The sequence below is a fragment of the Mustelus asterias genome, chromosome 4 (assembly GCF_964213995.1).
Source record: "Mustelus asterias chromosome 4, sMusAst1.hap1.1, whole genome shotgun sequence".
In the NCBI taxonomy this organism is placed as follows: domain Eukaryota; kingdom Metazoa; phylum Chordata; class Chondrichthyes; order Carcharhiniformes; family Triakidae; genus Mustelus; species Mustelus asterias.
The window spans coordinates 112474557-112546645 of NC_135804.1; positions in this window are offsets into that span (position 1 = coordinate 112474557).

Sequence of the window (72089 nt, forward strand, 5' to 3'; positions counted from 1 at the left end):
TAATACTAAAATAGAAACTTCAGTTAAATATTTAAAATACTGAATAAAATTACAAGGATATATTTATACTGTTATGTCAAGACCAGCACTCTCTATTTTGTCTCTCACTCATGTGCTACTATCCTGAATTCTGTTTTGGCCCCCAGCAGCTGCTTTTGATGGAGTTTGAATCCTGTGCACGGTACTAAACTCCATGCCCGGCTTCCTACTCCATCTCTGCCCTGTTCTCAAATCTGCTTTCACTACCTCAAATGACTTCCCCTCTCCTGCCAGAATGCCAATTTATTCCATTTTGCTAAAACTCTCTTAGTTTTCCTCACTGCCTTAGCTATCCATAACTTAATTCAACAAACGACACAATCCAGATCCTTGTTCCACAACCCCTTACTACCATCCTCTCCAAGGCCCTCTGATGACCAATCACCCAGAGCAGCAACGAATCTCTCTGTGACCTTAACCCACTCCATCTTGGTGACCCACTCCAGTTTTATAGCTCCAGAAACACTCTTTCAAAATTAAGCATTTCTTGTTTTCCCCCACTCCCTGCCCCTATTTTTATCCACCCCAGCATCATGGGCCTTCAGCACCTATATTCTTGTACAGCTTCCTCCATCTTACCAACGTCCTTCCTCCTCTCAGAAACTTCCTCAAAACCTTCTCTTCAAGCCGGCCTTCGCCCCTCCATTCTAACCTTTCCTTTTCCTGCCTTCGATTCCATGGTTCCTTTTTTCTCTTTAATATAAACACTTTGGGATGTTGTTTTGCATTTGAGAGGTGCCAGATGTATCAATTGTTTTGGATCTTGATGTACAATACAGGTAAAACATTGGATTAAAAAACAGATCTTTTGCTAATTTCTTCTGGGGAAGAATAGGGATGTTTGTTTATCGCAAACTTTTAACTCCATTGAACATTAGAAAAGATGTGGTGAGGAAAGAGGCCATGCAGCCCGTTGAGTCTGCATCAGGCAGAAAAAAGAAACCAGCCAGTCATTTTGATCCCATTTTCCAGCTCCCGGTCCTGAGTCTTACAGGTTAGATTACTTCAGATGCAGATCCAGGTATCTTTCAAATGAGGTGTGCTCAATGTTTAGACTTCCTTACTGTTATTAAAAGAGCAATTTTTAAAGAACCCTCCTTAAAGTCCTTTGTAAAAGATTTTTGGAACTTCTCCTGCCCAGGAGGGAAAGAAAATCTCCATTTTGCAATTCGGAAGTGTTAGGGACTAGATAGGAACCCCAAGGTATATTATGAAGTTAACTTAGACTTTTCCTTTTGGTTTTGGCATTATGGTGAGCATAAGGTACTTCACTCCAGGTATGATTCAGTTGACCCACTAGGAAGCTTTATGAAGAGAAACCTTATTTAAGAATACAGTTAGAACATAACAAAAATAATTGGCATGACTTTTACCAATTAAAATACTCAAACATGACGAAGTATAAACATGACGGTATGCTTGCCCTCATCAGCCGGGGCATTGAGTTTAAAAATTGGCAAGTCATGTTGCAGCTTTATAGAACCTTTGTTAGGCTGCATTTGGAATATAGTGTTCAATTCTGGTCGCCACACTACCAGAAGGATGTGGAGTCTTTGGAGAGGGTACAGAAAAGATTTAGCAGGATGTTGCCTGGTATGGAGGGCATTAGCTATGAGGAAAGGTTGGAGAAACTTGGTTTGTTCTCACTGGAACGACGGAGGTTGAGGAGCGACCTGATAGAAGTCTACAAGATTATGAGAGGCATGGATAGAGTAGATAGTCAGAAGATTTTTCCCAGGGTGGAAGAGTCAATTACTAGGGGGCACAGGTTTAAGGTGCGAGGGGCAAGGTTTAAAGGAGATGTACGAGACAGATATTTTACACAGAGGGTGCTGGGTGCCTGGAACTCGTTGCCGGGGGAGGTAGTGGAAACAGATACGGTGATGACTTTTAAGGGGCATCTTGACAAATACATGAATAGGATGGGAATAGAGGGATATGGTCCCCGGAAGGGTAGGGGGTTTTAGTTCAGTCGGGCAGCATGGTTGGTGCAGGCTTGGAGGGCCGAAGGGCCTGTTCCTGTGCTGTAATTTTCTTTGTTCCTTGTTCCATAATTCTTCACAGCTAGCTATCTTTATAGTCCCAAATGAACACAGCATCCCATGAGCATAAATCCCTTTTTCAGAACTAGTTGGCACCAAAAACAAACATGCTCACATGGATGCTAGATTTCCAGCCTTTTAACATCTCTGGACAGTGATCCAGACAGACTCTTTCTTCTAATTCTCATACAGCAACCGCCAGAGAAAGACTGACTTATTTCCTGGCAGATTCCAGTCTCTAGACTTCAGAGACTCAGAGCTACTTCGTCTTTCTACAGCTCCCCAAAAAGCAACTGAACTGAACTCCTCTGTGTAAGCCTAGCCCTGCCCAGTCACCTGATTCTCCGATCACTCAACTTAATCAAGTCCTACTCTGTAAAACCCCAGGGGAATATGCTCAAAACAGCATAACAGCATTAGTTCAGATTAAAACAAACATTGTAGCAATTAAGATTAATTGTACTGCTGCAGTAACAGAAGGTATCGGTTACAGTCAAGACGACACCGGTTAGAACAGACTGTCGAAACAGAAACATGACTCAAATACATTTCTTAAAGGCACTGTATCATCACAGGAAGGGATTTGGCTTGTATCATTTTTCAGATATTTTGTAAGAAATATTTCCTTCTGTGTACCACTTGCATTTTGAGGTGTTGTGGTGCTGAGAGTTCTGCCAGTAATGCAGAACCACACAGTAGGAAGATGCACAAAATGGTGCTCGGCAGAAATTATTGAGAGAAGCCTCGAGCATCTCCTTGGTGAAAACTGAATTATCGGTGAGAAACACAACTGCTCAATTTTGTCTCCTTCCTGTGAACTGGCAGGTCTGCAGAGCAGCCTACTTATCCAGCTCTTCAGCGTTAGAAGAGGCTGAAGATGAAAGATAATTTAATTGAAAATTTCAAAAATGGTTACTGTCATCTTTTGGAAATGTTTGTGAACTTCTTCCCTGTGGTGCAATTGTGTCATTTGGTTGCAATGAGTTCATTGATTACAGCAATGGGAATGGAATTGTACAAATTTAAAGGCTATCACATAAGTTGTTTTGCAAGAGTTAGTGTCGCATCAGACATTATCTCAGAGGTGGAGATGTATTGATTGGAACACAAACTTTCGAGAGTGACTCCAAATTGCAGCTTTCAGAGCAGAGTGCTTTGGATATTGAGCTTGTCTGGAAATGATAGTGATGCCCTTTAGGCTGAGTGACAGTAAATACTCACAGGAAAGTTATTTTCGCCACACAGACAAAGGAAGTAAGCCAGCACTGGGAGCAAAATGTTGGAGAAGGTGGTGCAATTTACTGAAGGTTATGCTGCCCTTCATTACTTTATGCCAACAAACATTGAACTTTGTGAAAACTATATCATTAACATCCCATAAATATCATAATGGAATATTTAAAATCTTACAAGCCTGCAGTGATACTGTTGGATAACAAATTGTTGTAGCATTTGCAACCCTCCCTTGCTGTGCACTGAAATCGAGTGGATATAATTTCAACTTCATTTGCCCAAAGTGAATCACTAGGCCTTTCACATCATGTATTATTCACGACTGAGCCTCATGGAAAACAGCAAAGAGATAATGGATGCTCTAAGTGGAGAAGATGTTTGCTTCTCTCTATGTTGATTAAACATTGGCCTAGATTGTCAGGTCTCTGGATCGTCAGAGTCCGGACGTACAAGACAGAGATACAGGCCCCCTTGGCAGTCCCAATGCACTGACTCCATGGCAACTGCCTGGGAAGTTGGAATTTCTGATGTGCAATTCTCCTGTTTCCTGGGACCCTCCGAAAGAGTCTCTGGGAGAGATTTTACATCCTCGCTCGGGTGAAATCATAAAATCCCTCCCAAGGCCAACAGGGATTTCCATTCTGGGAACCTCTGAAGTGGTCGACCTCCAACTCTGAGATAGAGCCAGAGACTTTGGACAGTTCTGAATTACTTAACTGAATAGTTACCCCGGAAATGCTAGATAGAAAAATCTTAGTGTAATTCCTGAAAATCTATACAACTGACATCAGTCACTCACACTGACTCCCCCCTTGACCCTCAGACTACTCCCGAACACCATGACTCCCCAGACTCCCCCCAACCTCCAATAACCCCCTAACCCAACCTGACCCGACTTCACTTCCATTCCCAGCTACCACCTCACCCAACTGCCACCCTTTCACCTCTTCCCGCACCCAGCCTACACTCTCACCCACTTACCTCACCCGCCCTAGCCCCTCACCCACTTAACTTGCCTCTGACAATCTTCAAAGAAGACTTGGGGACATTTAAACTCCAAAATGTGGCGGCTAGTGCTGTTAAAATGGGGAACGGCTTCTGCGTGGATTCCCTCAGCTACTGCCTCTAAGGTTTCCTACACTGTCTGAGGTTTGCAGGATCCCCCATCGGAAGGTTGCCCTGGAAAATCGGCAGAAGGTAATCTGTTTGTCCAATCAGGGTTGGAAACAGGGATGCTGACACTGATCAGAGATTTGGGCCATTGAGGTATTTATTTGAGTGTGGGCTCTTTTTAAAGTTTGAACTAGATAGATTTTGAGCTCCAAACAAACCTTTCTACACTGCTACAGTTCATGTAGTTAGCGAAGAATTTGCTTTGTCAGAAGTAAAGAGTCCTGGGGTAGATCACCACCATGAGACAATAGGAAACTGATTTCATCCAGTATTTAGCTTCCTGATGCTATGCAAAGTCTTGCGGGAAGACCAGACACTTCCATCCAGGTAGAACAGAGAGAATGTCATGGCCAGAATCAGAGTTGTCTTATTATTAGATATGTTGTTCTAAGACACAACGTAGTATTTGTGCTGCTCAACTCATTTAACTCATAACAGCACACTGAGCCTCTGTCTGCAACATATCTCTGCTGTCGACTTACCTAAGACATAGCGAGGCTGGAATTTTCCTCTCCCGCCAGTGGCAAGCAGGATTGGAGAAAATGCCAGAATGAAAAACGTCAGTTTCCCAGTGGCTGGAAATGACAACAGGAACTTGTATCCCCGACTGCCATGTCAGGTTAATGGCGGGTCGTGTTTCCCGCCATCGGGAACTGAATTTGCACGTCATGCATGCTAATTAATGTTTAAAGTTTTATTTGTTAGCCACAAGTAAGGTTTACATTAACACTGCAATGAAGTTACTGTGAAATTCCCCTGGCTGCCACACTCTGGCATCTGTTCGGATCAATGTACCTAACCACCACATCTTTCAGACTGTGGAAGGAAACTGGAGCATCCGGAGGAAACCCACGCAGACACGGGGAGAATATGCAAACTCCACACAGACAGTGACCCAAGCTGGGAATTGAACCTGGGTCCTTGGCGCTGTGAAGCAGCAGTGCTAACCACTGTGCCGGCAGACACAAATCGCTCAACAGCCCTCCTCTCCACGCTGTGCCCCCGGCTTATCTTCAGCTCTGCCAGAAGTTAAAAAAAAGTTTTAAAGTTTTATGTATTCGTCACAAGCAGGTTTACATTAACACGGCAATGAAGTTACCGTGAAAATCCCCTAGTCGCCACACTCTGGTACCTGTTCGGTACACTGAGGGAGAGTTTACCATGGCCAATGCACCTAACCTGCACATTTTCGGACTGTGGGAGGAAACTGGAGCACCCAGAGGAAACCCACACAGACACGGGGAGAATGTGCAAACTCCACACAGACAGTGATCCAGGACGGGAATCGAACCCAGGTCCTTGGCACTGTGAGGCAGCAGTGCTAATCACTGTGCCACTGTGATGCCCCCGGAGAAGAAATTCATGCCAATCTGATTCACAACTGGACAAACCTGGCATGCACATGGCAAGAGGACAGCGGGCATCTAGCCAAGAAGCCGCAGGCTGGAGCGCCACAGGCCCACACAATCCCAGGTATGGCCCATGTTGAGAAGATGACTGGAGGGTTGATGGGAGACACGGGATGGGGCCGTGGGGGGCAAATGGAGTGGATGAGGATGGGTGCAGGAAGACATGGGGCTGGAATGTGAGCAGGAAGGCCTGAGCGACGGGGAGTTGTTCAGGGGGAGGGGTCAATGCTGAAGTCTTGTGTGGTGAAGCAAGGGTGTTCGGTGGTGGGAAGGAACTGTGAGGGGGGGGCAGTGGGCTGTAGTAGGGCGAGAAGGTGAGGGTTTGTATGTCGTGGGAGTTGTTCTTATTGGGGGTTCATTCCTGGGATGTGAATCAATCTGGGGAGTGGGCAGGGTTAGGGTGGGCATGTGAACTGCAGGCCCAGCAGGGAGGGAAGGCACTATGGTGATGTTCAAGGGTAACTAATGGGAGGCTGAAGGTAACAGCAGGGATATCGATGGAGATGATTCATATGGGATGGGTGACAGGTGGAGGGTAAAAGGTGTGGAAAATTTGTCTGGAAGGTTGCATGCACCATCCTGAGGCACCAGCAGACCCCGATCCTCAACAGAAAAACTTCTAAATGGGAGGAGGGTCATCTGGTGAGTGGAGCTGAAGGTCATCTCAACTCGACAACTGAAAGAGAACTCTGATAATATAGCCTGACAAGACAAAAGTCTCTCCACAGCCATGCTGGGCAACCTAGGCTAGTGAGTGGGCCATATGAGTGGCACCCCCTTCATCTGTAGGCTTGTTCACTCGCCATGACCCCCATGAATAAGATTAGATAGACACCAAATATTTCAGAACAAGTTATAGAAAATGCTTAATAATGTACACACTAATAGAACTATCATAGACTTTGAATGTTAAAAGCAAAAATTGATACTTTGGATGCAGAGGAAATGCATGGCTCCCAATGTCGTGTGCAATCAGCATGCACTTCACTTCACTTCTTGCTTTAAGTGCGTATCACTTCAGTCATATCAATAGTAAAAAATCTATGTGGATGGAAATCAGTGGAACTAGCAATCCAGCACATGGGCAACAGTCAAAAAATTGTCTCAAGGGCTGCCAACTTGGCAGCCTGCTGTTGAAGCTATTTGAGAGGCCGGGTCTTGGGCATGCTCACTCCCATCATCTCCCTCTCATCTGTTGTGCACTGTCTTCTCTTGCAGAAGGATAGGCAGGTGGATTGTGAGGACTTCTGGTGCAGGAGCAGGTCGCATGCTGCTAATTCTGTAGCTAATATGTGATCTCCATACTCCCCAAAGCCTGCCACCCTTCGCAAGGCACAAGTGAGGAGTTTGAGGGAATACAATCCAGTTGCTTGGATAAATGTAGCACCAACAGCACTCAGGAAGATGAACACCATTCAGGATGAAGCAAGCCGCTTGATTTGACATCCCATCCAGCACCCTGAACATTCAGTCCCTCCATCACCGACCCATAGTGGCAACTGTGTGAGTGCTGTGTGAAATGTGCACGGCTGCCAGTTTTCAAGGCTATTTCGGCAGTTCCCTCCAGACCCGCAAACTCTACAGGTAAAAGGTTAGGAGGATCAGAAGCATAGCATCAGCAGCATCTGCAAAATTGCTCTCTCCTCTAACCTCTCCTCCCCTTCACAGTGTTTCTCCCTTCATGTGGCTGGCTCAGAAACCCACAGGTACCTCCCTACCACAGACAGCAGTGAGGGAATGAGGCAGCCCAGCACCTTCTCCAGGATTTCTAGGGATAGGTAACACAGATGCTGGCCTTGCTATTGACATCCACGACACATGCCAGATTTAGAAGAATGTTGGGACGAGTTTAGAGTAGCAGCTTTACTTACCCTGGCGGCACAGATTAAATAATTCATCCATTTCCTGATCCTCCTCTGCACCTGTCGAGCACTGACCACCCCCGGCGACTTCCTCCAGGCAGTGTTAGATGTGTGGGCTGCTGTTCCCATCCCTGGGAAAGAGGATGTTCCCCCCTGTCCTCCAACGGTCCGGAGGAGAGTCTCCAGGGAGGCATCAGTGAAAGGTGGGGCCGGTGCTTGGTGCTTTCTCGAGGCTGCCTCAGTGCCTTGATGTTCTGACGTGCCCAATCACTGGCTGTCTGGGTGTCTTTTAAATATGGCACTTGGACATAATGGTGGGGCATGTGACTTCCTGCTCGTCCCACCACAAGACAGAACTTACTCAGGACCAGAAAAGTTTGGGCCAAAAAGTCTTGCAAATGGCACGCACTTCTTGTGCACCTCATTATTTCTCAGTGATTTGATTTGATTTATTATTGTCACATGTATTGGTATGCAGTGAAATGTATTGTATCTTGCACGCTATACAGACAACATACTGTTCATAGAGTATATAGGGGAGAAGGAAAGGAGAGGGTGCAGAATGTACTGTTACAGTCATAGCTAGGGTGTAGAGAAGTGTCACAGTGTCACAGACATAAGCAATGCTTTGTTTGTCAGCGTTTTTAATAAAAAAATTTACATTTACACTCAGTTGACTGACTCAGTGGACGAGCTGCATGTCAAAACTGAAGAGAGAGCAAATGTATGATTCAAAAAAGGTAGAAAACTGTCAATTAAAATCTACTAATAACTTGTGGAGACAATAACTCCTACATAATGATGCAAGAGAACCTCCCAATATATGAAGGAAAAAGTGAACTGATCAAATCATTTTTGAAAAGCTCTCCATCTACCATTTTCCTCTCATTAACTGATATTTCTAATGCACAAAAGAATGGCATCTTTCACAATAATATGATTACATTTATCAGTGAATTGTCTTTTAATGCTTTTGTTAAAGCTTTGATTTGTCTCCAGTATCTTGCGTTTTGACTGTATATATCTCAGCAGAATAGAGAATTTCCAAGTGCACCAGGATATTCTGAACAGGTAGAGTTTGCAGAATTTCCTGGCTTCTATCAGTATGATTCCTCTTAGGAGAGGGTGCCTCTCCTCATTTAGTGAGTGCATTTCTGACCTTGTGTTTTCTTCCAGAATAATTTTAAATGATGTGGAGGTTGAAATTTCAAAGCTTTACTCCTGGAAAGTCTCATATTTAGGCTGGAATTTTCCAGCCTCTCCCCGCCCACCCCGCTCCCTCGCGACGGAGGTGACGAACCATTGGCCACCGGCCATTCCCTTCCAGCTCACGTCTACAGCATTTTGCATGGCTCGCCCATCCTGCCTCCGGGAATACCGCAGTGGGTCGACTTTGGTGAGTCCGGAAGATCCCACTGGCTGGAAGGAAAATCCCGCCTTAACTTGGTATAGATTTCAAGAATATTTTTATTGTAAGTTTTCCATTTTACATTTGCCACAAAATGCAACAACTCCCTAAAAACTAGTGCAGTAGAGTAACCATTATTCCACATAAACATACAGAAAAGAAAAGTGAATATTCACATGATTCCAATTATCAATCATTGCACTCATAGTAATCAACATCACCTTTCATACAGATAAAGAAAGGATACAAGGAAGAATATGGGATCGTAGGATAACAGGATACAATCATAAATACATGGCCCATGGTTCACACCCTCCTCGACAGGATAACAGAGACAGAACTACACAATATACAGGATCCCTGTGGGATAATATACAGCCAACAGGGGCCCACCTCAGCATCCCAGGACCTCAAAACAATGTAAGCATAACCCAGAAAAAGGGAAACCTCAGGATACTGTCATCAGTACAGGATGTGGTGTGGCAGTGTACACTCTCATATACAGGAACCAGTGAGCCAAGGATTCGTACACCTCACCGAGGCTCGCAACATTACAAATCTCTCTCCTCTCCAGCCATAACAGAGGGACCAATCAGGCTCACTATCACCGGAAAATTTAAACCATTTTCCACCAAGGAAACCCCACTAACAAGGAGAAGAAGAATTGTCAAGACACCCATCAATGGGATATCCTTCCAACAAAATAAGGAAAACCCTCAAGGATTAATTATAACAAATCAGAGCTTATATCGACATCCCACCTACCTGGATAAAGAAAGGAAGCCCCAAAGAGAGGAGCATCATCCAATAGATGCCAGGGGTAGTTTTTCTGCATACTCTTTTGCAGGAAGGATAACAGAACAGCACAGCTTCACAAGTACAAGGCAACCCCCTCCAACGAAGACAGCATAAGGCCAGTAGTCACAGTCTTCGACTAACCCCAGGCCTCGAAGGTCAGATACAATGTGCTTCGTCGAACTCGAGACACCCAGCCCTCAATTCAAGATCGTGAAAACATGGCAGCCAATTCTCAAACTCAGCGGATAATTCATTCCCAGTCCTTCTCAGAAGACCGGGCGCACAGATACTACTTCTCCAGTCCTGTCTCCCTAAGTGAACCAGGATGTACGACACACCACGCAGCTGGATTTCCAAGGATTGAAGGTGAGCCTTCACCAAGGAAACTGCCCTCTCCACCAAACCTCTTCTCCACTTTATCCATTCTCTTTATCATATCTTGCAGGCCCTCAAAATGAGCACCAAAAATCAGTGCTGGGGAGCTGAGACCGTCATCCACACTTTCGCTCATAATGGCGGTCATATCTCGATGTGAACAGCTTCACTGAAGAATAGGCCCGCTCACCCAGTGAAACCACCACTGCAAACTGAGCCTCCCCTGGCCATCTCCAACTGCCTCGATCAAACAAGGGTTTTCTTGACTTAACTCAGCTATCCTTCACCAAACTTTAACCAGAATCTTCCAGGAGCATAACACAGATTATACACATCTGAATCAGGTAATTACAGGTGTGCATCAGAATAATCAGGATTAAAAGAAGAGTAGCACAAGAGCTCACAAAAATGCAACCACACCCCAATTTTGTATATATTAACAACTGACCCTTTACTATTATAAAACACTGAGGTAGACACTTGAGATTAACACATGTGATTAGCATCACCTGGAATTTATTCCCTGTATTTTCCTGCTCAGTCCTTTTTTTGAATACTGGCAGATACTGACTATTCCCAATGACTCCTACCTCTCCTGGATATCGCTGGACCCTTCCAGAAAACAGCTCCACAAACCCTTGCCCCTTTCCACATCTTCCACGTGCTCACAAATCATTATGCTGCATTTCTAATGCTCTATCTGGGACCAAGTCTAATGCGATCATATCTTGGGGTCTCCATCTCACCATTCAGAACATAAGACCATAGAAATAGGAACAGGAGTAGGCTGTTTGGCCCCTTGAGCCTGCTCTGCCTTTCAATAGGATCTTGGTTGATCCAACACTCTTCATGTTCACTTTTCTGCCCTTTCCCCTTCATTCCCTAACTGATCAAATATCTATCTCGGCCTTAAATATACACAAGGATTCTGTACCCACAGTTCTCTTTGGAACAAGGAGTTCCAAAGCCTCACAACCCTCTGTTATGGTTCAGGTCAGAAACTCCAAAGTGTTTTATGGAGCCCGCCTGGATCATAAGTTTTGGATCTTGAATTTGGCTAGGATAAGCATGATGGGTGGTAAGATGGCACAGTAGTTAGCACTGCTGCCTCTCAGTGCCAGGGACCTGGGTTCAATTCCCGGCTTGGGTCACTGTCTGTGTGGAGTTTGCACGTTCTCCCCGTGTCTGTGTGGGTTTCCTCCGGGCGCTCCGGTTTCCTCCCACAGTCTGAAAAATGTGCTGGTTAGGTGGATTGACCTGAACAGATGCTGGAGTGTGGCCACTGGGGGATTTCACAGTAACTTCATTGCAGTGTTAATGTAAGCCTTACTTGTGACCAATAAATAAACTTTACTTTTACTTTATGATAGGTTTCATTTCAGGTATGATTCAAATGACTCAATAGGAAGCTTTTATCAAAGTTTATTTAAGGATATAGTTAAAATGTATTTTAAGAATATTAGCAATAATATCTATCAATTACAAACAACATCAAAACAACCACGATAATGTATAACCTTTAACAAATACAGGAGCTGTCCCAATCAAACCAATCCCATAAACAAAACCCTTCAAACAGGTTTAAATAGCATAGACTAATGCTCACGTGATACTGGAATGGAGTCCTTTGGATGAAGTCTCTAGTTCTCTGGATAAACTCAGAACAGTTTGAAGTCAGAACAGTTTCCCAAAACACCAGGGACTCTAGGCAAGCCACCCACAGCAGATTCCCCCCTTCAGAAAGGCAAGACCTTGCTTTCAGATGACCAGCAGAATTTCCAAAACCAGGGAGAGGGAGAGAAACACTACTTTCCATCTTAATGTCCTTTCCAAAACCAAACTAAACAGCAGCTCAAACTGAAACGAAAGATCTCCTGTCATCTGACCTGCCAGCCAGTTTTTCTTCTACCAGTGCAGAGTCATAAACATTCCAGTTAAAATAAACAAACCCCTGTTTAAGCAGCAATAAAAAGACTCCTGCAGACAAACCAGTGCCATAATGAGAAAATAACTGAAGTCAAAAGGCCTGCTTACATCTGTAGAAGATGATTTAGAAATGATAGAAATAAAAAATAGAAAATGATTTAGAAATAAAGGTACACTAACATCACACCTCTGAGGGAAGAAATTCCTCCTCATCTCAGTCTTAAATTGGCACCCCTTTATTCTGAGACTATGCCCTGTGTTCCGAGACTCTCCCATCAGGGGAGCATTTACCCTATCAAGCCACTTAAGAATTTGATGTGATTTAATGCAATCACCTTTCATTCTTCTAAATTCCAATGAGTAAAGTCCCAACCTGTTTAACCTTTCCTCATAAGACAATCCCTCCACATTGAGGTGTGGGGCATTTGGACAGATCTGCTCCTGGCATTAAAAATTTAGAACTATTTTCGGAATCACTTCTATGCGCACATTGTAATATATGTATACCAATATAAAGTTGGTGGTAGTTTATTTGTACTTGTTTGATTAGCATTTGAAGTTATGTTCATCCTAGTGAACCTTCTCCAAGGTTCTCCAATGAAATAATATCTATTCTTAAATATGAGATGGAGATGCCGGTGTTGGACTGGGCACAGTGAGAAGTCGCACAACACCAGGTTAAAGTCAAAAAGGTTTATTTGGAATCACAAACTTTCGGAGTGCTTCATCAGGTGAGTGGAGGTAGATTCACAAACACGGCATATATAGGCAAAGACACAATTGCAAGATAATTACAGACTGGAATTGGATAGAGCTCTGATGAAGAATCATCTCGACTCAAAACGTTGGCTCTATTCTCTCCCCACAGGTGCTGTCAGGCCTGCTGAGATTTTCCAGCATTTTCTGTTTTTGTTTCAGATTCCAGGAAACGCAGTATTTTGCTTTTCCCTTTCATGAAGCCATGTTGACTCTGTTTGATTAGATTATGATTTTCCAAATGTGCTGCTATTACTTCCTTAACAATTGATTCCAACATTTTAGATATTAGTCTAATTGGCTTATTGTTACCTGATTTTTGCCTCCCTCCCTTTTTGAATAGAGGTGTCACATTGGCAGTTTTCCAATCCTCTGGTGCTTCTCCAGAATCCAAGGCTTTTTGGAAAATTGCAACCAATGCATCCACTCCCTCTCTAGCTACTTATTTTAGGATCCTAGGATGCAAACCATCAGGGCCAGGGGATCTATCTATTATTAGCCCCATTAGTTTGTCTAATACTTCTCTAGTGATGGTGATGGTACTTAATTCCTCCCCTGTATTTTTTAGTATTAATGGGATGTTCGAAGTAACTTCCACCGTAAAATATCTGTTTAACTCCTCTACCATTTCCTTGTGCCCCATAACTGAATGGTCTTGTTAGCTACAGACAGCATGGTTTTGTACATGGGAGGTCGTGTTTCACTAATTTAATTGAGTTTTTTGAGGAGGTGACAAAAATAATTGACGAGGGAAGGGCTGTGGATGTTGTCTACATGGACTTTAGTAAGGCATTTGACAAGGTCCCTCATGGCAGGCTGATGCAGAAGATTAAATCTCACGGGATCAGCGGTGAACTAGCTAGATGGATCCAGAACTGGCTTGGCCATAGAAGACAGAGGGTCACGGTGAAAGGGTGTTTTTCTGAATGGAAGTCTGTAACTAGGGGTGTTCCACAGGGATCAGTGCTGGGACCTCTGTTGTTTGTAATATATATAAATGACTTGGAAGAAAACATAGCTGGTCTGATTAGCAAGTTTGCGGATGATACTAAGATTGGTGGAGTTGTGGATAGTGATTGTCAGAGAATACAGCAGGATATAGATAGACTGGAAAATTGGATGGAGAAATGGCAGATAGAATTTAATCCGGACAAATGTGAGGTGATGCATTTTGGTAGATCCAATTCAGGTGGGAGCTATAAAATAAATGGCAGAACAATCAGGAGAGATTGAATAAACTGGGATTGTTCTCCCTGGAAAGATGGAGGCTGAGGGACGCCCTGATAGAAGTTTATAAAATGATGAGAGGTATAGGTAGGGTGAACAGTTGGAAGTTTTTCCAAGGGCGGAAATGACAATTACAAGGGGGCACAAGTTCAAGATAAGGGGGAAAAGGTTCAGTGGAGATATGCAGGGGAAGCTTTTTATACAGAGGGCGGTGGGGGTTTGGAATACATTGCCAAGTGAGGTGGTTGAGGCAGTTATGTGAGCCACATTTAAGGCTTATCTTGATAGGCATGTGAACTAATGGGGAATAAAGGGAGATAGGCGGTTGGTTTAGTTAGGTAAACGTGATCGGTTCAGGCTTGGAGGGCCGAAGGGCCTGTTCCTGTGCTGTGCTGTTCTTTGTTCTATAACAATCTCCTTAGATTCATTTTCTAAGGAGCCAATGTTCACTTTGACCTCCCTCTTCCTTTTTGTATATTTAAAGAAGCCCTTCAACATGGAATCATAGAATCCCTACAGTGCAGATGAGGACATTCGGCCCATCAGGTCTGCGCTGACTGTTAGAGTATCTTATTCAGGCCCTCCCCCCTGCCCTATCCCTGTAACCCCGTGCATTTACAATGGCTAATCCATCTTTGGACACTAAGGGGCAATTTAGCATGGCCAATTCAGCTAACCTGCACATCTTTGGACTGTGGGAGGAAATCGAAAGAAACCCACCCAGACATGAGGAGAAATGTGCAAACTCCACACAGACAGCCACCCAAGGCTGGAATTGAATCCGGGTCCCTGGCGCTGTGAGACAGCAGTGCTAACCACTGTGCCACCATGCCACCCTTACTATCTTTTTAGTGCTCTGCAGTTCTTACTGTAGGACTTCCTTCCCAGTGCAATACTTCCATAAACCGTGATTCTACTTTCAGCATCTCTCATCCCAAGTCTTCTCCTTGTGCTCTCTGTAGAATTCTTCTCTGCAGTATTTTCAAGACTCCCTCCCAGTGCTGTCAAACCACCTTATAATCACTATCAAAACTTTGCTGGATAGTAACTTTATTCCAATACTGCTGGCCTCCAAACTCCATTCCCAGTTCCCGAATCTGCCTCCAATGCTGGTAAATCAGTGTCACTAATACCACTATTCGATTTAACACTCCTCTTCCTATTGGATCTTTGATTCAATGTGAACAGTACACTAAGAGACTTGCTAAAGATACAAATGAAAATCTTGCTTATCACATTGCACCATCACACACTCCCTTCAGCACAGCTCAGTCACAGCTAGAAATGGGCAAATTTAGTCCGAATGTCAGCCTTGACTTTTCACTTTTTTAAGCAGCTGCATAAAACCATGAACAAGTAAGTTGGAATAATTTTAAAGCTGCAAGTTAAATGGAAAATTAAAATTTTTTTAACAATGTTTCTTACAATTTGGAGGCTTTATATTTTCTATTTGAGATCTTGCGATGTGTCTGGTTAGTGCATCAGCAGTTAATGCCTTCACCCACCAGGGATGCTATTCAGCTAAAGATGAACAGATTTATATTCTGGTGTGTACTGTGCTTTTGATATTCCAGCTACATCAACAACCTTTTGTAGCAGAGTCTATATTGCAGAATCAAATGCATATCCTCTTCTGCTTCGCTGGGATTCACGCTTGGTTTTCTGTCAAGATTATTAACTGATAATATTTTATGCTAGTTAACAGCTTTAATTAAGTGATCCATATAGCCACAGATCACTAGACCTGTGACTTTCAGGATGAATGTCAGCCTTTGATAATGTTAAAAACCATCAAACTCTCATGCACCGAGTTTGAACATTTTTTTTCAGTTGAGCTTGTACATGGATCACTGTGCAGCAGCTGCAAGGCAACTTAGCTCAAAAGAAGTGATGTGAATTGTCAAGATAAATCCAGTCTGAAAGAGTTAGATGATTATTGGTGCACCTGTACAGAAAACCACCAGCTAAAGAAGGAATGTTGACTGAAGGAAACAGCAGTGTGCTTGCATAATTATAAAGTTATGATTCCTGAATTATGTTCAATCAATCAGCGCTGGCCTATAATTTTTATAACCAAGCCATTGTACCTAATTGATTCAATTATTCAGAAGAGGATAACAGAGAGACAGAGAGCAATATATCCAATGTTTAATTTCTAGTTTCCTACAACACATACTATAAAGTGAATAAATTATTCTGAAGGGTTTATTAATAGCTTCCTGTAGTGAAATGAATTCTGATAAATGATAGGACATATTATTTTGAGAAGTAGGAAGCTACACATAATTAGTCACAAGACTAAATCCATTGGCAAATACTAGCCCAGCTGATTTGGGGAATTTGTCATTGCATTGTAAGGTAGCCATCCACAATCCGAGCTTTCCCCCGACACGTTATAACTGCAAATTCCTGACGGTGGAAACGAATGAAAATTGTTGACATAATCAATACAAACAACCGTACAAAAATCTTTACTACAATAAATGGGTTGCACAATTTAAGGAGATTCACTGACATCATCACCATTATATTTTTCCTGATCGTTACTGTGGGGTTGAGGATTTGCAAAGTTTCATAATTGAAGCTCGCAAATGATCCACACTTAATATAGAAGGGCAGGAGGCTGATTATAATATTTTAATCTATTTAAATTGTGATTAAAATATTATTAATGGGTTCAGGATGCAATCATCCAGGTTCATTTGCCTTAGCGGCTCGCCGGTGAATGTCCTCACCGGCAAGGGTCACGTATGGTCCCCTCAATGGGGACTTGATGTGATGGCCTCACCAGGAGGACCAGGGGCCATTGAGTCCACCCCCCCTCCCTCCAGTGGCCGGGGGCAGTGGAGAGCAGTGCACCTTGGGTAGTGCCAGCCTGGGAACCTGGCAGTGTACACCGGGCACCCTGGCACTGACCACTGGACACTGTGCCAGAGGGGGAAGGGCCTAAGGAGTTGGGGCCATGTTGGGGCAAGGGCCTAAGGAGAGGTGGGCAGGGGAAGCTGTGCACTTTGCAACCAGGCATTGACTGGGGTGGGGGCGAGGGGGGGAAAGCTGGGCACTCTGCAACTGGCAATCAGTCGGTGGTGAGCAGGGGGCAATATCCCGTTCTCGTTCAGCATTTAGAATTTTTTGGTAAGATAGCCCCCAGAGAGTTTCATCAAAGCAACATCTTTAATTGAGGATGAGAAGAAGATTACTTTAAATCTCAAGAAAAATTTCTAAGTTAAGAGAAACTAACCAACCATCTAATAACTCTGACAGTGAAAATTCACCTATTGTTTAAGAGTATATTTTATTTAAAAAATGTAACATTGAGAAACAGAAAAGAGAATGGATGGGCAGTCGACAGAGGAGAAAAGAGCCAGGACAAGAGCTGAGGAAAGACTTTGGCCTAGATATTTGCTTGTGCCCAAAAGCAGATGCACAGGAGGCAGACTGCATGGACCTGTTCATGTGGAGCAGACAGCACACTCAATGTGTGCTGGGATCTCAATAAAATGAGCCAATCATACAGCCGGTACCACCTGCACCATTCATCAGTTGCATGCCTATAGGTGGGAAGCTTGAAATTGGGTGCCTCATGCTAGTTAAAGGCAGCCAGCCGGTCTTAAAGGGGAGGTGCACTCTGACTGTTGTCAGGACATTTTGCCCAAACAGAAGCCCATGCAGAATTCCCAATTTCCACATTATGGCAATGAAGGAATAGTTCAGTCCAAAATGAGAAAAACCTGTTGAATATCTGGCGATATTACCTAGAACATCTACTCATACTCATGCACAGGACAGATAGAGCAAACACAAATGTTAGCTGAGATCTGCAGAACATTCATTGTCAATTTTGTATTGCAACGGTACTTCTTTAAATACAGAACTTCTAGTTATTCTTTCATCAAAGACTTTAACAGAATCAAAAATTCTCTCTCTGGAAAAAAAATTACAGGTCTATGTGTAAAAACAAGGCTAGGAATATAAATACAAATCTTATTAAGAGTCTGCCTTTGTGACTTGTTTATATTCATTGAACATGAAAGTCTGATTGGGAACTGGTTTATTTTGAGTTGGAAGGATAGGTTTACATCTGATGGGTTCAATAATATTTGAGAAATAAATATTCTATTTCCTTGAAATCTGCTTGGTGTAATTGCAGCATCAATCATTGAAGAAAACAGCTCCCTGGCTACCAAGCTTGCTCTATGACGAAGTGGTTGTTTAGGAGTCAAGTTTCATAACAACATTTTAAACAGTTCTTTCATTGAGAATCGGTTTACATGGTGGCATGCTCATTGGAGCTAGACTGTAAAAACTCTGGAAGGTGAAAAATATTATCAATATTAAAATATTATCAATACTACTATGTCTGTAGAATCAATGTTGATGCATTCTTTTAATTCATCTGGCAACTTTTAAAAAATGTTTTCATTCAAACCTATAGTCAATCTAGTCAATCTTCATTTTTATCACAAAGAATAACTTTCCAAAAATAAGCTGTGTCAGTGATATCCCCAATGATGGGTGTCGCTGGCAAGGCCAGTATTTGTTGCCATTTTGCCATGCTGAACCAATTCCATCATTTCATACCACCCTTCCCATGCCATCCCCATCACTCTCTTGCCATGCCCACCCCTCCCATCAATCTCATCCCAGCCCTCATGAAGCAGTCTCTTCAGCCAGGGTAACCTTGATGTTTGGCTTCCCTACCTTTTCCTGTTTTTAAAAATTTCCACCAACTTCTCCACTCCACCACTGCCGCCACCGTCACCAATCATTAACAGTCACACAAGGGCCACGTGCCCCAAATCCTCCGTGCACCACACATGCCTTGTGAGCAATAGGCAGCACCTATCACAGAAACCCACCAACAGGTGTGCCCCTTAAACTGACCAATCAAGATAAATTCATACAGACAGAAATTGTGTTTATTATGATTCTAGATAGATGAAAAGGCAAAGATTTGTTGTTAGTGAACCAGAGTGTAGTGAGATTCACAGGATGTTGCATAATAAACTATGCAGCAAAATAGATGAAAGCAAAGGCAATGTGGATCTGTTTAATTTATAAATGTGAAGCACATTGACTGATAGTCCAGCTCATTCCCAATCTTGTTTTGAATAAAGTGGCAGTACGAAAGTTGAATGAAGACGTGACCTTAACTGTCACTTCCAGTGCCACCCCTTGAAATGGGTTGTCTGCAGATTTTCCAGCTGGGTTCCTGATGATTTGAAACCACAAAGTTAGTTGTGTGCAATCACCATTACGTAGTTTGCCAGTGCCAGGGTCTGCAGATGTGTTTGGCAGCATAATGGCAAGTGTCGTCAGGTGAGTGCTTTTGTTTCCCTTTATTCTTTCATGCGATGTGGGCCTCGCTGGCAAGGCCAACATTTGTTTTCCATTCCCCACTGCCCTTGAACTGAGTGGCTTGCTGGGCCATTTCAGAGGGTGGTTCAGAGTCATCACATTGCTGTGGGTCTGGAGTCCCATTTAGGCCACACCAGGTAACAACAGCACATTTCCTTCCCTAAGGGAAATGGTTATGCAAGGCAATGGAACTTTAATGGATATTAAATTACATAATGAACCAGATGGGTTTTCACAACAATCAATAAGGTTTCCATGGTCACAATTACTGAGACTGTTTTATTGATTGGATTTAAGTCTCAGCAACTCCCATGGTGGGATGTGAACCCATGTCCTCAGAGCATTAGTTCAGGGCTGCGGATTACAAGTCCAGCGATTTACCACTTTGTCATCACCTCCCCAACTGGTGCGTTTGCCTTCACACATCTTGTCAGTTCAACCATGAACTACTATATTAGAAAACTTCAAAATCAACTTATTAATTTAACCTGAGCTGTCAGCTTGTTAGCTTGCTTAGAAGCTTCATACCCCCTCAGTTCCTGAGAATGATTGCATTGTAAGAATTTTGGAGGTTGTTTTCCTCTATACTTTGTTTTAGTCTGAAGCACGCTATCCGCCATCATAATTCTATATGTGCCAATATAGAAAACTAGTGAAAACCTCTCACCAGCTTCAAACAAGCTGCTTGTAATTCTGATTCTCTGAGATATTTTTAACTGACTGTTTCCGACTCTAATCTGTTTGCACATTTATTTTCTAACCCCATTCCTTGTTGTCTCATGAACAGAAAGAGGTAATGGTGTTGTGGTATTACCTCTAGACTAGTAATTCAGAGACTCAGAGTAATGCTCTGGGGACCTGGGTTCAAATCCCAGCAGATGATGAAATTTGAATTCAATAAAAATCTGTAATTAAAAGTCTAAGGAATGACTACAAATTGATTGTTGTAAAAACCCATCTGGTTCACTAATGTCCTTTGTTGCCCTTACCTGGACCTCATAAATTGGGTGGCAGGAAGTTGCACATCCCATCATCATATCTGGGCACCATATTTTAAAAGATGCTCAGACTGCAATTCGTTAATTGTGTGCTGAACCTTGGAGCAGGACATGGAAGGCAGCAGTCAATCAGCTCAAGGTTCAGCGATGCCTTGCTGAATATACTCTTGAATGCAGTGGAGGACAGGAGGGAGGTCCTTTACCTGAGGGATAGGAGCAGGAGAGCCACCCATCTCACCACCCTTGCTTAGGAGGCAGTCACCAGGGTGATGAGTGCTAACTCCATGCACAGGAGGGTCACCCTACTATACAGGAAAAGGATGAATGACCTCATCTGTGCTTCCAGGGTAAGTGAGCCCTCTATTCCCCACACTCTTCTCACTGAATGGGAACTGCAACATGGGCCTCAGTGGCAAGGCTACCATCTGTGCTGCCCATGTATAAAAGTTCTTCACACAGTGTTGGGGTGCTGTGCTGCACCATAGCCCTACTGTTGTCTGCTGGTAGAGAGATGACTGTGGGTCACTCTCCCAGCCACGCAAAGGGTGATTTCTTTTGGTGGGGGGGGGGGGAGTGTGGTGGGGGTGGGGAGGGGGGGGGAGGTTGGGGGGGAGGGGTGAGGGGGGTTGGGTGGGGAGGGGGGTGGGTGGGGAGGGGGGGCATTGGAGAGGAGTTGGCATGGAGGGCAACTGCAGACACTGCTGCTGCCATTCCTGCTGGAGCCCACAGCTCTGGAGGGTGCTGCTGCAGTACCCTTGGGATGGGCAGCAGTGCATCTCTCATATGGCACACAGTCACCAATAGGTTGGCGGTGAAGATAGGCAGTATGCCAACGTCACCTGCATCGGAAGTGCTCACTAGCCATCTGTTATCTTTGTGCCGGACACATTAGTACACAACAGGCATGGAGAGAGAAGACGTGAGGGAGCATGACTAGACTCCGCACACTGCCCGCCCCCTCCCACCCCCCAAGCCCTCCAGGGAAGAATTATGCTTAGTCTCTGCACATAGAAAGCTAAAGGTGTGCTTCTGTACAATGTGAGAGGCAGCTCATCCAGTCACTCATTCACTCCTCATTCCATTCCAGGTGCCAGCAGGAAGAGGGCAAGGCCAGACCTCGAACCTGAGTCCAGTAGCCATTCCAGCTCACAGAGGAATGAGGAGGATGACAACAAGAATGAATTTTCACTTATAGAGTAATTAGGGTCAATTACAGCAGTCACCTGCACCGCCCCACCAGCTCAGAGACACTCAGGTGGCTATTCAAGGTGACTCACTCCTCTTTGCCCTTCATACACTCCATGCCAACCTATGGCACCTCCATTCCCATATACCCAATATACACTATGTACAGAATCAATGAATCCTATAGTAAAAATGGCATGTGGGCATAAACTTTAATAAACTGTAATTCATTACTTTCTTCAGCTTATACTGCAGCCCCATAAACGTGTCAATTGTCTCAACAGTTAAAATATCAGTAGTAGAAACTAGAAGCATTACTTCATCTTGTATAAATAAACATTGTGTAATTGATGAAATAGAACTAAAAAAGAAAGAGCTGTCAATCAAGCAATGTTTTCCCTTGGGTTCAGCTGTTTCAACAGACTAATGGATGTCTGGGCTCTCAGCCAGGAATATATAATGAGGCTTGCAATGAACAATAAAGAATTAACTGCTCATTCTGCAAGAAAAGGCAAAGGATTAGAGCACAGCACAGAATCCCAACTTTCTGATCTTGCTATATTATCAGAGCTTCTAAACTAATCACAGATGTCTTCAGTACATGATCCCAGTTAAATTGAGAGATCAACTCCAGCACAAGTTAGTATATCAAGATGGAAAGGGAACAAAGAGAGCATAGATAGCATGGACATGGAACTGGCATGATAGGAAAAAAAATGACCAAATCAGACAAGAGATAAACAAGATAGCAATGAGATGTAGGGATGAAGTGGAAGAACAGATAAGAGAGTTCCATGAGCCCTGTGCAGCCTGTAGTGAAACTAGTATCAACAGTATGAAAGCAGCACTCTTACTGAGGTACAAGGTAAATGAGCTGCCATGTAGTCAATTATTGTGTTCAGAAACAGGAACCAAAAATAGTAACACTGAGCAGCAGGTGCAAAGGTATAGCTGATGTTTTATTTGTAACTGAGTGGTGGAGTGTAATATTGTACCCAACATAAAGCACTTGTCTCCTTACTGTGGTAATTTGAAAATAATTGCACTGAAGATATTATTTTTCTTGCATCGAGTCTTGCAATATCCAGCAATAACTATTTCAGTTTTAGGAGATTGCAAAGCAATTTGATTTGCAAGACTTCATTTGCCTCTCATAGTTAGGAATGAAAGAACAAGCGAGGGAACTGGAAAAGAAATAAAAGGTTAGAAGTGCAGGTGTGCGTGGGTGGAGATTTCATCATGGTTGACAGTTTACCATTGGGACAGTTCACTTTAATGAGAAAGCCTCAGTAATCAGGATAAGAGGGAATGTTACCTCCAGCATTGTAGCTCATTACAGACCTGTACTGCGCTCTCCGTCTCAACTACAGCACCAGTATTTGCTGGCCTTTAGGTACGCCTTTCATAGGCATCTAGCATGTTCAAATTGAGACTGTAAGTAAATATATTCTACTGACTTCCTTCATAATCCCCCTTACATGCCAGCCTAGAAGACTGGTGAAAGCCTACCAAAAGCTTCTAACAAGCGGCTAACTCCTGAATAGCTCTAATTATTGGTCTAGGGTGTATAAAGATGATCTACGGTGTGAAGACAGTGGGCTAGACTGGAGGGCAGTGGGAAATGAGCTTGTCATAACCTAAGATATATGTTGGCACAGTTAGCAGCCCTGGTGATTTAGAAATTACTGAAAAGGGAATTTGGTACTAAAAGCGTGAGAAATATTTTTTATGGGCATGCCTCAAGAATTTTATTTGTGACAACTGTTCTAGTGAACTTACTGGCATTTTCAAAGCCGGTAAGAGTTTTAACAACACCAGGTTAAAGTCCAACAGGTTTATTTGGTAGCAAATACCATTTGCTTTCGGAGCACTGCTCCTTCGTCAGATGGAGTAGAAATCCACTCCATCTGATGAAGGAGCAGCGCTCCAAAAGCTAATGGTAGTTGCTACCAAATAAACCTGTTGGAGTAGAAATCCACTCCATCTGATGAAGGAGCAGCGCTCCAAAAGCTAATGGTAGTTGCTACCAAATAAACCTGTTGGAGTAGAAATCCACTCCATCTGATGAAGGAGCAGCGCTCCAAAAGCTAATGGTAGTTGCTACCAAATAAACCTGTTGGAGTAGAAATCCACTCCATCTGATGAAGGAGCAGCGCTCCAAAAGCTAATGGTAGTTGCTACCAAATAAACCTGTTGGACTTTAACCTGGTGTTGTTAAAACTCTTACTGTGTTCACCCCAGTTCACCCCAACGCCGGCATCTCCACATCATTTTCAAAGCCCACAGTAACTCTGAGTGTGAATCTCAACATTGTTAAAATTAAAAATCATACTCACTTTCCAATCCTCTACTCACTATTTTCTTTCTAAACAATAGCAATTTCATAAGTGACAGGAATTGTCGATAAAATATATATATATTTAGAGCTAATGCACTTAGATCATAAAATATCCACTTCCTCTAAAGAAACAAACACTCAACATGGATGGAAATAAATTTCACAGAAAGCAACAGCTGGGAATGCCCCAGATATGTTCATTCGAAAAAAATGTATTTTAGAAGCTGTATTTTAGTCATTTATTGTATATGATTTATTGGACACAAACATCCAAAGTACAAGTTTAGGGATCAATAGATGCCCCCTCCCAAAATGTCACATGTATAAGTTGCTATCTATACCGTGACGTCTCCAACAAAACTGCTGTTAATTGTGCCCTGAGACCAATAACTCAGTTAAAAGAAACATTCTGCCTCAGGTTTGCATGCAAAAAACAATGGGAAAAAGTATTATCGGAGTGGTTCCAGTCCTGCCATCATTTTATATAGCTCTAACCAGCTCCCGTCTGACCAGACAAACAGCCTGTTTTGTTAATAATTACACCATTTGATGCCAATGGAAAAAGGTGGATTTTTCTTGCAAAATGCAGACACCTGGGTGCAAACCTGGCAGGTTAAAACAAAACTGTCCTGAGGCTATGCCCTTTTGTTTTTGAAGATATAATTTTTCAACTATTGACTGGAAATTTTGCCTTTTGAACTGAGACAGTGTAAACTGCTTAAAATGCAAAGCCATATTCAGGGTAAAGGTGAGAAATATTACCTTCAGGGGAGTGTGAGGAGAGAGACATTTCCCATAATCCAGGCACCCATTGAAACTTGTAAATGTCTAAGGAAGAGACAGTAAAAATGCAAAGCACTTGACATTGAAACAATGGCTGCCACAGACTGACCCACCCAAATCCTCTTGGAAATACAAAATTGGTGAAGTATTTCAAGGCTCCGTTGCTCCCAGCAGTAATTCGACACTTGAGAGAGATTGCAAGTAACACAGGCAGTGCCAAGAAGAAGACATGGGCTGAGGGTTGCTTTCTCTCCCTCTCTCTCTCTTTTAGAATGAGCATGTCATCTGGTCCGAGAGGCCAACCCAATCCAACTACCAGCGAACTGAGACCTCGTAATAATTGCAACATCTTCTACATCTGATCACATCCAAGAAACTGACTAACTTAAGTCGGCCACAGCGTTTAAAATCTATGCCTCAAGGACAGTTAAAGGACACTTAGCCTCATATTTTATATTTTTAATTTACCTCTATCATTATTTCTGATGCCTGTGTGTGAACATTTATGTGTCAATGTTGCATGTAGTGTATGTGTTTGCGTGTGTGTGTTTGTGTATGGGCTTAAATTATTGCATGAGAACCAAATGTTCAACTTCCTATTTTTATCATTTTTCTTGGGTTTGATAACTAATAAATTTGTTCTTTTTTAGACTCAAGAAAAGCTTGTTTGATTGGCTCCTTATTGCTCACAGCTCAAATAATTAAATATAGTCCTATTTGGAAAATGCATATCCTCACAAAAAAGAATCATAAACCTTTGCTGTGACCAACTCAGAAGTCTGAACAGAGGTGTTCCAGTTCATCCCTTCCTACCTGGTTGTAACAAATCCTAATTTTCATAAAAGGAGATTACTGAGAGCATGGTGGTACAGTGGTCAGCACTGCTGCTTCACAGCGCCAGGGACCCGGGTTTGATTCCCGGCTTGGGTCACCGTATGTGCTTGGTCTGATGTTCTCCCTGCGTCTGCGTGGATTTACTCCAGGTGACCCTGTTTCCTCCGACAGTCCAAAAGATGTGCTGGTTAGGTGCATTGGCTATGCTAAATCCTCCATCAGTGCACCCGAAAAAGTGCCAGAGTTTGGGGATTAGGGGATTTTCACAGTAACTTCATTTTAGTGTTAATGTAAACCTACTTGCGAGACTAATAAATAGACTTAAATTTAGTGTTTCTCAATCACCCTGTCTGCTCTGTCTGATGGTGTCGAATTGCTGCTGAGAGAAAACAATATTTTATGAAAATAACCATTTTGTTTGGATAGAACTGACTTATCCTCATTTATCCAATGCATTGCTGAACAATAGAGACAAATAAAGAACATTTCTACTATTGTATAGAAACAAATTACTGCGGATGCTGGAATCTGAAACCAAAAGAGAAAATGCTGGAAAATCTCAGCAGGTCTGGCAGCATCTATAAGGAGAAAAAAGAGCTGACGTTTCAAGTCCAAATGACCCTTTGTCAAAGCTACGTCAAATATTGTGCTCTTCACAATTTTAGGACAACCCACTGCACTTCTCAAATAATGAAGTACTTCTGATGTGTCCCTACTATTACAGTGTCGGGAAACACAACCATTAATTTGCAGAGCAAACAGGCAACTCGATAAGTGACCCAGAGAACCATTTTCTTTTCCTGGTGATTTTGGTTGAGGAATAACTGCTGGTTTGGACACTTGGGAGAATTTTACTGCACATCAAGGAGTGATAAAAGACCTTTTTACATGTACCTGACACCTCATCCGGAGGACGGCATCTCCAACAGTGCAGCATTCCCTCTGAAGTGTAAGCGTACGTTACATGCTCAAGTCTTTCACCACATAGGGTGTGTGGTCTTAGGAGGGACTGGAAGGGCAAAAGATTCAGGGAAGGTGGCGCTTGACTGTTCATGAAATCAAATATTGAACTAAGCGCTGAAGCTGTATTGAATTGTTAAGCGTCAGCTTTCATCTAACCGTGTGGGATTTCAATTACCAGAATCCAAGCTGCCCTGATTTGCAATCACAATTCTGATCCGCAGAGTGAGTGTTTCCTGTTAACATCCACAAAAGAAAGGACAGTGCGGAAAGTCTCTGTCAATCAATTATCTTATTGATATTTGTGCATCAGTGCTCTCATTCTTGATAATGTTACATCCATGACTTGCGTGGCTGTAGAGATGCTTTGAAAATGCTTCTATATGAAGCAGATTCCGCAGCACACTTGTGCTGATATTGTAATGCTGATTGACCCGGTCAAATAAAGATCAATGCTGAGGAACAAATCTAAGTGGCTGCACACTTCAGTCGGTCTTACATAACTAAATTAAAAGACCACAGAAATAAATTCAATAATCCTTCTGATACTTCAGTCCTGGCTGTGACTAAAATAGAATTGATCCTAGACCAACCTCTCTGTTGATTTTGTTCTCCCAAAATGCCAAAGTACTTAATGACCCAAAAACAAAATTACAAACACATCCAAAAATATGATCCAACATAATACTTAACACGCAACAGTGCCAAAGTATTTACACAAAGTAAAATGATGTATCTGCACGCAAAAGATTACTATGCACAGTGTTCATTCTTTTGCTTCAGCTTATCGAAGAGATTTAAGACACAACCAGGTTTACACTTAGCCATTTGCCATCCATGTTCTGTATTTATGTTTCAGATTTCCAGCCATCATGGTTTTCTTTATATCCAGTGTCTACATTGGATATTATCACAAAATCTTCAAGAAAAGATATTTTTCTCAACCCAACTCTTGCTGATTGTAATGTAAATGAGTATGTCATTTCACAGAAGCTTGTAATTTACTTAAACTACATCACATGATAGCCAAATGGCCTCCTTCCGTGCCATATCCCATTCCAGGATTCTGTGGTTGTTTGAGAAAGGCCATTGTTTAGAATATATGGGAAGAAGATGTGGGGGTCGATTCTCCCCAAAAAATTGGAAGTGTCGAATTTGCGTGAAAAGTGGAGTAAATCCTGCTGGTTTTTTCAGCGGGAGTTTACAAATGAATCGCCCACACTGTGCACTGCAGAGTGCCCCAGAGTAAATCCCATTAAAAATCTGTGGGCGGGGCCTATTCCCACTGGAGAGGCTGGCAGCATAGCGCTGAGTGGTCACTGCGCATGCGCTGATCTGTCAGTGCCGAGATTGGCGCATGCGCAGTGGTCCCTGTCTGCTGGCCTCCCAATTGCTGGCTAGCTCGATCGCTGGCCAGCTCCACGATCCTCACATCACTGGCCCTCCACCCTGCCATGGCCCAATCGCTGCCCCCCCCCCAACATGCCCAGACCCAGCCTTGATCTCCCGCTCCTCCGGCAGCCCGATCTCCTGCCCACCAGCAGTCCCGGAACCACCCCCTCCGCAGTCCCAGCCCCCCAGCAGGCTGCCCCCAACCTGATGGCTAACCCCGATCACTGGCCTCCCTCCCTTCCCCACCAATCCCGGGTGCAGAGTGGTTGCGGGACCCTCCCAAACCCACCTGCCTCCACTAGGCCCTGCCCCCTCGGCACTGCCCCATGCACAGTGGGCAATGCCAAGGTGCCCCCGGGCATTGGCACTTTGCCCTTTGGGCAGTGCCAGGGGGCCAGACTGGCACTGCCAAGGTGCCAATGCCCAGGTGCAACCCCCCCACCACACGACCCTCTGGGCAATTGCACCCCCCTTACTCCAGTAGGGTCTGGCCGCCAGCTTCCCATTAGTGGGGAGCGACTGTAAACTCTGCTGGAATGAAATACTCCTGGCGGGAGCAGGGGGCAGGTTGGGGGGTAGAGGCTAGCGGACCAAGAGATTTCAGTCCCGGGTTCACTAATAGCATTTAGACTGCATTTAAATTACCCACTGCATAATTTATGCAGCTCCACGCCAACTTCCGGCACGGAGCTGTTGGCGCCGGAAATCCGATGCGGGGAACAAAGAACAAAGAAAATTACAGCACAGAAACAGGCCCTTCGGCCTCCAAGCCTGCACTGACCATGCTGCCTGACTGAACTAAAACCCCCGACCCTTCTGGGGACCATATCCCTCTATTCCCATCCTATTCATGTATTTGTCAAGATGCCCCTTAAAAGTCACTATCGTATCCGCTTCCACTACCTCCCCCGGCAACAAGTTCCAGGCACCCACCACCCTCTGTGTAATAAATCTGCCTCGTACATCTCCTTTAAACCTTGTCCCTCGCACCTTAATCCTATGCCCCCTAGTAATTGACTCTTCCACCCTGGGAAAAAGCTTCTGACTATCCACTCTGTCCATGCCTCTCATAATCATGTAGACTTCTATCAGGTCGCCCCTCAACCCCCATCGTTCCAGTGAGAACAAACCAAGTTTCTCCAACGTCTCCTCATAGCTAAGGAGAGAGAAGCGCTCAGGGCCGAACGCCCAACGTGAATCATACAATTCAGCCGGTGCTTGAATCTCTGGGCCCGCTGCGCTAAAACATCAGCGCAGTGGGATGGGAGAATCGCGCTCGTGCTCTTGAATTACTAGAGCAGAGAAAAGGTTGGATGATGGAAGTTTTAGCCTGGTCTGGTGAAGCCCCAAGAACTTAGACTTGCTCATTTTTCCCACAATAGAGTTCTGTAAAATGTTGTTCAACTGGTCCAACACTTTTGCTTGATTTCAACCCTTGCTATCTTTCATTCTTATATTCTGTCAAACACATTTAGGGGCATTTACACTTTCATGTGTTCCTTTCTGATGCTAGGTGGCACAGTGGTTAGCACTGCTGCCTCACAGTGTCAGGGACCCAGGTTCAATTCCCTGCTTGGGTCACTGTCTATGTGGAGTTTGCACGTTCTCCCCGTGTCTGCGTGGGTTTCCTTCGGGTGCTCCAGTTTTCTCCCACATTCTGAAAGACGTGCTGGTTAGGTGCATTGACCTGAACAGGCGCCAGACTGTGGCGACTAGGGGAATTTCACATTAACTTCATTGCAGTGTTAATGTAAGCGTTACTTGTGACTAATAAACAAACTTTATTTTACTTTTAATAGTGTCAACATGTTGTGCTGTGGAATGTCGAATTATCATCATGGCCTTCCATATCAGCCACATTCTGCATGAAGGCCTGAATGGGCATCAGTGATGACCCCCTCCCCCTGCCTCCTCACAGCGAGGCAACAAAAATTCAGGACAGTAGCTGAGATTTTCCACTCCCATTCGTGTCGGGCAGGTTTGGGGATGGGCGCGGAAAATATTGCCAAAAGTCCAAAGTTGCATTTTATGTCAGTGTGAAAGCTTTCCGCGATCCTCCCCAGCCCCTATCAGTGGCGGGCCACATTTCCTGATGTTTAATGTCAGAAAACCTATAGTAATATATTAGCATATTATTATCGGCTCGATATGCTGGAATCATCCCCGCACCAACCTTCCCATCAAAACATCCATCCACAGGGGCACAATATCGGAACAGCACGGAGAGCAACTGGCTATAAAAGGCATACACCTGGCAAGACCCCCTCTGAGGAGAGGTCAGAGATGAGTGTAACACTCAGGGAGCGGTTCCGTGTAATCAGAGGGTTAACTTGGTGGGGAGGGGGGGTAACCACGGTCTGATTTGGGGGTACTGGGGTTTGACTCGGGGGTACCAGGGTCTGACTTGGGCATACCAGTGTTTGACTTGGTGGGGCGGGGGGTCATAGAAAGAAAGTATCATAGAAACCCTACAGTACAGAAAGAGACCATTCGGCCCATCGAGTCTGCACCGACCACAATCCCACCCAGACCCTACCCCCATATCCCTACATATTTTACCCACTAATCCCTCTAATCTACACATCCCAGGACACTAAGGGCAATGGGGGCTTAGTTGGGTCAGACCAAGGGTTTGAGTCCAGAGTACTAGGAGTTTGACTCCAGCTTACCAGGGTGTGACTGCAATGATTTCAGCGCTGAAGCGATGGCGGGGCGGGCGAATCAGAGGCTGCCCCAGGAGCGATATGATATGGAACCCGTGCATGAGCATTTTGTTTGACTAAGTGCCACATTATATGGTGGGAAAAGCCGCCACTGCCATCAGTGATCTCAAAAGAACAACAAAGAACAAAGAACAATACAGCACAGGAACAGGCCCTTCGGCCCTCCAAGCCCGCGCCGCTCCCCGGTCCAGGATTGAATCCTGAATCCAGGATCCCCGCCCAATTTTCCAGCCTATCTACATCCTAATATCCTATCCACCGAGCTGTCCCTCACAGCTACGATGCTTTGTTCATCACAACCTATTAACTCACCCCCACCCCCCCATTCCAGACCATGTGATCTCCAGGGAGAGGCGAAAACCCAGAGTGAAAACCCCAGGGCCAATATGGGGAGAAAAAAAAATCTGGGAAATTCCTCTCCGACCCCCTGTGGCGATCGAAACGAGTCCAGGAGATCACACTGGCCCTGATCAGAAAATGCTTCCCAACCCTATTCATTTCCACTTCTGCTTTACGAACACCATCTGAATTCCCTGCCCCCGAGACAGGTTCCCAACTATCCGCAGTCTCGCTCTGTACTGGCACCAGCAAGATGATCATAGAATGAAGCCTTGAAACGAGAAACAAAGAACAATTAGCCCGCGCCGCTCCCTGGTCCAAACTAGACCACTCTTTTGTATCCCTCCATTCCCACTCCGTTCATATAGCTGTCTAGATAAGTCTTAAACGTTCCCAGTGTGTCCGCCTCCACCACCTTGCCCGGCAACACATTCCAGGCCCCCACGACCCTCTGTGTAAAATATGTCCTTCTGATATCTGTGTTAAACCTCCCCCCCTTCACCTTGAACCTATGACCCCTCGTGAACGTCACCACCGACCCGGGGAAAAGCTTCCCACCGTTCACCCTATCTATGCCTTTCATAATTTTATACACCTCTATTAAGTCTCCCCTCATCCTCCGTCTTTCCAAGGAGAACAACCCCAGTTTCCTCAATCTCTCCTCATAACCAAGCCCCTCCATACCAGGCAACATCCTGGTAAACCTCCTCTGTACTCTCTCCAAAGCCTCCACGTCCTTCTGGTAGTGTGGCGACCAGAACTGGACGCAGTATTCCAAATGCGGCCGAACCAACGTTCTATACATCTGCAACATCAGACCCCAACTTTTATACTCTATGCCCCGTCCTATAAAGGCAAGCATGCCATATGCCTTCTTCACCACCTTCTCCACCTGTGACGTCACCTTCAAAGATCTGTGGACTTGCACACCCAGGTCCCTCTGCGTCTCTACACCCTTTATGGTTCTTCCATTTATCGTGTAGCTCCTCCCTACATTATTCCCACCAAAATGCATCACTTCGCATTCATCAGGATTGAACTCCATCTGCCATTTCTTTGCCCAAATTTCCAGCCTATCTCAACGCCATTGCTGATCTCCGAGAAATTCCCACCCAGTAACTTCAGTCTTTGTTGCCAAGGTGGATGGCTTCAGAATTGCACTTTCCTCAGAGGCAACAGAATTATCTGCCAGAAAACTCTCTATGGGAACCCATGAACTAATTAAAATCCAAGCTCAATGTCAGCTAAGGCTTGTCATAAGAGTTATCTCCCAGCAACAAACTCAATACACTTTCATGTAAATATTGAAGAACTACCATGGTTTTCTGTTGACCATCATTTTGCTACTCCTCCATGTCCCGTTATCTAGCCTCAAAGTATTCTCTATATATCCCATCAGTGACAAGGCCTTGCTACATTTAAAGGTCATCATGTCCCCTATTGTTGCACACTCTTTTTATTCACATTCAATTTTAACCTTCCAATTTACCCTCAGAGCAGGAGGTTCTGATGTGGCTGACTGATGGTTTCCAACAGGAGCCTGGAAGGAGTAAGGTGGTTGTGAGCTGTTTACCCCTTTCAAGAAGGAAGCAGAGAGTCAAGGCGGTGCCATTATCTGGTAAATGAGGTGAGATGACATTTAATGCCAAGGCTGTTTCCTTCCGAAGACCAAAAGACTGGTTCCACTTCTGTTCGATTACAAACAGGTTAACTGGAATCTTTAAATTGAAAGGCTCGGTGGGCCTTGTAGAAACATTAGCCTTGGACATTGCAGTGAGCCACAAAATGGCTGTTCATTGGCACTTTCAGCTATTGCACTAAAACTGGATTTTCTTCTTCCTTCTTATCCTGCGCAAAGGCAGAGTTCCCACGAAGAGTTTGAATAGCAAAATAAATCCACCATGTATTAAGTTCACCATGCAATGAAGAAAATTGGGATTGTTCTGAGAGGGGTCAACTCAATGGCACAAGCATAGTTCTGGTGTTACTTTGCAGAAAACTGATAGCTAGACTGATGGAACAGAATGTCTGTCGGTGACATTGGCTGGAATGGGTTGTGTATGTTGGTGTGGATGATAGGGAGGAGCTTTAGTCCAGCTGTAGAATTTTAACCCATTGTGGTAGGGGTGTGAGTTGGATTCTGTGGTGGGACACCTGATTCCATGGGGATAGTGGATGGAGGGTTGGGGGGCACAGGAGTGCAGAGGGGGAGTGTTATAGAGGATGCTGATCATAAAGAAGAAGGTAAATTCGGGGGTGTTGGGAGGGGGACTACTCTGGCTCCTCTTAGTCCACAAGCAGTTCTTTAAACACAGTTACCTTTTCCATGATACAATCTTTGCTTCCCAAGGCCCACAAGACCCAGCTGGCTGAGATTAAACATTGGGTCATGTAGCTTCATTATCATTTTTAAATGCACAATACAGCCCCTGAAGCAGGTTGGTTACCCATCCCCATTCCCCCTCCAATAAACCTGGAAGTGGTCAAGTGGGAGGTAGGCTGAGGTCAGGTGAAAGGTTTGTAAAACTTTTACTTCACGCAACCTTAGCCCATCCATTCTCGGAGATTAAAATTCCTCCTTCTGTTTCTCCTTTCCATATGGATTATACTTAGGAATTATTTTTGTTTAATCTCAATCCAGTTCCTGGATCACTTATGTGTTCAGTGCACAATTATATACAGTTCAGTGCACATTTACAGTCTTAAGAGAGGATGGATGGCCTTTGAAATGGAGATGCCATTCTACTGTATTAAAGTATACCCTTCTGAGGTTAAGATAAAATACATTAGTGGGACACAGTATGGATAAGCCATTTCCTGGCATCTAATGAATGGTATAACTTATCTGGGAGCGCTTGATTGAATGATACAGAAGCAGATTTCTCCTTTGTAATCTATGTTATAATGATTCTGGCAATGCTTCATCATGACATTAATTGCCAAAAAAGAGAGAAAAAAATCCATTTGCAGTATTAATATTGATTATTGAATGCAAGCTTCACTAAAAACCTATAGTTCACCATAATAAAAAAAAACGGATGACATTTTCAGGGAAATCCTCTCAATACGATAGGCAGCAAACCCTGTGACCTTCAGGCTGTAAACACACACACAGACCTCATCTTCATCACGGCACAGACCAAGCTGTGTGAGAGAGATAGAGACCCTCCTGGAAATTAGAATCCAAAGTGACCAACATCCAAGCAGAGAAACCAAACACAGATTTAAAATTAGCTGATCTCAACAGCAAGGTTGGAGAAGCAGAGAAAAATAATCTATGCTCATCGTTTAGGGCACATTCTGATCCCCATTAGATTTCCAAAACTGACCTGAGTCCTTGAAGTTTATTTATTAGTCACAAGTAAGGCTTACATTAACACTGCAATGACGTTACTGTGAAATTCCCCGTCGCCACACTCCATCGCCTGTTTGGATCAATGCACCTAACCAGGACGTCTTTCAGACTGTGGGAGAAAACCCACGCAGACACGGGGAGAACATGCAAACTCCGCACAGACAGTGATCCAAGCACAGGAATGGAACCTGGGTCCCTGGCGCTGTGAAGTAGCAGTGCTAACCACTGTGCTACCATGCTGCCCATATTGCTCAGCCCATATTATTAAATCCAAAATATCCCTGTGGCATTTGTGATACAAGCTCACAACTTCCAGAGTAAATAGAAAACTTTGACATGAGAAAGAGCCAAAAGGCAGCTGTGAGTTTATGGTTCCTAGATTACATATTTTTGTTGATCCCTTCCCTGAATTTGAGGCAATAGACATTTGAAGGCATCAAACCAAACACCGAATGCTATTGGCCTGGCACTTGGGTAAGTTTGGTGACGTGAAATGAAGAAGAGGCCTGGCTCCGTGAGCAGAGAACAGGGGTTATGAATAAAGTCAACATTTGAATGGTGTGCCGTGATTCGCCCTTCGGGAGGATGCCATTCAGGTTGGGTGGGACCCTTCTGCTGATTGAAGGAGATCAAGAGCTATTCAGACATCTCTGCCGAGGAATGAGAATGGCTGATTCTGCACAACACGCATCAGCTCCATAATCTGTTTGCCGCTGCACTTCAGTGGCTCCTGAATCATAGAGGGGGGCGTCTGTTAATCACCACCCAGCGCCTTGGAGCCACGGTTCCTCGTCCAATAGGACTGTCACTTCAGCTTCAGGATTTGACTTACATTTGGTGAGATGGCCATGGAGTGAGACATCTGTATTCCAGGATGAACCGTATAGTCTGATGTTGCCCAAGAAGAAAGGCTGTTTTTAAGTTTGTTTATTTATTGTCACAAGTAGGTTTACATTAACATTGTAAAAAGTTAAAGTTTATTTATTAGTCACAAGTAGGCTTACATTAACACTGCAATGAAGTTACTGTGAAAATCCCCTTGTCGCCACACTCTGGCACCTGTTCTGGTACACTGAGGGAGAATTTAGCATGGCCAATACATCTAACAAGCACGTCTTTTGGACTGTGAGAGGAAACCGGATCACCCAGAGGAAAACCACACAGACACGGGAGAACGTGCAGATTCCGCACAGTCAGTGACCCAAGCTGGTAATCGAACTAGGGTCTCCGACGCTGTGTGATGTTGGTGCTATCCACTGTGTCACCGTGTCACCCTTGGTTTCTGTGTGTCATCTGGGTCGGTGGCATTACTTTGTGGATGGTTCTCGGATTGTCTGCAGTGCTGAGGTTCTGACTGGTACAGTCCCCCTCTGTGGCAGTGGAAGCATTTGTTAGCACTCACCTGACATCAGTCCTTCCAGTGTGTGTGACTCACACTGCGGCGCCAGCAAAGTCATTCAGGCAGGTGCTTTACGCATGGCTTACCCTGGCTTACCCAGTGCTTGTGTGACTTGATGCGGTGGACCAAGGTGTGGCTTCTTCCCCATGAAGTGCCTTCTCCTCTAGAATGGTTCTATGGTCTGACAGCTCGGACAGCCTAACCAGCTGGTTGGCTTTGTTGAGAGTAAGGCCATCTTTGGCTTGCAGAAGATCAGAGAGCAAATTGTTTGCAACACCTAAAATTCAGATGAGTTTGGATTTCAGATCACTGTATTTGCATCCTCTTGCCACACAGAAAAGATGATTGATAAATAATCGACAGACCCCCAGGCTGCTGGGCTCTCCTGTTAAATTTGGTGCATTCCAAAATCTTGTTAGATCTCAGATTGAAGAAAAAGTCTAAAGCTTTAAAATATCATCAAATTTTACAGATGATTCATTTATGGATTGCCTGGCAATGATATCATCCTCAATTGGCCCAATGGAGTAAAGTAACATACTGACTTATTCTGCCTCTGACTTTTTATTTAATTCAGCAGAAACTTTTTCCTCCATTAACACCAATTATGAGATTAGTCAGCGCCCGAGGTGAGGCCCATCAGTGGTAGTAGGGAAGAATCGTGCCCCATTTTTAACATATTTTAATTGTGGGTGTCCCATTCAGCATGAAGGGGATTTCAAGATTGCATCACCAGTATCGATAATGATGAGATTTGCGTATGTGCACTTCACAGTTTCGTAGAGAAATTCAAAATGGCAGCGGTGGTCCCCTGGGGAGGAAGAAGGTTCAAAGTGGCTGCGGGTTGCATTGCTGCTGAGAGTTGTTTTAGTCACGACAACAGGTTGTGGGTTGGGAATGGGACAGGAGAGCAGAATTCTTGCTGGCTGAATGACTGAGGATTTGCAAGGCATCTGACTTTTTAAAAAATTTCCCCATGTTTGATCAGTATTTTTCTTTGATGTTTTATGACATTCTGGAGTCAGGGTGTCACATGGGGAGGGTGTCAAATCAGCATTTTAGCTCACGCCAAATTTTTTAAAAATTCATTGCTGGGATGGCAGCATTTATTGCCGATTCCTAATTGCCCTTGAGAAAGTAGTGGTGAGCTCATTGCAGTCATGTGGTGTGGGTACACCCACAGTGCTGTTAGAGAGGGTCCTCCAGGATTTTGAATCAGTGACAGTGAAGGAACAGCAATATATTTCCAAGTCAGGGTGCTGTGTGGATTGGAGGGGAACACCCAGGCAGTTGTGTGTCTGCTGCCTTTGTCCTTTTGGATGCTAGTGGCCGTGGGTTTAAAAGGTGCTGCCTAAGAGGTCTTGGTGAACTCCTGCAGTGCACCTTGTCAATGGTACACACGGCTGCCACTGTCCATTGGTGGTGGTGGGAGTGAATGTTTGTGGATGGGGTGCCGATCAAGCTGGCTGCACATCATAGTTTCTGTCTGATTATTTTTTTAAAACTCGTTCGCAGGACTGGCTTGCCTGGAATATTAAAAGAATTTTATCTCACCCTGCAGGCTGTTGGCTCTTCTCTTCTTGAAGATAAGGGCGGCACGGTAGCACAGTGGTTAGCATTGCTGCTTCACAGCTCCAGGGTCGCGGGTTCGATGCTCGGGTCACTGTCTGTGTGGAGTTTGCACATTCTCCTCGTGTCTGCGTGGGTTTCCTCCGAGTGCTCTGGTTTCCTCCCACAGTCCAAAGATGTGCGGGTTAGGTTGATTGGCCAGGTTAAAAAAAAAAATTGCCCCTTAGAGTCCTGGGATGTGTAGGTTAGAGGGATTAGCGGGTAAAATATGTGGGGGTAGGGCCTGGGTGGGATTGTGGTCGGTGCAGACTCGATGGGCCGAATGGCCTCCTTCTGCACTGTAGGGTTTCTATGATTTCTATGATAATCTTCCAGAGGGATTCAGTGGAGGTTTTTGCTTAAGCTGAAACTATGCCTTTTCCTGCGCCAGGCTCTCAGGCCTTGGTGTTTCTGGGGTGAGTTTTCTCAGCGTCTTGCTTCTTGAGTGAGTTTGTTTCAGAGCAGAATTGTTGCTGATGTCCATTTCTTGAGTTCTTCTGTCTTTTCGAGAGAATGTGGATTTTTATACCCTGCTGCCACCATGATCTGTTCTGTTGTTGCTATTTGTGAGGTTTACTGCCTAGACAACCTCGTAACAGTACTGAACTATGTACATATTTATAATAGAAGGTAAAGGTATCGAAATTGCCACATACTAATCCTTATACTGCCCTTAGCTCTGGGTCATGTTGCCTTCTAACATCACCATGTGGGCCATACTGTACTCAGTCCAAGTGTTTGACTAATGAAGCCTTGTGGCAGATTGTCAGCACCCATATAATAGTTCACAAACTGTGAAAGTCCTGGTTCATAACCAAGGCTGATGAAAGGCAGCTTCTTCCACTCCCCCAGCATTAGGTTGAACCTGAGGTTGTCTTGCTTGAGTCTCCACCATCGCCACGTGGAGATCAGCACTTTAGCCACTTCGGCGTAGATGGAGCTGTTTCAATCCCACACCACAACTTTTAGGTACCATCTCCTTCTATTACAGTATCCACCATCAATCATCCAGATGCACCGGCATGCTCCTGATGTAGCTACTTCAATATTATAGCCCATGACAACTCACTCAGAAAACAGAGATTACATTGATAGAGACAGTTCCCCATCATAGTGTCTCAGGCCCAGATTATGGGCTAGATTTAATGTTCCCAATGCAGGTTTCACTCACTTGTTTTGGAAATGGCAGGAGACCCACGTTGCTTCAGTGGGGGAATTCTGATTTTATTAACTGCCTGTCAGGCACAAAAGTGGCCAAGCTTTCCCTTGGATATAGGACCCTGGCAATAGAAATCCCACTCCCTGGGAACTGCCTTTCCTTTCTCCTTTTCCCTGTAAATTCTCCCTCTTCAGGTGTTTATCCAATTCTTTTGAAAGCCATAATTGAATTTGCCTCCATCACACTCTCAGACAGTGCAGTTAAGATCCTAATCACTTACTGCATAAAAACTAAAATCTAAATTTTAAACAATGCCATGAAATCTCCTCTGAAGCTTCTTTTTTCCGAGGAGAGAAATCCCAGCAATTTTATGGCGACTTCATAATGCACAGAGTGGCTATATATGGCCTCTGGAAGGTGTACCCCTCCCCGATCACTGGCACTACCTGCCTCACCCAAGCATGGCTCATAGAAGAAACTTACCTTGTCTTTGAAGGTGCCTCAGCATTGACGTGCCCTCTCCTCCTTCTACAGCCTCAGTAACAACAACATTGGTGGCGCTGCCAAGGATACCGAGCTGCCAGCCTCTGAAGTGACCATGCAGCTGTGGGAGGTGGGCCACCAGCCTCAATTGGATGGCAATCCCAGCTGAGGTTGCAGGTAGCTCGCTGCTCAGGGTCCTACTATCTGCCCTGGGGGTGAGGGGTGGGGGTGGGGGGGGGGTGCAAAGTTATGGCAGGCGGTGGGCAAAATCTCTGGCTTGGCATGGCAGCAAATGTCTATCTCCGTAACACACCTTACCCTTTACTATCCCAACAGAAAATAAAATAAATGGATTATCGATGAACTAACTAGATGTTTGTATCTAGGTGATTCCTGAGCCTTAACCTATTTTGTGGAGAAAGTGAAATTCTGAAATGATGATTATTGCTTTTGTCTAAAATTGCAGATAGAATAAAGAAATAAATGGCAACGCTGGCTAACAGTCGCTCCGATGAGACTGCAATCGCATGTCTATGGTGTCTCTTAGTATCTTCAGTTGTTTACTGTGAGGGGCAAGAGCCCAATACCAAAATCTAACACTTTATCAATAAACAAATGATAGTGCATCACAAAATGCATTTTGTTTCATAAATTATTGTGGCGAGAGAGTCCTCCCAAAGTTTTACGAGCTACCCTGACAAATTACAATGCCTGGGTGTAAATATAGATATTGATTTTGTACACCGGCAGATAATTATGCTTAGAACAGACCAGGGGTCCCACTGGCTTTCAAAATGAAAGATGATAAAGCATCCAGTTTGTTCAGAGGTGTATCCTATTAACGGCTTATGGTGTTCTGGGCAAAATCAGTAAATTAATTTAACAACTCGCATGTTTTGAAGTGCACTCTATCCTGTCCATTCTACTTCCACTCATTAACTGGGCATTGTGAGGAGAGGCAGGATATTGATCTCACCCAGATGCAGGTATCGGTGGAACTTTCAAATGATAATATCTGCCAAAAGTGCATCAGGAAGCTGTTTGTTTTTGTGTCCGATTTTGCCGTGGTTTCTTAACTCAGCCATGGCATCAGTATCCTGCTTCCAGGTTTCCTGGCTAATCAATGAAGGTGGGATAATCAAGGACTTGTCAATTAAAGTTCTCTATTTAAAGGGACTCCAACATGCATCAGAATGACTGTAGAAAATCTTACTGTGGAGCCAATCAAATTCCTGGACAATTGAAGTAGGTCGTGGGAATGTTGCCCTCCACCCCCCCCCCCCCTCCACCTCCTCCCCCCCCCCCCCCCCCAGTTTGCAAACTCGCCTCGTTTAACTGACAATGCTCACATTCAACCTCATCCTACTGCCCTCAACTTCGATGAAGCTAGGGGAGATGAGCAAGAAAAGCCCCATGGAAACTCATTTGCACATCTCTTTAGGTTTTTTTAAATTGTTCATGGGGTGTGTGTGTGTCGCTGGCTGGGCCAGCATTTGTTGCCCATTCCTGAGGGCATTTGAAAGTCAACCACACTGCTGTGGATCTGGTGTCACATGTAGGCCAGACCAGGTAAGGATGGCAGATTTCCTTCCTTAAAGGACATTAGTTAACCAGATGGGTTTTATGACAATTGACAATGGTTTCATGGTCATCATTACACATTTTCTTTCAAATTCCAGATTCCTATTGAATTCAAATTTTTGCCATGGTGGGATTTGAACCCAGTTCTCCAGAGCCCTACCCTGGGTCTCTGAATTACTAATCCAGCAAAAATACCAAAACGTTACTCCCATCCTCTTTAGGTATTGAATAAGTTGTTCACTATCATGTAGCATGAACATATGCTGTTGTCTTACGCCCATTGGGAGTTGAGATGAAACAGTCGCCAAATTTATTTCATTTAGGAATCAGGCAGCTGGCCGGGGAAGGGTTTTAATCCCATTTGCCTGTTTGGTGTTTGAAATTTAATTCCCAGAGGTGAAATGTTAATATTGTAATTTGATATTTCAGCTGCACAACTGTAAGTTAAAGCGAAGTGTGAGCAACATTTTAATGAAAAAAGCCTCCATTTTGTGCCTGTACAGCCATTGAACATGGGTGAATGTATTTCTAAAGAAACCGATCAGGACATAACCTGGTACAGTGAATTGGAGTACCAATTCAAACAAGCAGAGAGCTATGAATCAGGGATTGGCTTTTGTGATCCTTCACACAATGGAGGATGAAACTCAAATTTCACCGGAGAAAATCAGCTATATCGACACACTCCAGTCAATTCTTCTTTCCAAGTTTTGAAATTGATTTGAGCATGTTCTGTCCTTGGGCTTCGGTGATCTTAATGTGCTGAAAGGGCCTTTTCATTCCGCTTTATGTTGTATGGAAAGTAAAAATATAGCATACAGGACTAGCTACCAGTACTTACATAGAACAGTGCCAATTATAAGGATAGGTTGAATATACTGGGCTAGTCGTCCCTTTATAGAAAATAAAGATCTGATCTAATTAAGGTGTTTATCATGATTAGAGGGTTTAATAGGATAAATTGGGAGAAACCCATTGCGCCTATTGGGAAACTCAGAACAAGGAGTATAACCATATCCCATTCCCACGCGATGCCAGGAAGCACTTCTTCATGCAAACGTTAGTGGATATCTGGAACGCTTACGCCTAAGAGGCTGATGAGGTCGGGTCAAATGAAGATTTCAAAACTGAGATGGATAGATTTTTGAAAGGCAAGTGAATTAAGGGTTACAGAACCAAAGTGAGTGGATGGAGTTAAAATACAGAGCATCCATGGTCTGATTGAATGGTTGAACAGATTTGGGAGTTTGACTCATTCTACCGCGTTTACACTGAGAATGTAATATAATGTGATTTAACCCTGCTACATAATGCGTCACAAACACCTAACAGGCCCTTGCACACAATTGGATTTGGATGAAGTGCTGGATGTAGTTGAGTAAGATAAAGGCAATTTGAGCTATAATGTCTTCAGTTGTTTTTAACCCATTTTGGGTGCGAACATAAAATGGTTCCAGTTTCACACTCAAATCCATTCTTCGTCAATCAGCAGAAAAATATAGACGTTTGTTAACATAAGAAACATTTAAATAGTTCAAATAGTTTCGTGCAATTTTACAACCATTGCAATTAATTCAAATCAATTTGTGTTACTGTCCATATGGGCACTTTGCTTGTTCATTGAAAAATTGTGTATTAATGAATATTAACAATAAAAAGGAAAAAAATCCTATTTCAGAGGTCTAACTTTAGTTAGAATGTATTAAAAACTATTTTAATGCAATAAAGGAATGAGTTAGTGAGTCCCAGATATCATGAGTACATATCCTCATCCATTCATCAAACCTCTATCAAAAGTTCTAAAACTGATGTCAGTTTCAGGTTGAGAGCGCAGTTAATAAAACACACTGTATCCTCGGTTTTATTAATAGGGCAAAGACTACAAAAGTAAGGAGGTTACTTGAACATAAGACACTAGTTCAGCCTCAGCTGGAGTATCGCACCCCATTCTGGGTACTGCACTTCAGGAAGGATGTGAAGGCAGTGGAGAGACCGCAGAAAAGATTCATGAGAGAAGTCCCTATCCCCTGGAACCATACTTATGAAGATAGATTGGATAAGTTAGGACTGTTTTCCTTGGAGAAAATAATGCTTATAGGAGATTTGATAGCTGTTTTCAAAATCATGAGGGGTCTGAGCTGAGTAGATGGGGAGGAACTGTTCCCACTCTTGAAAAGATCAAGAACGAGAGAGCACAGATTTAAAGTAATTGACAAAGGAATCCAAAGCAAAATTAGAAAACACTTTTTCACACAGCGAGTGGTTAAGGCCTGAAATGAAGAGTGTGAAGGAGGTAGGTTCAAATGAGGCATCCAAAAGGGAATTAGATTTTTATCTGAAAAGGAAGAATGCCGAGGGTTACAGGGAGAAAGTGGGAGAATGACACAATGGGCCGAATAGCCTCGTTCTGCACTGTAACAGTTCTGTGATTCTACATCTGAGGGATTGTCGCCTTGTCCCTGAATGCATCCAACAGTGATGCTGAGACAAAGAGTGATTCTCATTGTTCATGTCACTCTTTACTTTGTCAAATTATTTGAGAGCAGAATTCATCAAGGAAGACCTGCTCATCAAATACCCTTCCTGCCTGCAGGTTGAATAAACCATACCGTTAAAGAATCTAATTTCCTGAAACGACAGGAGAGATGTCTAGTCTAGCCCGTCAAAGTTTAGGTGGGGCTGTCACTTGGAAATCAGTGATCCAGACGTTGCCATGATATTCTTGTCTCGTACTGTGAAGCCCACTCCTGGAAAGCTGATTTATTGTTCAGTTACGACTAGACAAAATTAATATCAAAGAAACTGAGCACATCCAATAACACTGCTGTTAAAACATTCATCTGAATTTCTGAGTTAATGAGCCATGGGCATCAGTGTGTGCAGGTACTACCAGATGAAAATACATTGGTCAAAAAAGGTCAGTTCTCAATATTAAGTACAAAGGTCTTGCAAATGTGAAGCTTGCAATTTCTTTTAAATATCCTGCTTGGTAGTCTTCTTGCCTCGAATTATAAAATGCAGTTATCTGTTCCGTGTCTTCATTAATAATGTATGTAGATGCTGGCTTTCCAGTATTAACTAGGTAGTGAAGTTCTTTAGCTCTGTATGCTCTCTTCCCCGGGATGCCAGCTTGAAAACATCCTAGATTGATTGAAATAAAATAAAGAAAACTGGAAACGCTAGCATATCTATTCGCAGAAAGAGAAAATATTGTTTTATATGTAATCCACCATCAAATGGATTACCTCACTACTGGGTGGCATAGTGGTTAGCACTGCTGCCTCTCAGTGCCAGGAACCCGGGTTCAATTCCCAGCTTGGGTCACTGTCTGTGTGGAGTCTGTACGTTCTCCCTGTGTCTGCGTGGGTTTCCTCCGGGTGCTCCGGTTTCCTCCCACAGTCTGAAAGATGTGCTGGTTATTGACGATGCTAAATTCTCCCTCAGTGTACCCGAACAGATGCCGGAGTGTGGTGACGAGGGGATTTTCACAGTCACCTCATTGCAGTGTTAATGTAAGCCTACCTGTGACACGAATAAACTTTTAAACTACTGGCTGCAAACCCAAGTCCAAAAGATAGAAGGGTCCTTCTAACTCTGAGGATGGATCTTTCAATCCTTCCTGCTGGCTGGATCTTCCGGTCCTGCCAATGGTGACCCCCCTCCCCTCCCCCTCACTGCGGTGGGCACCCCATCCGGGCGGCCCATGAACAATGCAAAATGTCATAGACATCAGAAGGACTGGAAAATTCAATCACAGTCCAATGATGAGCTACCTCTGCTGCCAGAAAAATGCCATGGTGGGAGCGGTTGGTGGGGGTGGGGGGTTCCTGCTCCAAGGCTTTGACATGTATCCTTCCAGTGTTGCAGTGGGCAGTGGTTGTTCTTGCATTTCACACTCCATTTGCAGTAGCTAATACTCTACAGGACATAGTTTATGTGCTGGGTATATAGCTGAGTCACACATGGTGCAACAACAAGTTAAAAGATGCAATAAAGGGCAAAGAAAGTCTAAGGGGGATGTTTTTAATTCAAAATACTCCCTCTTATTCAAAAAATATTTTACACAAATAGTACTAAGGTGGGATTTCATTAGTCCAATAGGAGTCTTGGCAACTGGTCAGAAAACCAGCAGGGCAATCCCTTTAGGACCACAGGAGAAGCCCAATAATATTAAGTGCCCTTCAGGCCAACCAAAAGCTGGCAGCTCCTTATTGTTGCTAGCACAACCTGTAGCGGTCGGAGCTACTGGCAGTGCAACCTTCAAAGGACCTGGATCTCTGAGGATCCCAGGTCAAAAGTGAGTAAGTGGATGAGGTGTCAATCAAGTGGGCTGCTTTGTCCTGGATGGTGTTAAGCTTCCTGAATTTAGTTGGAGCTGCATTCACCCAGGCAAGTGGAGAGTATTCCATCACATTCTAGACTTGTACCTTGTCGGTGGTGGACAGACTTCAGGGCATTATGAGGTGAGTTACTCACTAACATGATTCCTAGCCTCTGACCTGCTCTTGCAGCTACAGTATTTATATGGCTAGTCCCGTTCAGTTTCTGGTCAATGGTAACTCTCAGAATGTTGATAGTAGGGGAAGCGATGGTAATGCGATTGAACGTCAAGGGGCGATGGTCAGATTCTCTCTTGTTGAAGAATGTTATTGCCTGGTGCTCGTTGATGCAAATGTTACTTGCCACTTGTCAGCGCAACTTGATTAAATTAACTTGCAATATTACCACAAATCCTTTACAAGGGTTCACACTACCATTGTCTGCCTCCTATAATTGTAAGGTATTTTTGTCTTAATCTTGGCAGTCCTTGTAAATTTATTTTCACATTCCCCTTTTGCAGTTCTTACTTTATTTTTGTTGTTCTTTATATCTCTCCTAGTTCCGTGAATGTACATGTGTTCTTTCCTTTAGTTTCATGTTATCCCTCACCGCTTTTATTGCCTATGGCTGTTTTATTTCATAGAGCTCTTTCACCTTAGCAGCATGTATGAGTCCTGTGTTAAGCTAAATTATTTTTCACGAACACTTCCCACGTTTCATCGGTAATGTCGCCTGGGAACAGTTTTGACCAGCTTGCTGCCGTCAGTCTCTGTCTCATCCAGTTAGAGTTAGCCTTTCCAAAATCTAGAAACGGAGTTAGCTTTCTCCTTTCCAAATTTAACATCCAATTTGATCACCTTTATGATGACTGTTGGATGTTTTCTTTCCCTTAGAATATCCCCAAAACTGTTTCATAGACATAGATACATAGGCATATAAATAAATAAAGATGGCAAGAAGAGTGTGGCTGATTGGAGACAAAATGGGGGAACAATATGTGGAAACAGAGGGCCCAATTTTACCATCAAGTTGCGCCCGTTTTCAGGTGCAAAAATTTGATAAAGTCGGGCATGAGGTGAATAGCGCGAACCGCGCCCACCTCCACCCCAGTTCCTCTTTTACCAAGGCCTAAAAATGGCCGCGATCGGGACCGCACCTGAAATGGGCATGACGGCCATTTGAATGCATTTGAATGCATTTAAATTGATTTAATGAGCTGCACGCCCAACCTTACCGGCACTTCCCCCTTTACCACCGCGTTCGCCCATCCAGAATCGGCGTGAAACAGGCATGCTCCACAAAAGTTTGATTCTGGTGCTCCAGTTAGTGAGGAGGTAGGTGCCGAGCATCCGACAGCTCTCTGCTTGAAATCAGTGGCAGGGCGGAGGGGGGGAGGTGGGTCTGACGGCTCTCTGCTTGAGATCGGTGGGGGGGAAGGGGGGTCCGCTGCCACTCTGCTTGAGATCAGTGAGGGGGAAGGGGGGAGGGGGGCTGCGGTTGGTCTGGGTGGCAGAGGGGGTGGGGGGATAAGGGGGTCAGTAATGTTGTGGGGGTGGGGCAACATTGTGGGGGACAGGGGGAGGCGTTATTCGGCCCGGGAGCGATGTGGCAGGGGAGCCGCATTCTATCTTTTTATTTCAGCGTATGCGCAGTTGAAGGCGCCGATCGGAGCTGTAAAGTTTCGGGCGGGTTAAGCCACGTCCACAAGCTTGTACAGCGCAATTCGGAATCGCTGATATTTTTTCAGGCAGAGTGCATATGGGGGTGCCTGAGAAAGGGTCTAAAAGTTGGATCTGAAACACTCCCAATTTCAAGTCCGCCCAGCACTTAGAATCAAAATGGTAAAATAGGCCCAGAGGGTATGGCTGAGGTACTAAATTAATACTTTGCAGTTATCTTTACCAAGGAAGAAGATGTTGCCAAGGTCATAGTGAAAGAAGAAGTAGTTGAAACACTGGATGGGCTAAAAATTGATAGAGGGGTATTAGGTAGACTGGTGTTCTTGATAAGTCACCAGGATGGGATGCATCTAATTAAACTGAGAGAAGTAAGGGTGGAAATTGCAGAGGCATTGGCCATAATCCTCAGATCCAGGATTGTTTTGTAGGACCGGTGAATTGTAAATATTACACTCATGTTCAAAAATAGGCCGAAGGATAAACTATTGGCCAGTCAGCAGTGGGAAGGCTTTTAGAAATGGTAATCCACATTGACATGAACTGTCATTTGGGTAGATGGGATCAATTAAGGAAAGCCAGCATGATTTTGTGAAGGGAAAACTGCCTTTAATTAACTTGATTGAAATTTGTGATGAGATAACAGAGGATTGATGAGGGTAATATGGTTGATGTGGTGTACATGGACAGTGGTTAGCACTGCTGCCTCACAGCAGCGGGGACCCGGCTTGGGTCACTGTCCGTGCGGAGTCTGCACATTCTCCCTGTGTCTGTGTGGGTTTCCTCCGGGAGCTCCGGTTTCCTCCCACAGTCCAAATGATTTGCTGGTTAGGTGCATTGGCCCATGCTAAATTCTCCCTCAGTGTACCCAAACAGGCGCCAGAGTGTGACGACTAGGGGATTTTCACAATAGCTACATTTCATTGTTAATGTAAACCAACTTGTGACACTAATAAATAAACTTTAAACTGTGCATAATGAGATTAAAAGCGGTGAAAATCTGCTTTGCACTATCAATGACCTGGAAAATACAGTTGCTGTCACACTGCCTGAGGTGTTTGCTGAAATGCAAATTATTTGCCCTAAGAAAGTTGGCAACTAATTTTTATTGGCCAACATTGACACAAGGGCAAGTGCCAACATATAACCTCTGTGAATTCTAAAAGACATATCCACAGACATGGAAGGCCATGGCGAAACTGACAACTGTGAAACTTTCAGTATACAACAGTTCAGTAATTCCATGTGCAGGGTTCATTGTCAAGGAGATCCAGAGTGCAAGTGTGGACAACCTTCCTGGATATCATAGACTAAATGCCCAACGATTATTGGTCTGCTGGCATTCAATGACTTGGTATTAGTAACGGTCCATGGAATTAGTCGAACATTACAAGGCAGATCTGAACCTACTCCTAACATCTCAGCTCATGACCTAACATCGAAATACCCAGAACATTTCAACAAAACTGGCAGTTTCAAGGGAGCTGCAATATTATACTTGCAGGAGAATGCAAGTCTATTAATTGATACATTATGCACAACCTAAATGCCCGAAGATACAAGAAGAAACAGTGAAAGATTCTACAGTGAAACTGTGGGAAGCAGTGAAAGATGGCCTGATTCGAGTCACCATATCCATAAACATGCAAGATTTTGACCTTACAAGGACAAGATAGGCATCTCCTGGAGAATCATTTTTAAAAGCAGGGAGGTCATCATACTGGAATCTTTGTGACCTTTTATCCTTCACCAACTTTATCACTCTCACTTGGGCATACATCAGATGAGAAGCCTTGTGAGAGACATTGGCCAGACCTCTACCACCTCGCCCACCACAGAATCGGAGCGGGCGCGGATCCAACAATGGAAATCTCCATGACCTCAGGCGGGAATTTCTGGTCTTGCTTGAATGAGGCCGTAAAGTCCCGCCCATAGTATATCGACCGAGTATGAATAGTGACATTGAAATTGATGTCAAGTGCAAGGCTTGTCAAGAGCATTTGCTAAGTCAGCACAAAGAACCATTGATTCCACATGAGGTTCCTATCATCGCATCCAACCTCTTTCATGTGAATGTCACTAATGTCATTGTCATCATGGACTACTGTACCAAGTACCCCATTACTCAACAAGTGCACAACTGTCACGCATGCTCTACATGCTATTTTCAGCTTATTTGGTGTGCCTAAAGAGATCATTATGGATAACAATTCACAATTTATTAAGCTAGTGTGGGATATGTGAGAGAGGTTGAAAATTGACAACTCCATTTTTTCATAGAATTCTTACAGTGCAGAAGGAGGCCATTTAGCCCATCAAGTTTACACCAACTCTCTGACAGAGCATCTTACCTAGCCCCCACCCCCCCACCATTTACTTTCCCCCCCTGCCATAACCCCAAAACCCCATGCATTTACCATGGTTAATCCAACTAATTTGCACATCTTTCGACTGTGGGAGGAAACCAGAGCACCCAGAGGAAACCCATGCAGACAAGAGGAGAACGTGCAAGTTCCACACAGTCACCTAAGATCCAGAATCGAACCTGAGTCCCGAGCACTGTGAGGCAACAGTGCTGACCATTGTGCCATTCTTTTTATCCTAGATCTAACAGCCTAGCTGAACGAATTATTTACACAGTGAAATCCCTCATTCTCAAATGTAGAAAGAACAAGTAAAATCTACACATTGTAATGTTACATCTGGAAGTGACACCTTTAAGATTCAGTAATGTCAACGAGGGATGAGATGTTGCCTGAGTGAGATTGGGACTGAATGAGTATATTTGAGGATTTAGTTCAAAGTGGGAATTCGGTGTATAGGGAGAAAGACATCTCACAACACCAGGTTAAAGTCCAACAGTTTTATTTGGTGGCACGAGCGCTTTCGGAGCGCTGCTCCATCATCAGGTGAGTGGAGAGTTGGGTTCACAAACAGAGCATACATAGATACAGACTTAATTGCAAGATAATGGTTGGAAAGCGAGTTTTAATAGGTGATCAAGTCTTTACAGGTACAGACAATGCGAGTGGAGAGAGGGATAATCACAGGTTAAAGAGGTGTGAATTGTCTCAAGCCAGGACAGTTAGTTGGATTTTGCAAGCCCAAGCCAAATGGTGGGGGTTACACGTCGTGTGACATGAACATGAACATGCAGAATCGCCGAGCAGAAGCTGATAGCCAGGTTCTGCACACATGAGGATGGCCTCAACTTGGGGTTCATGTCACACTACGTGTAACCCCTACCTTGTTTCTGCGGCTTTGACTCATCTTTCATTCCCTCACCCTGCAGTATAAATATCTCCCACTTGCTATGCCTTTTAGCTTTGACAAAGGGCATCAGGACTCGAAATGTCAGCTCTTTTCTCTTTTTATAGATACTGAGATTTTCCAGCATTTTTTCTCTTTTGGTTTCAGATTCCAGCATCCGCAGTCATTTGCTTTTATGCTGAGTAGGGAGTTCGGGGAAGGGTGGGAAGGAGGTGTTATTTTCTTCTACTCTTCTCCAGCCTCCAGTATTTGATTTTCATTTTGGTGCAGCAGAAGCAGCAGGTAAATCACAGAGCAGGCGAGGTGCTGAATGTGGAAGTTTCTGGACATCAGCGATCCAGGGCAAACACACCTGCAATAAGTGTGGCTGCAGGAACTTCAGTTCAATGAGGTTGAGCTGGATGCTGAGCTGCAACCACTGCAGCACATCAGGGTTGGGCAACATTACACGGACACTTTATTCCAAAAGGCAGTCACACGCCTTAGGATGAGGTTTTCTGAGTTGGTTAGTGGTCAGTGGCAGGACAATATGACTGCAAGTGAGGCCAGTAAGGGGATCCAGACGGCAGGAGTACAGGAGTGGTCAGTCTTTGGAATTGTCCAACAGGTTTTAGCTTGCTTGGATGAGAATGGAGGCTGCAGGATCGATGAGCTAATTGGCCATGGCACCATACAGGAATGATGTGGAGATGCCGTGCTTGGGTGATGTTCGGGGCTGTCTTGTGAGTGCGGCTAATTCGGGTAAGCGTTCTCCAAGGCGGCCTTCGCGACACACGATGGCGCAGAGTCGCTGAGCAGAAACTGATAGCCAAGTTCTGCACACACGAGGACGGCCTCAACTGGGATATTGGGTTCATGTCCCACTATTTGTAACCCCCACAGAGTTTCACTGGCTGTCTTGTCTGGAGACAATACACATCTTTTTAGCCTGTCTTGATGCTCTCTCCACTCATGTTGTTTTGTTTCTTAAAGACTTGATTAGTTGTAAGTATTCGCATTCCAACCATTATTCATGTAAATTGAGTTTGTGTCGTTATATGCTCTGTTTGTGAACAGAATTCCCACTCACCTGAAGAAGGGGCTGGCAGCTCCGAAAGCTTGTGTGGCTTTTGCTACCAAATAAACCTGTTGGACTTTAACCTGGTGTTGTTAAACTTCTTACCATACAGGAAGCCATTCAAGCTGGGGGAGTAACAAGGAATGTAGTGGTAACAGGGAACAGTGCAGTCAGAGGGATTGACACTGTTCTGTGCAGCAGAGTCCAAACAGCCATGTTGCTTACCTGATACCAGAGTTCAGGACATCCGCTCAGGGCTGGAGAGGAACATGCGGTGGGAGGGAGAGGACCCAACCATCATGTTTATGTACATAGCAATGACATGGGCAGGACAAAGGACATTTACATTGTCAATATGAAGAGCTTGGTACCAAATTTAGCAGAATTTCAAAGGTCATAATTTCTTGGTTATTGCCTGAGCCACATGCAGATTGGTATAGGCCCTATCAGATTATGGAAATGAATGCATGCCTCAAAGACTGGTTTGGGAGAAGTGGGTTCCAGTTCATGGGCACTGGCACACCAGTACTGAGGAAGGTGGAGCTGTACCGCTGGGACAGTGCCCACCTGAACTGTCCTGGGACTGGTGTTCTCACGAGCCACATAAATAGAGAACTGGATCAATTTTAAAACTTTTGGAAGATGTGGTAAATCAAACATAAAGACCAGGCAAAAGAGAAAGGTATTTATACAAGAAATGAAAAACAGGCCGTAACAGCAATGATGTGGAGGTGCTGGTGTTGTACTGGGGTAAGCACAGTAAGAAGTCTCACAACACCAGGTTAAAGTCCAACAGGTTTGATAGGTCCAACAGGATTATTTGGAATCACAAGCTTTCGGAGTGCTGCTCCACTCATCTGAGGAAGGAGCAGCGCTCCAAAAGCTCGTGATTCCAACTAAACCTGTTGGACTTTAACCTGGTGTTGAGAGACTCCTTACCGAAACAGGAAAGGATAGAGAATAGAAATCTAACAGTAAACCAACCGAGGAGACTAGAGGTTATAAAAATAATAAAATAATAAAACTAAAGGCCCTGCATCTTAATGCACAAATCATTTGAAACAATAACAGATGAACCAAGAGCACACATAGAAATAAATGAGTTTGATTTGATAGCCATTAATGAGACATGGCTGCAGGAAAACATGGATTGGATCAAAGTATTGAAAATTACAGGGTATTTATGAAGGACAGGAGTGAGGAAAATGTGGAGGGGTGGTTGGATGTTAAAGCTCTGGTTAATGATGGTATTATCACGTTAGAGAGGGATGACCTAAGTTCAGGACACCAGGATGTGGAACATTTTGGGTAGAGATGAGAAATGATTGATTCCCTAACCACTGTCAAAGAGGCGGATAGAACAGAAGGGAGGTTAGTGAGGTTTGCCCAATAAGTATGCACAAAGTACAGTGAAGATGCGGTGAAGGAAGAAGGAGTAAGAGTAGTGAAGAATGAAGGGAATGGATCTTGCTGAGAGGAAGGGCCAACTCCCAAAATATTTGGTGCCAACAGGAATCTTTAGGCCCAGCTTTTGAAAACAAGCGCTTTCAGACTAGTTAAAATCTTCAGTGGAAGCACAGCAGTCCATTATAAGCCACATTAAACAGAGGAGTCCCACACTGACAATCTGATACCACCCATGGGGAAAGCAGTGAGAGTAAGTACTCGAATAGGCAAGTAAACACAAGAATCGAACAATGATCGAAAGAATAAGCATCAAGGGAGAAGAGGGTAATTTGCTCATTTCTGTTTTTGAACAATAAATATCATCCATTGTGCAGTATTATATTGATTGATGAAGCTGATTTCAGAAATGTGTTCCAAGAATAATGTTACTAAGGAACAAATAAAATGGGCTTGATCATACTATGGACTATAAAATCAGAGAATAATATTGCAGGGAAAAAGGCCATCTGACCCAATGTGCTAAAACATGGCTCTCTGATAGAACAATCCAATGCCAGTCTCCTCAAGCTCCATAAATATTTCTGCTTTAAGTATTTATCTAATTCTCTTTTGCAAATCAATATTGACTTTGCTTCCAGCATCCTTCTTGGCAGGACATTCCAGCTCACAACAGCATACTGTCTAAACAAAGTTTCCTCACGTCACCTCTGGTTCTGATCGTATGGCACAGTGGGTAGTACCCCCACCTTTGAGCCAGAAGGTCCGGGTTTGATTCCCACCCAAGGACTTGATAACCATAACGCTGTCAGACAGGGGTTGAGTGTTAACCAGCAAATCCTTCAAAACAGGCCAATGGCTGGCAGTAAGGGCAGGAGAGACTCCTGGTCAGCCACACTTGTGGTGGAGTGGTGCCCCTCAAAAGCTATAAGCCCTGGTGACAGACTAGCGACCTGTTCCAAAAATTACTAGCTATGGAAGCAGACGAAGCTCTGCCTTAGTGTAGCATGAGATGTGAAAAGAGAATTGGATTGGAGCCTCTGGTTCTATTGATAATCATCTTTAAATCTGTCTCCTCTGTTTATGAGCTCTTCCGCCACTGCAAAATGTTTCTCCTTATTTACTCGATGAAAACCCTTCCTGATTTTGAACTCCTATCATATTTTCCCTCAATCTTCTCTGCTCTAACCTTTTCTAATCTCTCTATGTCACTAGAGTTCATCAACCTTGATACCATTCTTGCCTCATCTAAGATTTGGACACCCGTCCAAAAGATTTCATGGTAGTATTACAAAGAAGAGACCGAGATATCCTCAGTGTCCTGGCCAATATTCACCCCCAATAAACAACACAAAAACAGATTATCTAGTCATTATCACATTGCTACTTGAGAGGGTTTGGCTGCTGTGTTTCCTGCATTACACCACTGACTACATTTCTAAAGTACTCAATTGGCTCTCAAGTATTTTGAGACTTCATGAAAAGAACTATGTATATTTTTTAATTCATTCAAGGGATGTGGGCTTCGCTGGCCTGGCCAGCATTTTTTGCTAATCTCTAATTGCACTTCAGAAGGTGGTCGTGAGCTGCCTTCTTGAACCACTGCAGTCCCTATGGTGTAGGTACATCCTAAGTGCTGTTAGGGAGGGAGTTCCAGGATTTTGACCCACTGACAGAGAAGGAACAGCAATCTATTTCCACGTCAAGATGGTGAATGGCTTGGAGGGGAACTTCCAGGGGGCAGTGTTCCTATGTGTTTGCTGTCCTTGTCCTTCATCAGTTTGGAAGGTGATGTCTAAGGAGCTTTGGCGAGTTCCTTCAGTGCATCTTGTAGATGGTACGCACAGCTGCGACTGTGCATCACTGGTGGGAGTGTTTCTGGAAGGGGTGCCAACCACCCATCACACTACTAACTTGTGCCTTGTAGATGGTGGATGTGCTTTGGGGAGTTATACGCCACTGGATTCCTAACCTCTGACCTGCTCTTGTAGCCACAGTATTTATATGGCAAGTCCAGTTGAGTTTCTGGTCAATAGCAAACCCCAGGATGTTGATAATTGGGGATTCAGTAATGATATTGCCATTGAACATCAAGGGGTGATGGTTAGATTCTCTCTTGTTGAAGATAGTCATTGCCTGGCACTTGTGTGATGCAGATGTTATTTGCCACTTATCAGCCCAAGCCTGGATAAGTCCAGGCCTTGCTGCATTTGGACATGGATTGCTCCAGTATGATATGAGAAGGATAACTGGGTGGGAGGATGTGAAGGAACAAGGCTCAAAACGTATGGGATGAATTCAGGAATATTGGGTTAAAAATAACTCTTCAGTAAAACTTATAGCAGGCTACAATTTTTGCCGATGAACAAAGCTAGCTTGCAAACACAATATGGTCAATTCCCTTCACAATAATATGAAGCTGCTGATAAAAAAACACACACCTGAAAAGCAATATCCTGGGAATTCTGCTATGACACAAGCACAAAAGCTACAATTCTGAATCTAATAAATAAAATCATAAAACAGATAAAAGAAATGCTAGCTCACAAGTTTTATTATTCTGCTGGACGCTGTACCTTGATTAAACAGATTGACCTGTGTGACTGTTACTTACCCCCACCTTTCAAAAATAAATTCAATGTAGCAGGCAGAAGTTTCTCCGAATAATTCAAGGTGTTGAATAGGTGAGAAAACGAGAAGTTTTCTCGCTGGTTTTTCAGCGAGGTAGGTAATGGTAATTTACGTGATTCTGTGCAAAAAGAGGTTGTAATGTGAATCTCGCCAATAGGGGGAGGGGAGGAGTCCCAGCTCGCCTGTGAGGCCAGCACTGAGCTCTAGGGGCACCATTACACAGGCCACCGATCTCCCAGTATATTGTATACATAGTATACTGGAAGATGTGTCACTAATCCCCCAACGGACACCCCCCCCCCCCCCCAATCGCCACTCCACTGATTGCCCCCCCAGATCACCATACCAGCCAATCACCTCCCCCCAGATCATCACGCCGGCCCTTTGGTTGATACCGATACCCACCCTCCCCCCATTGCCGGCCCAGCCCATTCTCCCCCCCCTCCCGGATCACCACTCCAACCCACCCCCCACCCGATCGCCCACCCCCTGCAGAGTTTCTACCTTTCTTCCCCTCCTGCGGACCTCCCCTCGACATCCCACCTCTGCCTATCCCCATCAGGTTTCCCCCGCTCCCTTAGCACTGCCAGGGTGCCTGGTTGGCAGTGCCAGGTGCCAGGCTGGCACTGTCCCATGGGCACTGCCCAGCCCTGCTCCTGACCATCCAGCAGGGTTCAATGGCCTGTGACCCGATTCACATCTGGTCTTCGCTGGTGGGGACCATCTGTGATCCTCGCTGGTGAGGACATCAACCAGTGAGGAGACTAAGATAAGTGAGCCTGGACAATTGTGTCCCAGGCTCGTTAATGACATTTTAAGCATGTCATTAATATTTAAATCAGTCTCGTGCTCCTTCGCATGCAAAACGGTGCCGTTAAGGTTGTAAGAGACGAGAAACTGGGGGCGAGCCAATTTTTTGTCTCTCTCCCTATCTTACCAGCTCGCCGTGCCGATAAGATCATGCCCCACATTTCTCAGAAAATTGATCAGATAACTTTGTGAATTCTGGCAGGTAAGATGAGGGAGAATTACAAGACATTCTATAAGTATATAAAGGAAAGAGGATAGCCAGGGAAAGAGTAGAGCTCATTCAGGACCAAGGAGGCAATCTGTGCGTGGAGCCAGAGGACATTGTTCGGCTGTTAAACTAATACTTCACATCTGTCTTCATTTAGGAGAAGGAGGACATAGATACAGAATTTGGAGAGAGGGACTATGAGGTTCTTGAACAGTTTGACATAGGGAGTGAGGGGGTATTGGAGGATTTGGCAAGTTTAAAAGTGGACAAATCCCCAGGTCTGGGTGAGTTGTATCCCAAGCTGCTGTGGGAGGCAAGGGAGGAAATTACAGAGGCTCTGACCCAAATTTTCAATTCCTCTCTGGCCATGGGGGTACCCAGTCCAACGCCGGCATCTCCACATCGTGGGGTACATGCCAGAGAACTGTAGGACAGTTAATGTGGTTCCACCTTCAAGAAGGGTGGTAGAGATAAACCAGGGAACTACAGACCACGTAGTCTCACATCAGTGGTAGGGAAACTACTGGAGAAAATTCTGAAGGAGAAAATGAATCTCCAATTGGAGGGGTAAGGTTTGATCAGGGATAGTCAACTCGGCTTTGTCAGGGAAAGGTCAACTTAATAATTTTTCAAGGAGGTGATCGGGTGTGTTGATGAGGATAGTGTAGCCAATGTAGTTTATATGGATTTCAGCAAATCCTTTGACAAGGTCCCATATGGGAGATTGATAAAGATAAAAACACATAGGTTCCAGGGTAACTTGGCAAGATGGATCCAAAACTAGCGTAGTGGTAGGAAACAGAGGCTGGTAGAAGGCTGTTTATGTAACTGGAGGCCAGTAACTGGAGGCAGCTGGAATACTGTGTGCAGTATTGGTCCCCTTATTTGCGGAAGGATATATTGGCCTTGGAGGGAGTGCAGAGCAGGTTCACCAGGTTGATATCAGAGATGAGGGGTGTTGACTATGAGGAGAGACTGAGCAGATTGGGTTTGTATTCGTTGGAATTTAGAAGGCTGAGGGAGGATCTTATGGAGACCTATAAGATAATGAAGGGGCTGGATAGGGTAGAGATGGAGAGATTCTTTCCACTTAGAAAGGAAACTAGAACTAGAGGGCACAGCCTCAAAATAAAGGGGGGTCAGTTTAGGACAGAGTTGAGGAGGAACTTCTTCTCTCAGAGGGTGGTGAATCTCTGGAATTCTCTGCCCACTGAAGTGGTGGAGGCTACCTCGTTGAATATGTTTAAATCACGGATAGATGGATTCCTGATCGGTAAGGGAATTAGGGATTATAGGGATCAGGCGGGTAAGTGGAACTGATCCACTTCAGATCAGCCATGATCTTATTGAATGGCGGGGCAGGCTCGAGGGGCTAGATGGCCTACTCCTGCTCCTATTTCTTATGTTCTTATGTTCTTATGTCCAGTGGCATACTACAGGATCACTGCTAGGTCTCTTATTGTCCGTGATATATATAAACAATATTGATGAGAATGTGGTTGGGGGGGAATGATAAATAAGTTTGCGGATGACACGTAGATTAGCAGGGTAGTTTTGGATTGCAGGAAGATATAGGTGAGTTGGTCAGATGGGCAGATTGGTGGTAGATGGAATTTAACCCTGAAAAGTACAAGGTGATGCATTTTGGAAGGATTAACAAGACAAGGGAGTACTCAATGAATGGCAGGACACTAGGAAGCTCAAAGGAACAAGGGATTTGGGAAGCTTGTTCACAGATCCCTGAAGGCAGCAGGACAAGTTCATAGGGTAGTTAAGGCATATGGGACACCTGCCTTTATCAACCATAGCATAGATTATAGAAGCAGAGAGATTATGTTGGAGTTGTACAAAACTTTGGTTAGGCCACAGCTGGAGTACTGTGTGCAGTTCTGGTCACCTCCCTATAGGAAAGATGTGATTGTATTGGAGAGTATGGAGGGGTGGTTCACCAGGATGCTGCCTGCGATAGAGCATTTGAACTATGAAGAGATCCATAGAATAGAATGATAGGCTCGGGTTTCTTTTTTTTTAGAAGAGAGAAGGCTGAGGGAGGACCTGATTGAAGTATATTAAATTATGAGGGGTATGCAAAGGGGGGATAAAAAGTAGCTGTTCCGCTTAGTTGAAGGGTCAATAAGGAGGGGCATAATTTTAAAATGAGGGCAAGAGATTTAGAGGAGATTGGAGGAAAAATGTGTTCACCCAGAGGGCATTGGGAGTCTAGAATGCACTGCCTAGGAGGGCAACCTTTAAAAAGTACGTGGATGTCATAAAATTCAAGACTATGGGCCAAGTGCAGGAAAGCGAGATTAGTGTAGTTTTAGTATAATTTTGTTAGTCCAGACTCGATGGGCTGAAGGGCCTTTTCTGTACTGTATGGCTATGACTCATTGCAATAGGTGGTCCTGCTCACCAAATTATGGGGTAATGTTTGCAGACATTCTATAATTGATTGATCATGTTCCATGCATTCATTTAATTATGCATGCCAAAATTTATTGTAAATATCTCTACATAACTCGAAGGAGGGAGTTTCGTTGTGCGAGGGTGAGATAAAGCAGGTGAAGGTTAGGTATGAGTGCTGACTGATTATATAGGATATACAGCACCAAAATAGATCATTTGGCCCAACCATGCTAATGTATGTGCTCCACTTGGGAGTCTAGAATGCACTGCCGAGGAGGGCAGATTAGTGTCGTATAATTTTGTTAGTCCAGACTCGATGGGCTGAAGGGCTGAAGGGCCTTTTCTGTACTGTATGGCTACTAAAACTACACTAATCTCATTGTGATCCTCTACTCCTTTCTCCCTCTGATTCTTGCCTCGATCCTCTTAAATGCATGACCTCAAACATTCTCTATGGAAGTACCTTTGAGGAAAGAAGTTTACTCTGAATTCCCCATTGGATTTCTTAGTGACAATCTTCTCTTCCCCACAGGAGCACACATCCTCACTGTATGCACTATCAAAAACTTCTGTAATTGTAATCCCTCAGCCTTCTTTCATAGAGGACAGAGACCCAGCCTGCATCCTTTGCTGATATATACACCCACACATTTCTGGTGTCATCTTTGTAAATCTTCCCTGCACCCCCTCTGGTGCATCTATGTCCTTTTTATATTCTGTTAACCATAACTGCAGTCAGTCATCTTAAATGTGGCCTAACCGAGGTCTAATACAGGTTTAGCATAACTTCCCTACTTTTCAATTCTATCTCTCTGGAAATGAAGCCTATTGCTTGATTTGCTTTTTTAATGGCCTTGCTAATCTGTGGCGCATCTTTGAGTGGCTTTGAGATTCCTTTGTCCCTCTACCCCACCTAAGCACTCAGCTTCCAAATATTCTTCCTACCAAAATATATTATCTCACGTTTATCTGTGTTGAACTTCACTTGCCCATTTGTTAAATGTATTAATATCCTCTAATTTGTTGCAGTCATCCTCTGTATTGATGAGGATTATTGGTAGGTGAATGATGGGTGAGTGGTGAATTGAGTGATGGCTGAGGTGCAGTTGATAATTTTAAAGTGTTACCACTTATTGCCTGTTACCACATATATTTGCATGTGGCTGTGTATTTTCTTACCCTTGCAGTGATTAAATACATTTAAATAAACCGGCAGCAAGCTTTTTGTACTGGAAAAGATCAGTTTATTTAACTCAGTCTCTGTTCATCGTGGGTCTGTTACTGTTTCATCGTCTAGTCGTTATATTGCCTGAAGTAAAGATTTTGAAATTGCAGAGAGCTCTCAGTAGCTGTGATGGCTCCTGCAGTCGATCTGCCTGAGGCTGCTTTCTCAGATAGGAACAAAGAAAGGGAGTGAGAGGTTCTTTGTTTTTCTTTCACAATTGCTGTGGTGAAGCACTTTACCAGCTCGATAGCTCTCTTTTTTTTTTGCTTAACTCCTAATGAAAAGCAGTCGGTGTCTTTGAAGATGTCTCGAAAAGCAGTTTGAATATTTTCTGTTATATCGTTAACAGAGTGCCAAGATGGCCATTGTACCATGTGGCCTCACATTAGTTTTGCGTCATGGTCCCAAATAAGGTATAGTACTCATTTTAATTATAATCTGAATCCTTCTCCCACCTGCAATTCTTTTTAAGTGGCCAAATTTATCTTCTTGCAATGAGTGCTGATGAAGTCTGGTTTATCTCCTGGTCTGGTAAACATTGAGTCAATATCAAATTAAAGATTGTCTTTGTCTTTAGTCTCTCAAAGGCTAATAGGTGGATTTACACAACTGCTGGTGGCTTGGAGCTATTTTGAATTTCAGTATTTTTAAAGTGTGGCTTTTTAAAAACATATTTTAAAAGAGTCGCAGTATCGTCACGCCAGTACGGCCATGATAGGATATAACATTAAAAGGTGCATTCAATCATCTTGATCGCTCAAGTGATGTCTTGTGACATCCAGGTTCTTGGGGTTAGATCTGTGATATTGACCTCCATCTGCTATCTGCTCCCACTAACTTTCTTCTGACTTTCTGGAGGGCCTCCGAGCCCCTGCAGATATAGGATATTTCTCCTACTCCATTAAGGCCTCCAGTGCAGAGTGAAAAAGATTAGAGTCTGCTTGATCCCACGCTGTGACACTCATCATGGTTTTCCAGGTCAGATTCACTTCCTGCATGTCTCCAAGTACTTGCTCCAGCCACAATGCACATCCTCTTTAAAAGGCACAGGCTAATTTTAAGCAATGCAGGCTTATTTTATGAAACGTAAGGAAATTACAATTCGGGGGCCCCCCCACTGATTCTTGCAGCCAATGAACGGCACATTAGTGCTGGCTATACGCAGGCAGTCTCGAATTATTGTTCTGGTTGCACTTAAATCAATAGGTGCTGCCTGGAAACTGTACATTACAATCCCCACATCCATTTTCAGGGGCTACCCCCCAGGTGACAGTGCAGAACAATCTTGCTATTTCTGATTGTGCGGCATTGAGCATGATTGGTCTTTGATCACCGAATTTAAATGTTGTTAAGCACCGTTTCTACAGTGTTAAGCACGCTCTCTCTCAAACCTATGCAGATGCTCTGAATGATTCAAGAAGGTATGAGGCTAAACAGCCATGGCTACGTTCAAAGGTGTTTATATTCCTCATTTTTCTTTGTAGATTGAAAAGTCAATCCAGTTGAAAAATTCAATAGCTTAGTCAGTAAGCTCAATATCTGAGGATCTATTATATATTGTGTAAAAAGAGACACAACAATGGAAACCAATTCATTTAATGAATAGCATCTGGTAAACTGAATGCTGGCAGCAATGCTACAATCAGTGAACAAACACTGAACATGCAATGTTAACCCTTTACAACCAGAGGTGAATCAACACTAAGCCCTAAAGTCATTTATCTGACCAGATTATTTAAACACTGTTGAGAATGTTTCATCTTGCAACCCAACCTAGTTTGGAATTAAGACACAAGATTTGTCTTCCATATTGCCAGAAACACAAGAAAAAAAAAACGTTTTTTTTGCCTGACCAACATGGCTTCTGCAGGCTACAGACTGCAGGTACCAGAACAGGCACTAGTTGTAATATTGTCCATCAGCCATGTATAATGAATGGACCCAAACAGTGAATGCAGGCTATGGTTCATTCTCCCAGCTTGTTCTCACCAGATGGTCATGCACACACACTATCCAGGAAACCACTAAACAGCAGCTAAATTTATTTTTACCCTTTCAGACCATTCATACATTCAGCCAAAACTATGTTGTGTGGGCTTTTGGGAGGAGACAACATTGCTGCCCAAATATTTTGCATTCTTTGCCCCGATCAAAACTAGTTTCAGTTTTATTGAAAATGTATGTCAGTATCCAATACAAAGATGGAAAGGGAGTATGATTGTAAACTGTATGATATGTTTGATTTGATTTATTATTGTGACATGTATTAGTATACAGTGAAAAGTATTGTTTCTTGCGCACTATACAGACAATGCATACCATTCATAGAGAAGGAAAGGAGAGAGTGCAGAATGTAGTGTTATAGTCATAGCTAGGGTGTAGAGAAAGATCAACTTAACACGAGGTAGGTCTAGTCAAAAGTCTAGATGGCAGCAGAAAAGAAGCAGTTCTTGAGTCGGTTGGTACATGTCCTCAGTCTTTTGTATCTTTTTCTTGACGAAAGAGAGTATGTCCGCGGTGCTATGAATTTATCTGCTATAAATTTAATCTGCCATATTTTCCAGTGTCAATGGATGAGAGGCTGGTTTGAGTGATGGACTGGGCTTCGTTCATGACCCTTTGTAGTTTATTGCAGTCTTGGACAGAGCAGGAGCCATACCAAGCTGTGATACAACCGGAAAGCATGCTTTCTGTGGTGCATCTGCAGAAGTTGTGATATGTGTGATGAACCTACTTTCCCCAAATAATGCTAATTCTGTCCTTCTGTAAATTCTATGCATCTAGGTGGGTAACAGGGGAAGAAAAAAAATCACTTACCCAAATGTTTCAGCTGGATTGGGACAGTCCAGATTGTGAACAAACTGAATGCTTCAGAGTTATGTAATAACCTCCCCTTTCCTCCTTCCCCTTGGTTTTCCTTCTTCCCTTTATTTTTCACACCCAGTTTCTTTCCAGAGCTAGTCCTTTCCTCGTTTCCCAACACCCATGCAAATTATTCATATAGCTGTTTCAATAAAACTTAGACAACCTTGCATAACTGCCCTGTCAAAGCTAGCCCGCAATAACAGGCTGCCCACCCACCAAAATTCAAGCACGTACTATATATATATATACTGATTTTTAATAAACAACTATATGAGAAAATCTTACAGAAAATAGCATCCAATATCACCTCAGTAAATATGCACCTTTCTGAAGCTTCTAAACCCTTATCTCTGCTTACCAGAGTCTGTTGATAATTGCAGGAAAATGAATTGCTTAATTTCTGGCATACATTGTGCAAATTATTTCTACATGATAACATAAACCTTTGAAGGCAAAAAGGCTTTGCTTATTTGCCAAAAAGCAAAGAAAATATATTTTCTTCAAATTATGTCACGGAAAACATATTTCTGTTTCTTGTCCAGGGTAGTGAAGAAGCTTTTTTCTTTAAAAAAAATCCCATGTGGGGATCACATATGCAAACCTCTGCTGTGAATTCTGCCAGATGTCATACTGGGGAAGGCATTGTATCATAGAAACCCTACAGTGCAGAAAGAGGCCATTTGGCCCATCGAGTCTGCACCGACCACAATCCCACCCAGGCCCTACCCCCATACCTCTACATATTAACCCGCTAATCCCTCGAACCTACACATCTCAGTACACTAAGGGACAATTTTAGCATGGCCAATCAACCTAACCCGCACATCTTTGGACTGTGGGAGGAAACCGGAGCACCTGGAGGAAACCCACGCAGACACGAGGAGAATATGCAAACTCCACACAGACATCGACCCAAGCCAGGAATCGAACCCAGGTCCCTGGAACTGTGAAGCAGCAGTGCTAACCACTGTGCTACCGTGCCGCCCGCATTGGTGTACACTCAGTTAACATCCACTATAAGTATATCAAAGAAGCAAATCATGGCATCCAGTTTAAATGTGATCATCTAAATGATCAACTGGAAAGGAGCAATGAACCAAAAAAGAGACTTTTTATGAAACAAGAGATTGATACAACATAGGCAATTTAATGGTGAACCCATTTATGGAACAATCTAGGGTCATAGGGTGGAAAGTTTCCGTCCTGTCTGCCCTGGGAATTGTAGCAGGCGGGGGGCGCGGACCATGCAAAGGTCCATTGACCTTGGGCGGGATTTTCTGGTCTTCTGGGTGGGGCGAGTGCAGCTGGAAATCCCATTTAAAGAGTCATAGAGATATACAGCATGGAAACAGGCCCTTGGCCCAACTCGTCCATTCCAACCAGGTCCCCTAAACTGAACTGGTCCCATTTGCCTGCAGTTGGTCCAGATCCTTCTAAATCTTTCCTATCCATGTACCTGTCCAAAAGTCTTTTAAATGTTGCCATTGTACCCACCTCTACCAACTCCTCTGGAAGCTCATTTCATACATGCACTACCCTCTGCGTGAAAAAGATGCCCCTCGGATCTCTTTTAAATCTTTCCTCTTTCATCTTAAACCTTTGCCCTCTAGTTTTGGACTCTCCCACCTTAAACCTATGCCATCCAATTTTGGACTCCCCTACCTTATCCATGCCCCCCACACATAGGGCCCGATTTTACCAAAACTTCGCGCCTGTTTTCGGGCGCGTAATCGCGGTAAAGTTGGGCGTCGGGCCTATACCGCGATCTGCACCCAATTCCGAGCAGATCGTGGCTTTACTGACACCCGATTTGGGCGCGGGTCCGGCCTGCACCCGAATCGGGCGGCCCAACGATTTAAATGCATTAGCATGCATTTAAATCGACTTAATGAACCACGCGTCCAACCCTACCGCCAAATTCCACTTTACCGTCTTCTGGTCCGTTCCGAATCCACGCTTTTAGCAACCTGCAGAATAAAAGTCCAAAGCGGATTTCTATTCTGCAGGGGAGCCTCCGAAGCCCTCTCTGCCCTTGTGGTGAAGTCACCATCCTCCTCGACCATCCTTCGCGGACCCCCCGCTAACCACCCCGGTAGACCCCCCCCCCCCGGATCAGACCCCTCTAGGAGGCAGGCCCCCCCTGGCAGACCCCCCTCTCTCCCCCCCCCTCCCCACCCCCAGGATCGGACACCCCTGGGAGGCAGGCCCCCCTCGGCAGAGCACACCCCCAACATACCTCGATCGCTGGTCTCCCTCCACCATCCTTCCGTTAGCAAGATAAGCTGTATGTTCCTCAGCTAGATCCACTTTGGTCAACACAAAGGTGGTCCTTCTGCCTTGTGGGTCCATCTGGCTCACCAAGTCAGTTACAACACTGCGTTCAGCATCTACTGAACCATCTTGGATACAAAGGATAATGAATGGTACTGGTCGATCTTCCTGGTGTTATCAGTACTGTAACATCAGGATTGGCTGCCGACACCAAGGATATAATTTTTAGCATAAGCAAGGCTTACATGCAGAACCCTAATGCCATTATCCTTTGTATCCAAGATGGTTCAATAGATGCTGAACGCAGTATTGTGACTGACTTAGTGAGCCAGATGGACCCGTCCCGCCCCCTCTCCTCCTCCCCTCCCCCCCCCCCCCCCGCACTGGGTCCCACCCTCTCTCCTCCTCCCATCCCCCCTCCCAGAGGGTGATCTGGGTCCTGCCCCCTCTCCTCCTCCCACCCCGCCCCCAGATGATCTGGGTCAGAGAGCCGCTCTCTCTGCTTTTTTCTCCCCGCCCGGACGCGCTGCTTCGGATTTTTTTTCGAACTGCGCATGCGCAGTTCAGAGCTCCGATCGTTTCGGCACGCTAAGCCCCGCCCACAGCGCGAATCGGACTGGAGCCGGCAAAACGCGTATGGGCGCGCTGGAAAGAGGATTCCAGGCTCGGATCTATTTGATGCCCAGATTCGGCACTTAGTCTCAAAATGGTAAAATCAGGCCCATAGTGTTCAATCACCATAAAATGAAACAGCTATTTTATGTTAACAGATGGTACAGGTGAAAATGAAAAGTCAAACCTTGTATTGGTCTGAATTTAATGGCCATGGTGGTGGTTTTATTCACCAGCCAGAAAGCTGGGGGCAGTGGTTCGAGGGTGCTCCCTGACACATGATCTTTGAGATCCCCGAAGGGATTAAATGTCAATTGGCAGGTAACTACTTATATCTAGGTTTCTCGTGCCTCTTCCATGTTCCACCTCAAGAGCTGCCAGCCAGGCAGAGGATTGGCACTCTTCAGTCCCAGCAGTGGCACTGGAAGAAATGTCCATTGCTGGGACTGCAGGCTTAGAGAGCAGTGTCATCACCGGAAGCCCCAAAAAACAGCAGAATGGTGAGACAGGGAAGGGTGGTGTGGATGGAAAGAAAGGGCACACCTCAGTGGGGGTTGGTCTTTGCTGCCCCATTAACTGCTGAACTCAGATTTCTCATACCTGATAATATCCTTTACACAATGGATGAAAATGAAAGAAGATGCATTCGATTTCATTGGGAAAGAGAAGATATTTGTTGACCTAACTGATATTAGCAAGATTATAAAGGAATCGACTAAAATTGATCCAGGCAAATTATTCTGCTTTTTGGTGTTCAGGGTAGTTGTTATTTTCTCTAACTGAAATATCATAACCAGTCGAGAAAAGCCAAGTCTTTTTAATCGATCCTTCAAAATCTGCCTTGACTACACCCACACTTATGAACTCTGATGCTCACACAAACATGAGTGGGAATCTTACCAAGAGTTATTGACGTGTAAAATTTATGTTAAAACTCCTTTGAGCACCCGTCTATCCAAACTTCACAGTGATCAGGGTTTGAATGATGAATCATCTTTTTTGCTGGTCTCTGGCTGCAGTTCCAGTCCACTACAGGGACTTCGGAAACCATCTCTTTTTTTGCAGGAGGTGTAATTCCAATTTGTACTTCTCCCTGTAAGTGTAACGTCTCCTTCTGTCAACAATAAATATTCTTCATTATGCTGAAGACAAGATGAAGATTTTACCTTCCATAGAATCATACAGTGCAGAAGGAGGCCATTCGCCCCTCAAGTCTGCATCGACCACAATCCCACACAGGCCCTATCCTCATAACCCCATGTATTTGCCCTACTAATCTCTCTGACATTAAGGGGCAATTTAGCATGGCCAATCCACCTAGCCCACACATCTTTGGAGTGTGGGAGGAAACCAGAGCACCTGGAGGAAACCCACGCAGACATGGGGAGAATGTGCAAACTACACACAGGCAGTGACCCAAGCAGGGAATCGAACCCGGGTCCCTGAAGCTGTGAGGCAGCAGTGCTAACCACTGTGCCATCGTGCCACCCTTCCATGACTTCTAAACTTTTAAAAGAAGCTGCAAACATTGTAGAAGAAAATGCATGAGTGTTAGTATTTATTGCTTCTTTAGAAAGTCTCCTGTTTTGTTATTCTTCCTGATGGAATTCAGTGCCTGATCTTGACAGATGCCAAGTCAGTTTCTATCTTTGTCTCATCTAAGTCTCTATGGTAGCATCTATTTTGGAAAACTAGATCACAACACTCCACCAATAGTCTTGCCACTGAATGATTTACACCTACGTAAACATAAAGGTCTCAGAGACTTTGTGATTGTTTCTATGTTCAAGAGGGAGACCGTTGCGATTGCAGAAACTACAGAGGAATCTACCTGCTGCCTGCCACAGGGAAGATCATTGCAAAGATTCGCTTCAATCTCCCAACAGCTGAGGAATTCCTTCCACAGTGCAGTGCAGTTCTTGCCCATCCAGAGGCTGTGCTGACGGGTATAGGAAAAGAATATGGTGGGAAGCCCAGAAATAGGTTTCATGCTGACATGAATTTACAGTGGGATCTTCCACTGGGGCCTGCCATGGCAGGTCTTGTGAACCTCATTTACATCCCATTAACGGTTTACAGATGAAGGCTTGACTCCCGAACACCAGATCCTCTGTGATACCATTAGGAAAACATGTTGGCATGAAATATGTTTGGAACAACATGGCGTGCAGATGTTGGGACTCCCCTGAACAATGCCTAGGGCTGCCTCTGGAGTTTGGGATGGAGTTCGCTCCACAAACCTAGTCTCTGGAACACCACAGCACTGGGTCAGGGGAGAATCTGCAGGTGTATCATCGAGATTTGGTGTCCCAGAGGGGGTCCATCGTGTAGCCTCAGAATGTATTTGGAGATGTATTTGCGTTCTCAGGAGATCCATCTTCCAGTCTCAGAGTGCTCCCGCAGATCTATCTTCATTTTCAGGATGTCCATCTTCTTTCTTCAATAGTGGGTCAGTGACATTGGACACCTTTTCAATATGGCACCCAAACATGACGGTGGACTACACGCCATCCAGGACTGCCCCGCCACTGAATATGGCGTGAAATACCCGGGTGCATAATTAGTAAGGTCAGGGCCAGATAATTTGGCATGTTTTCTCGGCTTTGGGAAACATTCCATGTTTCTGCACCTGCCATGACACATAGGGCCTGATTTTACCATTTCCATTCTAAGTGCTGAATCTGGGCGCAATTCAGATCCAATTTGGAAATCTGCTTTCAGGCACCCCCATACACACTCAACCTGAAAAAAAAGGTCGCGAGTCTGAATCGTGCTGTGGGCGGGGCTTAGCATGCCTGAAATGATCGGAGCTCTGAACTGCGCATGCGCAGTTAGAAAAAAATTTGAAAAAGTGTGTCAGATCAATCCCGGGATGCAGAAAGCGGAGAAAGCAGCCTGGGAGCGCAAAGCGGGAGCGATGGCCCCCATAGACATCACTGTCCCCCTTATCCACCCACTCCCCCTGCTACCCAGACTGATCACGGCCCCCTGCCCCCTTCCCCGCCACCGATCGCCCGCAGGGTGGCAGCGGACCCCCCTGCCCCCCCACCAGAGATCCATCGCCCCCCCCCACCAGTGAGCGATCGGGCCTCCTCCCCACCCCTACCAGAGATAATCTTACCTGCTTCCCTCCTCCCCCCACAAGAACGGTCTGGCCTCACTCCCCCCCACAACCCCAGAGAATGATCTGGCCTCAGTCCCTGCCCCCCCCCCCCCCCCCAAGAGAATGATCTGGCCTCACTCCCCCCCCACCCCAGAGGAACATCTTTCCTGCCTCCTCCTCCCTCCCCACCCCCTCACCAGAGAATGATCTGGCCCGCCTCTCTCTCCCCCCCCCACCAGACAACGATCGGCCCTCCCCCCCCCCACCACCAGACAACGATCAGCCCTCCCCCCGCACCACCAGACAACGATTGGCCCTCCAGCCTCCCCATCAGACAACAATCAGCCCTCCCCCCCGCCCCTCCCCCCACCACCAGACAACGATCGGCCCTCCCCCCCCCCCCCCCCCCACCACCCGCCAACCAGATAACGATCTGGCCTCACTCCCCCCCGCTCCCCCAGAGAATGATCTGGCCTCACTCCCCTCTTCCCCCCCCACAAACCAGAGAATGATCTGACCCGCCTCCCTCCCCCCACGCCACCGATCTGAGTCCGAGAGCCATTGGAAGCTCTGAACTCACCTCTTCAGCAGCTGGAGCGCCCGATTCAGCAGGTTCATTTCGGCCCGATTCTGGATCGGCGAACTCGGTGATAAAGGGAGAAATGCTGCTAAAGTTGGGCGGGCAGTTTAATAATTCAATCTAAATGCATGCAAATGCATTTAAATCGCCATTGCGCCCATTTCGGGTGCGAATCGGATCGTGGCCATTCCCGGGTCTCAGTAAAGTGGCCATCTGCACGGATCGCGTTAATGGCCTCACACCCGACTTTACTATGTTTTCGCGCCCGATGCAATGGTAAAATAGGGCCCTAAGTCATGATTGTCACTGAATAACAAAGTCAAGAAAAATACAAAGAGCAGCACCAATTGCTGTACATAGCCTTTCTTCACCTCATGATAACCTTTGACTCTTTCACCCACGAAAGCTGATGGAGCATCCTCCTCAAATTTGCATACCCTCATGAAAGAGGGTATCTGAAGTGTCCCACTGGGGTGCCCTGTATTTAATTGACCTCACTCAACCAATACATAGACTGCAAAAGACAGTGTATAGTTAAAGAATGAAAATAAATTTATTTGATAATGCATGCATCAGGAGAGAGAGAGACACAGTCAATGAGGGTTGACTGTCCTCTCTGAGCTAATCTCACAATTGTAAAATTGTTATATTATTCTGAACAATTCAATATCCCGCCCAGCTTCATCAATCAGACTGGAGGGTCCAATTACAATATTACACATTATTACCTTGCCAATAATGTCCCACCTGTCAACAGGAAGAGGAGATCATTAGCTAATTGCCCCTGTAGGTTCCTCCCCTGTTACCTAGGAAATCTAACTCACATCAATTCTGGTAACCAAGGCCATAGCTAACATCTGCGAATTTTAATTGGTGAAAGGAGTCATTCTCTGCCAGAATCTGGCCTCTTCTTATCAGCTTGAGAGACTTCTCCAGCCTCGCTATTTATGAACACATCTTTACATACCAGGTCTATTAAACTTGCTTTCGCGTATCCAAAAACAGATAAGAAAAACTGTCTTTCTATTCTCCATTGTATTAAAAGAAGTTGATCTGTCTACCACTGTGTTTCCCATCATGCTGCATTCAGAACAAAGTTGGCCAAGGTGCACAATACATTTTTATTCAAAATACAGTTTAAGCTTATAATACTTGGTTAATTTGTGGTCATGCAGTTTATAATTTCTTTACAGTTTATAATACTTTTGCATATTTTGTTGCAGGCACATTGTGAATTTTTACTATATATAAGGCACTTTATGATTACCTTAAACTAGTCTATTTATTATAGTAAAACTAAAATGAAGGGCTGCATACTAAGGATTCTATATTACCCCCCCCCCCCCCATCACCTCCGAAATTAGTCACCATCCTCCACCTACTCCACCATGACAAGTAAACTGACATCCTCCTTAATGGAACCACCACACACTCTATCTCCAGTGAAAACTAAGGTCAAACAAAGCTATGTGATTGCACCAACTCTTCCTAATTTTTCCCGCTGCAATAGTGCACCCCACCTCTAGTAAAGTACCCACAGATATAGAAAAAATCCTCAGAAAAGGTGAGAAACTGTTCAACCTAAGCCACCATCATGATTACACAATGTTCAGCACCATTCATGACTCAGATACTGAAGCAATCCATGCCCAAAGACCTGGATCATATCCAGGCTTGGGCTGGCAAGTGGTCAGTCATCTCAGCTCCAGGACATCACTGCAGGAGTTCCTAAGGGTAGTGTCCTAGGTCCAACTATCTTCAGCTGCTTCATCAACGACTTTCCCTCCATCATAAAGTCAGAAGTGGGATGTTCACTTACGATTGAACAATGTTCAGGATCATCCACAACTCCTCAGATATTGAAGCAGTCCATGTCCAAATGCAACAAGATCTGGAGAATATCCAGGTTGGGTTGAGAAGTGGCAACTAACAGACATGCCTCCAACAAGAGAGAATCTAACCATCAGCCTTTAACATTCAATGGCATTACCATTGCTGAATCCCCCACTGTCAACACCCTGGGGGTTACCACTGGCCAGAAATTGAACCAGACTAGCCATATACTATGACTACAAGAGAAGGTCAGAGGATAGGAATCCTGCAGTGAGTAACCCCCACACCAATCCCCACCTTCCCACCTCTCCCATATCTCTGGAAAAACAAAAAAATATCTACCATCTACAAGGCAAAAACAAGTCAAAGGTTTAATGGAATACTCCCCACTTTCCTGGATGAGTGCAACTCCAACACTCAAGAAGCTTGACACACTTCAAGACAAAGCTGCCCACTTGATTGGCAGCCAATTCACAAACATTCACACCTTCCACCACCAATGCACTGTGGCAGCCGTGTGCAGCATCTACAAGATGCACTGCAGCAACTCACAAGCCTCTTTAGACAGCATCTTCCAAATCCATGACCACTACCATCTAGAAGGACAAGGGCAGCAGATACATGGGAACACCACCACCTGCAAGTTCCCCTCCAAGCCACTCACCATCCTGACTTGGAAGTATGTCCCCGTTCGTTTACTGTCGCTGGGTCAAAGTCCTAGATCGCCCTCCCTAACAGCACTGTGGGTGTACATACACCACAGGGACTGCAGTGATTCAAGAAAGCAGTTCACCACCACCTTCTCGAGGGCAAGAAGAGACAGGCAATAGATGCTGGTCTAGCCAGCAATGCCCACATCCTGTGACCAAACGAATTTTTAAAATACTGGCTATGATTTTCTAAAATTCCCTACATTATAGCATGGTTCTGCTAACAAATATCCATCCGCTAGGCTAACATGCTGCTTGTGAACAGTTAGTTACTTGACCATTCAGCAATGAAAGGATTTGGCAGTGCAAAAGCATTTACATTTATATGCAGTTGGATACCGATCCAGTTACAATTACATTTTATT